Genomic DNA, 72089 nt, shown 5'->3' with positions numbered 1-72089 from the left:
ACCAGACAACCTTCCAAACAACTGTCAGTGGGACCATGCTTCCTGAACAATAGGCAAATTGTAGGATAAAACAATGATCTTCAGATCTTCTACAACATTGTCTGATGTCAGTGACTGCACGCTTAACCGTCAATGATGAGAGTATGAATAGAGAGTTGAGGGAATATTGAATAGGATAAATATTTTAATCATGGACAATAGCATTAAGTTTTACTTTAAAAAGATGCCCATACAATAAAATTGGCGCCAGAGTGTGTAGCGACACTTCCATGGTGCCCCCAGCACTTCCTTAGGTTGTGTTGGTTATTAACGCAAATGACACATCTCACTGCATGTTTCAATGTACACACAATAAATAAATTAATCTGAATTGATTTCTGGATTATAGATAGTTTATGTAGCGTCTGTGCCCCCAATTTACCCCCCTGTTCGCCTAGGGTGACCCACCATCACCCTGCCAATAGTGCAATACTTCGGTGTAAATATGGTGTAATGCCCTCCCCCCCAGTACACACTCGCAACACAAATATCAGACAATACACCAAAGGCGAGTAAATATTTGCAACTTTATAGATATTTGCGTAGTGATGGGTCAGTGGAAACAGATAACCTAAAGGCACCACAGCAATAATTTTATCAGTTTGTGTACATTATATCTTAATACGTTGGAGCTCATGCCTCCGGTTCCATCCACAATGACCTTCTGAGCCTTTGGCCACCGTCCAAACCGCCGACGTCCAGTATCTGCCGCCCGGGAACAGCTGTCCATCCTCCTCGCTCACCTCCTGAAAAAGACCGCAAACTACTGCTCAGCTCACGCATACAAGATAGCATAACAATTCTCCATTGGTTGGTTCCCCCCTTATCTGCAGTTATAACCCAAACATTCCAGCTATAGAAACCCATTTCCACATTAAGTAACATTACAGAGAAGCCATTTCATTATAACAATACAGAGAAGCCATTTTGTTAGCTTGAGCAGTAAACACCACAGTTAATGGTACTGAGAGCCCTACATTTAAAAAAAAACAATCCTGGACAATGTTTTAACGGATGAACAATTAATATCATAAGACAATTAGACCATAAGACAGAGCAGCAGAAGCAGGCCATTTGGTCAATTGAGTCAGCTCCACCACTTAGTCATAGCTGATTTATTTTCCTTCTCAACCCCATTCCCGTGTCTTCTCCCAATAACCTTTGACACCCTTATTAGTCAAGAACTTATCTACTTTTGCTTTAAATATACCCAATTATTTGTCCTCCACAGCCGCCTGTTGCAATCAATTGATTGAACTGTTTTATCCAGCTTTGAGAAATTTCATTCTCCTAGCAGGCAGTGTGAAATTGTTTACATGGAAACTTAAATAGTCACCATGTCTGTGAATCATACAGTAAACTATCTGTAATTGAAGCAATTACACATCAGTACTTCAAGAAAAAATAGAGACTTGTAAAAGTAGCTCTTAAGAAATTGTGCAGGAGATACTATATCACTCACATAAAGAACAACTTTATTTGAAAAAAATGACTCATTTAGTTCCATTTTGTTTTTCCTTTCAATTAGATTACTCCTGAGTTGTCATAATTCCCATTTTGTATTCTTTAATCCTATTACCCTTCAAAAATAATTAATTTTCCATCTGACATTTCCAAAGAACCCATTTCCAGGTGTTTTTGGGGAAGGGAGATCAAAAGTCCTTTTTGCTTGCCTAAATGATGTTTGACATAATTTCTAAATTTTAGTTCTAATTTTAACATTTCTGACAGTTATTTGACTTTCTCACTGGTGAGGAAAGTCAGGGTGATGTAGACACCCTAATACCAATCTCAGGAAGACTAGAAAGCCCCTAGGAGTCCAGAAGGTGTCTGTGGAATTCCCATGTACTTATGACATAGCCATGCGTCTGTGTGTCCCGCTTGGTGGCGCAATAATATCAGCGCCGGACTCCGGAGTGAAGGTTCCCGAGTTCGAATCCAAGTCGGGTTGAGCATCAAGCTTGTAACTTGGCCTCGTAAAAACAAGGATAGCTTGCTATGGAAACACCGTCAAAAGACAGTGCCCCGATAACTCCATTGCTGAGTTAAGGGTTCTTCTCCTTTTTGTGACATGAAGATTACTACAGAGTTTGCATATGTTACTACACATATTCTGATTGCCTATTAGAAACATTATAATAATCAGATCACAACATCAAGCTTTTTCACCCAATGTGGCTCCTTCATGGAGATTCGGAAATACAGTTCATTCTCCTCCACTCTCAATTTCCCCTCAGCCTCTCAGATATCTGCAATGCCCACATTGCCCTTCAAGAAGGGCAGAGTTATATCAGTGAGTTTTATGCAATGTGTGTGGGTAATACTGAAGAAGGCAGCATGTTGCAGATATGTGGTATGGGTGGAAAGCTCTCGGCAGTAAGCGCTCAGAGCTTTCTCACGTATAAATGCTGGTGGTGAAGATTGTTGATTAGTGAGTGATGGGAGTTTAATGAATTCAGCATTGCATGAAGCACGTATTCCTTAAGGAAGATATGATATCTTGATCACTTATGAGCATTCAGACAATGGGGGTCACACTTCTGAAGATGATCTCAAGGAACATCTAATCCTCTGCTTCCTGAATATCTGCAGGTATAAGATATCTCACCTCTCTTTCACCTCATCCACAAATGCCTCCAGGACTTTATCCACTCGCTCAAGTACCACAGCATCCTTCACAATTTTCTTTCCATTCGCTCATTTTCCCACCTCCTTCAGCCACAAAGCTTTCAGTAAAATTGAAAACAGATCCTGGAAATCTGAAATAAAAACAGAAAATGTTGGAAATCCTCATCTGGTCAGGCAGCATTTGTGGAACGAGAAACAGTATTAGCACTTTGTTTGAAGTAGGAAAGTGAGAAAAGAAGTTTGCTTTAAGTTAGAGAGAGCGTGGAGAAGGGATAGATAGATCCTTTTCATTCTCAGTGCAACTTAAACCTCACTTGCTTTCACAAGCATCTTCAACCAGAAACATTAATTCAATTTCTCTATTCACAAATGTAACCTGATCTGCTAAGCTCTCCCTTTTCTGAACTTGTCTCCCATGGATTACATTTGAGCTGTCCAACCTCACACACTATCTGTAACTAGAGAGAGCCACCTAGAGAACTGGTGCCCTGCTGATGTCTTCAGACCATCCGTAGTACAGCTAGTGGTGGTTGCACACATTAGTATTGAAAACCAACGGGTAGTGTGAAGTTAGTTGTCAAGATATCTACCACACACACTAATACCTACACCTACATTAGGTGAATTCTGAATTTATCTGTCAGTTTCTCTCCACAGATACTTTAGAATTCAATCAATTTATGTTTAGTGTTTTATAACAAATATATCCAAAATATTACGGCATATGAACTTAAATTTTCTGTTTTAAAAGCAGTGCTTTGTGTCTCTTGAATACATCAGTCTTTCAGACATTATACCAAGCAGAATAATGTAGAGTTTCATAATGATCTTTTGAGAAAGCCTGTTTTAACAAATTAGTGAAAAAGGGTTGAAATAAAGAGAGATTAAATTAGCAGAATAGACAGTCCTGAAATACAGAAACTAGATGGATTCCTTCAACAGACCATATTAAGGACCAAGGTATTTTGACATTAAAATTACAGCTCTTAAAAACATCTGCTTTGGGTGTTTCAGTTAGGTTGCTTGTTTTGCCCAGGATATCAAACCTTTATGATCCTTCCCTGAGCCACTACCTCTCAGTCCAACAACCCCACCTTGGCTGGTGGGACAGGAGCAACACGGTGTCTCAGAGGGCCAGAAGGGTTAACATTGGGAAGACTGGTGTAGGATTGACTGTTAGAAGGTTGAAGGAATGTTGAAGTGAGAGTCTCAGGGACAATTTAGAGCAAAAGGATTAGAGAAACGAAGTAAAAATCTTTATGTAATGTCTCTGTCTAAATGTGCAATTTGCAATTTATAGTAATTTGTAACAAATAGTACATACAACAGGACAGTCAATATGGCATAGAAATACAATTGTATTTCTGAGGTTAGGTAAACTAGGTATGATTGAGGATTGAGGTGAAGGTCTGGGGAGAGACAGAAAATGCAAGGCTTGAGGTCAGGAGAGTTTGGGAAGCTACAGCACTGTTTGCACATTCCAATATATGTTAGTTTTTCAGTGCATCCAGCATACAGTACATATCATCATATCCTGAAGTAACAACTGTTCCCAAGTATCCATAACTCAAACTAAAGGGCCATGTACTGTACTTAAGTTAATCTTGGGTCGATCATTTTCAATACCTGAAGATATTCTTTTGATGCTTTTACAAGGCAAGAAAATGTAGCCTGCCAATTGGCAGACCAGGCATCACTATTTGTGTAAGAGGTGCCATATAAGAGCCAGGAGCTACCAGTGGATTACTGAGGGGTTGAATTACCTCTGTGCAAAAGGCTAATGGCTGTTTCAAACTGCCTCTATTTAGGAAAGTATATGGACACCAGCAGTTGCCATAGTTTTGGCCATTGGTGGATATGCCCTATCATCTTTAATTCCTCAACCTCCAATCAATGACCTTTCTGTCTGAAGCTACTTCCCACAAGGTCTAATTTACAATTACTTTCACGAATAATTGTCCTTTCATGAATATTCTTAGTTCACCTGATCTTTCTGTGCAGCTTGATGAACTCTTCCTGTCAACTTCTTCTCCCCAGATGATGTCTCCGACCTTTCCCCCGTAACTTATTTGATGTGTATTGGAAGCCATCCTTGCTTTTCCTTCCACACAAGCAGTCCCCATTGGAATGAAGTGACCGGGAATGCAGAAATGCATCTAAAATCTCCCATAGTGAGTTGGTTTAATTCCTTACTACAGAGCAAGTGCTTTTGCGCCAAGCACGTCGTTTCAGTCACTGTATCCGGATTAGCAGAAGGTCTGAAGCCATCTTTATGTCCGAAAGTCAGCAATGGTGTGCAACGTGATACGAGCACCAACTACAGAGGGCACCGTCTACTCACAAGTGTCCGTCCCATTTACTTAGATCCCGGTCTCATTGATTTCCACACTAAATTGGACATGGCATTGCTTCAATGTCATCTAACTATTTTCTTTCCCTGAGAGTTGGAACCCGATGGTGAAGTTAAAATGGCTTTTCAGTTCATCCAGTATGTGGATGATGATGATTATTTGCCTGACCGATTAGGCCCACATAATTCAGATTGAAAGCACATATATCAAACCAGGATCAATCTTTTTTGATACCTGCAGTTATTCTTCTGAGGCTTTGCAGACCATAAAGTGCTCCTTGCCAAGGATTTGCGGTCTGGGTAACTGGCAGCAGGGTCTATCCTCCAATATTGGAAGGCTTTGCATCATGCAATCAGTATATTTAATGCTAGGGTATGTTAATAGGTAAAATAACTGGATTTATCCACAGTAAAATACCTTATCGTTGTGTACAGTAATAATATAAGTACATAAGCTAATGTAAACTGAAGAGGCTTGTCACTGTAATCCTGTTGTGTCGGGAATTGTGCTCTGAATAAAACTGAAGAGAAGCTTCAATGTTATCTATGGTGTACACAAGAATATGAAAAGAGAAAACAATGGGAATACTTAGCAGGCCAGGCAGCAGCTGGGTGACAGAAGCAGGCCTAGGGCTTCATCAGCATCCACAGAGGCACATTCATTGCCGGTGTGTGAATAACCGTTCCGGTTGTGGGTCAGCTGCTTCGAAGTGCTACTGAGCCACTACCCAGTGCCTCAGGTGTGACTGAATCAGCCTTACGAAAGGAATAACCTTTCATGTCCATGCAGTCGAAGGCAGAGAATGCAAGCTGGTAATTCTAGGACTGGGGTCTAAGCAGGTGGGTTAGAGGATGGAGTGGCAGAGTGGTAGGGTGGAGAACCATGGTCAGAAGCAGGGTGAGATCAGTGGCCCAAAGCCATTGAGTGGTGAGTTTGGTGTCTTTTTCAATGATGAGGAGGCAAGTGGTAGGGCTGGGCCATCAGTCACTGGTCGGAGCTTACAACAGCCTGGAAGGTGACTGTTGGTATGTTGTGTAGGGTAATCAGCAGTCACTAGTGTGGAGAGGGAGGTCATGTCCTAGTGTGAAACTGAGTCAGACAATCATTCCATATCTACAGGAAAATCTATATTCACTGGATACTGATAGAGTCAGTCCTTAGCGGTTGCACTCCCACCTTTGAAATCATGATTTTCTGAGGCATTCCCTTGGGATCAGGAATGACTTCCTTCCACTCAGCTATGTAGAAGTGCTCACAATTCCAAAGCGAGAGCTAAAGAGTCTGTCACAGATGGGGCCATTAGAAAATTTGCAATGTGGGTCACTCCTTCTGCCACTTTCAGAGATCTCTGTGCTTCCTGATGCACGAACTTCAAACTCTCAATCCATCTCAAAAGTCTCTGAGATCTTCAGGAGTTTGTAAGGAAGATGCATCGTTAAGCGGAATCCTGAACCATTTCACACAGGGGTCAATAGTTCAGTAAAGTGAGTTGCTGGGTTAGATTACTTCATACTACATCCTCTACATCTCCAAATGAAGTTGGCTCCATTGTCGTGTAATGGAGTGGGCGTAAACATGTTGGACGGATCTTGCAGCAGGTTAAATGTCTGAAGGCTCATCACGCATTTCAAACTCTATGCTTGTTTTCTGATGATCTCACTTTATATTCCAGCTTCTTGAGGTGATCCTTATGGATTGCTCAAGACTCGTGCCAGAGGTCTGATTTTATAATAGAAATGAGGCATTAGTCGAAAGCTGAATGAAGGGGAAATCTACTTAATCATAGAGAGAACAAGCAAATGTCTCAGTCAGGATTGAAATTGGGCAACTACGTCTGTAAGACAAAAGTATTGCCCATTGCATGAATGTGCCACTCCAGCGTTGAGATAATAATTGTTTGTTTCATTCCTTTTAACATGGAAAAATGTTCCCCACATTAAGCTTCTACATGTCCATTCACTTAACCTATCAATATCTCTTTGTTGGTTCTGTTTCCACCATTAAAAGTTGCCATCCCATTCATGTTTGCATCATTAGTAAAGTAGCTGTAAAAAAACTTGGCCCTTTTATACAATTCAGTCATGTTTATAGTAAATTATTGGGGCCACAACACTGCTTCCTGACACAACTAATGGATTTATCCCAACTGTTTTCTCTCATTTAGCTACTCACATACTCATGTCAATAAATTACCCCCAACCCTGTGTTTTATTAGTTTTCAAGTGGCATCATATTTAAAGAGGTCCATAGGAATTTTCTCATGATCTGGCCAATATTAATCCCACAAGCAACTACTAAAAATGCTTGTCACATCATGCCTCCTACATCCTAACAGTGACCTTACTTTCTGAAGTACTTCATTGGCTGTAAAGTACTTTTGTTGTGTAAATCAGGAAAATACTCTATTTGATGTTTTCTGTAGAGTGTCCCATTTGGTTAATCAAGACTCATACCAAAATATTTCACTTAGTTTACATGTGTTTAGGAATTTAGCAATTAAGTTATAATTTGCTCATTTGCTGAATATTTTATGGAGTTGTTATTAGCCTATTGTGTGTCAAATTAAATCATTATAATTCCGTCACATAGCGTATTTATAATTTATAGAGGGCCTTAGGACACTCACTGAAATTAGTATCAGTCTACTTAAAGAATGCATTTAAAAGTTACAGCTACAGGCAACAAATTATGGTTGATTTTCTAACCAAGAGGTCACCTAGAACTAAGTTATTAGCTTAACTATTTTGAGTCGCATGAAATATTCCAAACTGTAAACTAGAGGATAGGCTTTTGTCTTAAATACTTCATATGCAGAACTTCCCACATGTTGCTAATATTGGCAAACTTTTAGATTAATTAATTTAAAGTAGTGCATGATCACTGAAAAATATTCCCTGTGGATACAAAATGTGATTGATGTATGACCCAATAACCTGGGTAGATCCAACATTCAAACTCCCACTTCATAACTCTATCGCCTTCACCATTGTGCTGGAGAAGAATAGGAGCAGACAATTTGGGAAAACATTTAATTGGGGTAAGGGGAGATATGATGCTATTAGGCAGCAACTTGGGAGCAGATCTTCTCAAGGAAATGCACGACAGGAATGTGGCAAATGTTCAGGAACCACTTGCATGGAGTTCTGCACAAGTATGTTCCATTGAGGCAGGGAAAGGATGGTAGGGTTAAAGAACAATGGTGTACAAAAGATGTAGAAAATCTACTTAAGAAGAAAAGAAAAGCTTACGGAAGTTTCAAGAAACTAGGTACTATTACAACTCTAGAAAATTACAAGGTTGCTAGGATGGAGTTTAAGATTGGAATTAGGAGAGCTAGAAGGGGCCAAGGGAAGTCTTTGGTGAGCAGGATTAAGGAAAACCCCAAGGCATTCCACAAGCATGTGAAGAGCAAGAGAATGAGCCTTGTGAGAAGAAGACCAATCAGATGCAATAGTGGAAACACGTGCATGGAGCCGGAGGAGGAAGCAGAGATACTTAATGAATACTTTGCTTCAGTATTCACCAGGGAAAAATACCTTGGCAATTGTGGGGAAGACTTACAGCGGACCGAAACACTTGAGCATATAGATATTAAGAAAGAGGATGTACTGAATGTTTTGAAAAGCATTAAATCAGGTAAGTCACCGGGACCGAATGAGATCTACGCTAGTTAACTGTGGAAAGTGAGGGAGGAGATTTCTGAGCCTCTTGCGATGCTCTTTGCATCATCAATAAGGACGGGAGAAGTACCAAGATTGGAGGGTTGCAAATGGTGTTCTGTTGTTCAAGAAAGGGAGTAGAGATAACCCAGGAAATTATAGACTAGTGAGTCTGACTTCAGTGGTGGGCAAGTTGTTGGAGAAGATCCTGAGAGGCAGGATTTATGAACATTTGGAGAGGCATAATATGATTAGGAATAGTCAGCATGGCTTTGACAAGGGCAGGTCATGCCTTATGAGCCTGATTGAATACCTTGAGGAAGTAACAAAACATATTGATGAAGGTAAAGCAGTAGATGTAGTGTACATGGATTTCAGTAAGGCACTTGATAAGGTTCCCCATGTAAGGCTCCTTCAGAAAGTAAGCAGGCATGGGACATAAGGAGACCTTGCTTTGTGGCTCCAGAAATGGCTTGCCCACAAATGGCAAAGGGTGGTTATAGATGGTTTGTATTCTGCATGGAGGTTGGTGACCAGTGGCGTGCCTTAGGGATCTGTTCTGGGACCTCTACTCTTAGTGATTTTTATAAATGACATGGCTGAGGAAGCAGAAAGATATGTTAGTAACTCTGCTGATGACACAAGGGTTGGGGGTGTTGTGAATAGTATGGAGGGTTGTCAGAGGTTAATGTGGGACATTGATATGATGCAGAACTGGGCTGTAAAGTGGCAGATGGACATCAACCCAGGTAAATGGCTCATTTTGGTAGGTCAAATTTGAAGACAGAATATGATACTAATGGTAAGACTCTTGGCATTGTGGAAGATCTGAGAGATCTGGGGGGTCCATGTCCATAGGACACTCAAAGCTGCTGCGCAGGTTAACAGTTTTGTTAAAAAGGCGTATGATGAGTTGGCATTCATCAGCCGTGGGATTGAGTTCAAGAGACGTGAGGTAATGTTACAGCTGTGTAAGACCTTGGTCACCTCACTGAAGGAAGGATGTGGAAACCATAGAAAGGGTGCAGAGGAGACTTACAACGATATTGCCTGGTTTGGGGAGCATGCCTTATGAGAATAGGTTCAGTGAACTTGGCCTTTTTTCCTTGGAGCAACGGAGGATGAGAGGTGACCTGATAGAGGTGTATAAGATGATAAAGGGCATTGATCATGTGGATAGCCAGAGGCTTTTTCCCAGGGCTGAAATGGCTAACACGAGGAGGCATAGTTTTAAGGTGCTTGAAAATAGGTACCGGGGGATGTCGGGGTACGTTTTTCACCCAAAGAGTGCTGGGTGCATGGAATGCACTGCCAGAGGCGGTGGAGGAAGCGGATACAATAGGATCTTTCATGGAGCCAGTTGAGATGGGGGAGATCTTAAGTGGATTTTTTGCATCTGCATTTTCTTGGCAGATGGACACAGAGTCTACAGAATGAGGCAAAGCAACCGTGATGTCATTGAGAGGTTACAGAGGAGGAAGTGATTGCTGACTTGAGGCAAAATAGGGTGGATATTTCTCCAGGGCCTGACAAGGTGTTCCCTGTGAGAGGCAAGTGCAGAAATTGCAGGGACCTTAGCAGAGGGATGGTAATTGGGATAAGCTCCCACGACCTATTAAATGGTTCCAGTAGGGTACGCCTCAAATAGCCGCTGATAACCAAGTCCAGCCCCTCGCCTTCACGTGTGGCTTAGCTACTAAGTCCGGTGGAACCGTTTCTACCGACAGGAGAAGGGACAAAGTCAAGTTACTGGTGCCTTAAAGCCAGTCACTTTGGGCAGATGGGGCTCATCAGCTGTGTTTGGCAGATCATCTAGGGGAAGGAATACTCTGATCTCAAACCTCTGCTGCCTTGTGGCTATACACGCTCATGGGGAAGGCTTCGGAAGTAAACTCCAAGGGAAAATTCCAGAGCTGGAGTTCCTAAGGCAGTCCTACATTGAGTTCGTCGCTGACTGGAAACTCCTGCGATGCTGCTGGAACCAAGCTGTGTCAGTCCTCTACTGTTCCTTTGGGTTTATCAGATGCATGGAGAGGGGGAGCTTGCTATATGGGCAACAGCTTGTTCGCCATATTGTACTGCCCAGGCTTGCGTATCTAGACAGCTAGGACACAACATCCATGATCAACCCTGACTGACAGAGGCTCACTCACTCATTCCCAGCAGAGATATTTAAATCATCGTTGGTGACAGGTGAGGTACCAGAAGATTGGAGGATAGCGAATGTGTTCCGCTGTTTAAGCAAGGCTGTAAACATAAAGCAGAAAATTATAGACCGGTGAGCTAGACATCAGTAGTGGGAAAGTTACTAGCAGGTATTCTAACGAACCAGATATGCAAGTATTGGGATAAACAGGGACTGATTAGGGATGGTCAGCATGAGTTTGTGTAAGGCAAGTCATGTCTAACCAAAATTATAGAGTTTTTCAAGGGAGTTAACAGGAAAGCTGATGAAGGTAATGTAGTGGTTGTTGTCTACATGGACTTTAGTAAGGCATTTGACAAGATCTCGCATGGGAAGATGGCCAAGAAGTTTCAGTCGCTTGATGCTCAAGATGAGGTAATAAATTGGATTAGATGGTTGAGTGAACTAGGCCTTTTCTCCTTGGAGCGATGGAGGGTGAGAGGTGACTTGATAGAGGTGTACAAGATAATGAGTAGCATTGATCATATGGATAGTCAGAAGCTTTTCCCCAGGGTTGAAATGGCTAGCACGAGAGAGAATAGTTTTAAGGTGCTTGGAAGTAGACACAGAAGAGATGTCAGTGGTAATTCTTTTTAAATAAACACAGAGAGTGGTGAGTGCGTGGAATGGGCTGCCGGCGGTGGTGGTGGAGGCGGAAACGTTAGGTCTTTTAAGAGACTCCTGGATGGGTACATGGAGCAGGCAGGGATATGTTCAGCACAGTTTTGTGGGCCGAAGGGCCTGTATTGTGCTATAGTTTTCTGTGTTTCTAAATATTGGTTTTGTGGGAGAAGCTAGAGAGTGGGAGTAAATGGTTGCCTCTCTGACTGGAGACCTGTAACTAGTGGAGTATTGCAGGGATCGGTGCTGGGTACGTTTTAGTTTGTCATCTGGATGATAATGTGGTAAACTAGATCAGCAAATTTGCAGATAAAACCAACACTGAGGGTAGTGGACACTGTGGAAGACTAACAGAGCTTGTTGCAGGATCAGGACCAGCTGGGAAAATGGCAGGTGGAATTTAATACAGACAAGTGCAAGATGTTGCACTTCCATAGGATAAACTAGGGGAGGTGTTACACAGGTCACAGAGCAGTGCTATAGAACAAACGCATCTGAAAATACAGGTTCATAATTCATTAAAATTGACATCAAAAGAAGATAGAATCATAAAGAAAGCTTTTGGCACATTGGCCTTCATAAATCAAAGTACTAAGTCCAAGAGATGGGATGTTATTTTGAAGTTGTATGAGATGTTGGTGAGGCCTAACTTGAAGTATTGTGTACAGTTTTGTCACCTATCTGCAAGAAAGATGTAAATAAGCTTAAGAGAGTATGGAAAATGTGAAGACTGTGGGGGACCTGAGCTATAAGAAAAGATTAAATAGGTTAGGGCTTTATTCCTTGGAAAGTAGAAGATACAGGAGTACAAAATTATGAGGGGTATAGGGAGGGTGAATGAAAGCGGGCTTTTTCCACTGAGGTTGGATGAAACTGCAAATAGAGTTCATGGATTAAGGGTGAAAGGTGAAATGTTTAAGAGGAATATGAGGGGAAACTTCTTCACTCAGAATGTTGTGAGAGTTTGGAAAGAACTGGCAGCACAAGTGGTGAATGTAAACTTGATTTCAATGTTTAAGAGAACTTTGGACAGGTACATCGATGGCTGGGGTACAGATTGATGGGAGTAGGCTGTTTAAATGGTTTGGCATGGACTAGATGGGCTGAAGGCCCTGTTTCAGTACTGCACTGTCTTGTGATTTTATAATTTCAGCATTCCGACAATGCTATGTTGTTTATTTCTTCAACAAATCTTCATAAGGTTTAATTTCATGAGTGACTATCACCATCAGTCTGCTGAATGTTGTTGAAAATCTTACCTGCTGCTTTTAGAAGCAGGTTCATTTTCTCCGCAACCAGTAGAGGAAATCTTTCAGAAGGTTTGAGATGATTCCGCCAGCCACAAGGAGTGAGTGGGCTCCATGGTTTTCCCGCCTTGTTCTAGATATCTTGTTTGGATGAAGTAGAGAAGGACTCTATCCAGCAAGCAATAGGAAGCTGTCCAGCCAAAGTCTTGTATCAGTGAGACAAGATCTAACTTGCAGCTGATGCCAGGAATGAAACATTTTGGAACACAGTAATCTCATCTCCCCCAAATGCACGGCCAGCATCGCACACTTCTCATCACTCAGCCATCAACAGCTTCTATATGTCAGGACCAGTGTCTGGAGAACATAAGATATTGGAACAAAAATTGGCCATCTGGCCCATCGAACCTGCTCTGCCATTCAGTAAGATCATAGCTGATCTAATCAGCCAATCATGTGGCAGCAACTCAATACATAAAAGCATGCAGACATGGTCAAGAGGTTCAGATGTTGTTCAGACCAAACTGGATAAAATTGTTTTGATGAGTTTTGGTGCCAAATGCAGATGGTTAGTTTATCTCAGCAATTGCTGTTCTTTTGGGATTTTCATGCACAGAGAATGGTGCGAAAAACAAAAAAAAAACCCAGTGAGCGGCTATTCTGTGGCTGAAAATGCTTTGTTAATGGGAGAGATCAGGGAAGAACCATGCTGACAGGAAGATAACAATAACTCAGATAGACATGAATTATAACACAAGAGTAACTCTGAACACACCACACATTGAAACTTGAAGCAGTTGGGCTACAGCAGCAAAAGACCACAAACAGAGCAGAGAATTCCGCTAATTCATTACTCTCTGGCAAATACAGTTCCTTCTCATTTCTGTCCTAAATCTACTCCCCCAAATCTTGAGGCTATGTTCCTTAGTCTAGATACATCTGGCTTTCCTGCCTTTATTTTATTGATTCCTTTTATAACTTCTCATGTTTCAATAAGATCCCATCTCATTCTTTTGACTTCCAGCGAGTAGCCCCAGGTGACTGAATCTCCCGCCATAGGCTTAGCCTCCTCATCTCCGGAATCAATCCCGTGAACCTCCTCTGTACTGCCTTCAAAGCCAGTATATCTTTTCTCAAGTAAACATACTAGAAGTGGATGCAGTACTGCAGATGTGACTCACCAGTACCCTGAACAGCTACAGCATCCCCTGCCTGCACTTCAATCCCTCTAGGATTAAAGGATAATATTCCATTCACCTCCTCGATAACCTGTTACACCTGCAAACCAGCCTCTGCTATTCATGCACCAGCGCCTCAGTCCCTCTGCACAGCAGCATGTCACAGTCTTTCAACACTTAAATAATAATCTGATCTTCTATTTTCCTTTCAAAGTGGATGACCTCACTCATCAATATTCTCCTCTGCCTACCTATGCCTACTCATTTAATCTAAATATCTTCCTTTGCAAACTCTCCATAGTCCTCTGCACAATTTATTTTTCCATTTAGTTTAGTATCATCTGCAAATCTATACATTAATGATTTGGAAGAAGCCCCCTCTTTCAAATCGTTAATGTGTATCGTGAACAGTTGCAGGCCCAGCAGTGACCCCTGAGGCACTCCAATCATCACTGATTAGCAACCATAGAAACATCTACTTATCCCAACTGTCTGCCTTCTACTGGCTAACTAATCCTCTATTATAATAACTACTTTATTGATCCCCACAGGAAATTACAATTAAATGAAATCATATGGATAAGTCTTTTATGTGGCACCTTATAAAATGCCTTCTGTAAATCCATGTATACAACATCCAACCTTTATGTTTGTTAGATTCTCTAAGAACTCCAACAAGGTTGTCAAACAGAAATTGTTCTTTTTGAATCCATGCTGCGTCTGCCTGATGGAACCAAATGTCTTGTTATTTCTTCCTTGATGATTGCTTTAGGAGTTTTCCAGACTACAGGGGTGAAGCTAACTGACCTATAGTTACCTGCCTTCATCCTCTTTTAAACCATTGCGTGACATTCATTGTCTTCTTATCCTCCAGAACCTGCCAAAATTCCACCAGGGAATTTTGGTGATTTATCAAATGCCTCTATTATACTCAAATGCCATTTCTTTCAGTACACTGGGATAAATTGCATCAGGGGACTTGTCTAACTTTAGGCCCACTCTTTTGCTCAGTACTATCTCTTTAGATAGACTGAGTCCATGAATCTACATGAATCTACAGTACTCTTAAGGATATATATATATATATATAGCTAAGCTAGGGTGCCAAAGATTTTTGTACAGTATTGTACTTCAAGGTTGACTGGAGAATGAGCTTGCAAATCTGTTGGGAGCAAAGGATGTTGGGAATGGTGACGGTGAAGCACTGTGGAGGGGTTTGGGACAGGTGACAGAGAAGTGGTTGGGTGGGAGGGTGGAGCCTGTGCCAGCCCTGAGACAACAGGCAAAGTCATTTGATTCAAAACAATTGGCCTACTGATCATTTGTCACAAGGGGACGTGGAGACTGGACCCAAATGCAGGACGCAGGCACTGAAGTACTAGGGGCAGGACAGGAACAACTAAAGGATAGAACATGATGGGGAGACTGCAGCATGCAAGTGATCCTGGGATTCAAAGAGTTCATGGCAAAGGCAGGACCCCAGAGTTCATTGCGAAGGATGGGTCTATGGGACAAGGAATGCTGGGAGGATAGCCCCCTGGCAGGCCACATTACCTCTGGGCAGGGCCCAGCCTCCCAGGGAGGAACACCGGTGCCTGGGCAGGTCGCAGGGCACCTGGGCAGAATGCAGGGCACAACCCATCGGAGGCAAGGGGTAGAAAAGGGTCAGAGTCCCCCACCGGGTGACGGCAGTCCAGCCTGCTTACCCGACGGAGGCAAGGGATCAGAAGGGAGCTCAGTCCAGGGTGACTACAAGAACAGACTTACAGAACTAGATGATTAACAGTGGATACTCCAAGCCAGGGTCAAAACAGGATAGCCAGGCAAATGGCACAAACAAGGCAAACCGGATAGAACAGCAGGTACAAGACAAACAGAGGAACAGGACAAACCAGGTTCAGAGCAGGACGACCCCGCAACTAGACTCAGTCCCAGAGCCCCTTTTATCTACCTGCAAGCCAATAGGTCTCAGGGGCACCTCCTTAAGCCAAGATGATCCTATTTGGGCTAAAGGGTGAAAGGAGGGACGGCTACAAGACCTAGAGTCTGCAGACTAGATCAAGACCCGGAAAGCGGTCTCCAGACTAGACCATAACATCTTTATAGAATGTCTCTCTGGTGCTTCCCACTTCTTCCCCTTTCCCTTCCCCTTTTCCCAACCATGATTTCCCTCTTCCAGCCCCCTTCCCACTCTCGTGCCACAGCAGAGGCCAATACCAGAATCAGGTTTATCATCATTCAGATAAATCATAAAATTAGGTTTCTTTGCAGTAGCAGTGCAGTGCAATACATAAAATTACTACAGTACTGAGCAAGAGTGTTCAGCATCCTAGCTATATGTATGTGCTGAAGACTTTAGCACAGAACTCTATGTTACCCTATTAGGGAACTATTCAGTAGTATTGTAACGACAGGGTGGAAGCCTGTCCCAGAGTCTAATGGTACACGCTTTCAGACTTCTTTATCTTCTGCTCGATGGAAAAATGGAGAAGGGAGAATGTCCAGAGTGGATGGGGTCTTTGATTATGCTGAGACACTGAGAAGTATAGAGAGAGTAATCATATATGGATAAATGTGACATTTATCTAAACATTTATATGTCCCCATCGTGCTTTTGTGTACTTAACCATTATTCCACGTTTCAATCTCACATCTCATCCATTCTTCACACTGCCAGCGAATCAATCATTACAGCCACATCTTTCAGCAAGACAGTCACTGACACATTCCTCTTCCCTTTGTAGCGAAAGAAATTGTAAGTCAGAGCCAGCTGCAGGAAACAGAGTGACACGCACAGCCCCATTGATTCACCAGTCTAAAGGAGTGACTGCGGTTGATTAATGATGCAGCTGTTATCATGTCTGTGTCCGTGATGGTACAAGATAATGGAAGAGGGGGAAAAAAGTCCTAATTTATTTCACATCTTATTTCCTTGTTATCTTACAATCTCAAGTTTGTAAACCACTTCCTTAGATCCTCTCCTCATCATTTCCCTCCCTTGAAAATGTTCCTTCCAATAGCAAAGAACTGCAAGCTGGACAGACAATCGTCAAGCATTTGGAAAGTCGTGCAGTGATGCGTGCAATCGTCAGCTTAGATAATGCTACTTTCATTACGGATATCAGTGAAAAGGGTGTCCTGGATGTTGAACCCACTCCTGATGAGTTACCTGATACAAGTCACATACAACCTCTAGGAAAACAATTTTTGAGCTCCAGAGGACTCAGTCAAGGAGCCTACTGCAGCAATAGACTGTTGACATGCACATTAAATTGCCTGGCACACGAGTAAGCCTGCCCTACAACGTGGGTATTGGAGAACTCAGCTCCAAACATAGCTTTATAAAAGCAGCTGCAAATCCCAAGTTGCCAATATTTGACTTGGCACAGTGGGAACACAGCTGATAAGCACAAGGTGAAAATTGGATGTGAACTCCTGGTTGTTCAGCTCTTTATAAGGAGTTAATAGTTGTGGCTACCTAATATTTGAAGTTTTATTTGTAATTACCCCTTCTGTCGATCTCAGTATCTTTCCGGGTTCAGTGCTGAAGCCTTTAAGATGATGAGCAGCTTTATTACCTCGCTGATGTAACGGTAAGTACCAAGCTGGTCATTTTTCAAACGTTTCCTTTGGCGAACCACAACACTTCCTTTCAGAATCAGAATCAGGTTTAATACCACCGGCATATGTCATGAAATTTGTTAACTTTGTGGCAGCGGCACGATGCAGTACATGATAATATAGAGAGAAGAAGATGTGAATTACAGTATATATATATAAATAAAATAGCTGCATTTAAAAAAAAAGCAGTGAGGTAATGTTCATAGGTTCAATGTCCATTCAGAAATTGGATGGCAGAGGAGAAGATGCTGTTCCTGAATCATTGAGTGTGTGTCTTCAGGCTTTTGTATCTCCTTCCTGATGGTGGCAATGAGAAGAGATCATGTCCTGGATGGTGGAGGTCCTTAATGATGGGTGTTGCCTTTTTGAGGCACAGCTTCTTGAAGATGGATTGATAACTACAGAGACTAGAGCCCATGATGGAGCTGACTAATTTTACAGCTCTCTGCAGCTTACTTCGATCCTGTGCAGTAGACCCCCACTACCAGACAGTAATTCACCCAGTCAGAATGCTTTCTATGGTCCATCTGTAGAAATCTGCTAGTGTTTTAGGTATAAAGAGAGTAGAGCAGTGGGCTGAGCACACACCCCTGAGGTGCGCTGGTGTTGATAGTCAGTGAGGAGGAGATATTATCACCAATCCACACAAATTGAGGCCTTTCGGTTAGGAAATCGAGGATCCATTTGAAAAAGGAGGTACAGAGTCCCAGGTTCTGTAGCTTATCGATCAGGGCTGTAGGACTGATAGTATTAAATGTTGAACTGTAATCAATAAACAACACCCTGATGTAGGTACTTGTATTGTCCGGGTGATCCAAGACAGTGTGGAGATCCAGGAAGATTATGTCCATCTAGACCTGTTGTGGTGACAGACAAATTGCAGTGGGTCCAGGTCCTTGCAAAGGCAGGAATTGATTCCAGCCATGACCAAACTTTCAAAGCACTTCATCACCGTAGATGTGAGATCTACCGGGTGATAGTCATTAAGGCAGCTCACACTGCTCTTCATGGGCGCTGGTGTAAATGTTGCCTTTTTGAAGCAGATGTAATCTTCCAGCTGTAGCAATGAGAGATTGAAAGTGTCTTTGAACATCCCCGCCAGTCGGTTGGCACATGCTTTCAAAGTCTAACCAGGTACTCCATCGGAACCTGCTGCCTCCGAGGGTTCGTCCTCCTGAAACACAGCACAACATCGGCCTCCGAGACAGAGATCGCAGGGTCACCGGCTGCTGCCGGGATCTTCAGGGTTATAGCTACATCCTCCCTTTCAAAGTAAGCATAAGAGGCGTTGAGCTCGGCTGGTCTGATGACAGTCCTCCCACAGTTCACTTCAAGTCAAGTCAAGTCAAGTCAACTTTTATTGTCATTTCGACCATAACTGCTGGTACAGAGCACAGTAAAAATGAGACAACGTTTTTCAGGACCATGGTGTTACATGACACAGTACAAAAAACTAGACTGAACTACATAATAAAAAAAAAACAACACAGAGAAAGCTACACTAGACTACAGACCTACACTGGACTGCATAAAGTGCACAAAAACAGTGCAGGCATTACAATAAATAATAAACAGGACAGTAGGGCAAGGTGTCAGTCCAGGTTCTGAGGAGTCTGATAGCTTGGGGGAAGAAACTGTTACATAGTCTGGTCGTGAGAACCTGAATGCTTCGGAGCCTTTTTCCAGACGGCAGGAGGGAGAAGAGATTGTATGGGGGTGCATGGGGTCCTTCATAATGCTGTTTCCTTTGCGGATGCAGTGTGTAGTGTAAATGTCTGTGATGGCAGGAAGAGAGACCCCGATGATCTTCTCAGCTGACTTCACATTCCATTGCAGGGTCTTGCGATCCGAGATGGTGCAATTTCCGAACCAGGCAGTGATGCAGCTGCTCAGGATGCTCTCAATACAACCCCTGTAGAATGTGATGAGGATGTGGGGGTGGGGGGGGGGGGCGGGGGATGGGAGATGGACTTCCCTCAGCCTTCACAAAAAGTAGAGCTTTCTTTGCTATGGAGCTGGTGTTGAGGGACCAGGTGAGATTCTCCATCAGGTGAACACAAAGAAATTTGGTGCTCTTTACGATCTCTACTGAGGAGCTGTCGATGTTCTGTTGGGGAGGGAGTTCTGTGATTGACAATATAGGATGTAAATGTTCCTGCAGATCAGAATGGTGCACAACATGGAGAGCAACCTTTAAGTGACGGTGTTCCCGTGCACCACCAGGCCTTGTCTTTCTTGGTGACAGAGGAAGGGAATTTCACACATGTAATCAAAGTAACCTGGTAAAGTAACCACAGTTATTTTGTAAATGGTGCACTCTGCAGCCATCTTTGACAGCCAGCTATGAGTATAAGTTACTAACAAAGAATGGTACATCCTTGAAAATTTGAGAAAAACAAAACCTGCAGATGCTGGGGATTTGAAACATCAGAAAGGTTAGAAATAGTCAGTAGGACAGGCTGCATTGTTGGAAGAGGAACATAACTAACTTTTCAGGTCATTCTAAACCTTGAACATAGTTCTCCAGGTAGAATCTATCTAGGATCCCTTTTATAATCCAGCCCTGTTGAGAAAAAGGATATTGGAAGAGGAAAAAATAGGTATTTTCCTATCTATGCAGTTTGACATCTACATCAAGGGAGCCAAGTCATCCAGACACACGATGACAAAAAAACACATAAAAATCTACACATCTATCTCATTCATATAAAAACTCTTTATTATAAATATCTCCAACAATAAAACCCATAATTTTAGAATTTACTGTAGATGAAAACAACTCCAATTTAGATGTGTTATGACTGGGTAAAATATGGAAAAGCAAAAATTCAACTGAGCAGATGTTTATAGTTGTTCTACAGAGTGACGACTATTCATTCAGACTTAGTTGTTCTGTGTTCCGTCATTACATAGTTCATACAGTCTACTTTCTTACCTAAGACAATGCACCAAAGTATCAGGGAACTAGGAGTACTCTTGGAATCATTCTCCATCTTTGTTTGGTGAGTTAAGGACAGTTGTTAAATCATTAACTATTTGAACCATAACGCTGATCACTGACACTAACATCAGAAAATACAGTGCCAAGTATCACGTGAATGCTGATGACCTGCAGCTCTTTGTTACTTTCACTCCTTTCACCCCCCTGCTGCCAGGACTTGTCTCACAGTTCATTCAATGCTGGTATCAATGAGCAGAAATGTCCTTGAATTTTTAAAAAATGAGAAACAAAAGCCTTTTCTTTATTCTGTAGGTTCTGTTCTGTAGATAATACCATTATGTTTTGCAGATAAAATCATTCTCTCTGCTATCCATTGTTGAAATGGAATCACTATTAATAATCTCATTCTCTATTCAGGTTCTAGAAAATTACAGTACAGTATAGGCCCTTCGTCTCACAATCCTGTGCCTGCCCTTTAACCTACTCTAAGAACCTACTTTAAGAGTCTTGTAAATATCCCTAATGTCTCTGCCTCTACATTCATGGTAGCACATTCCATGCATACACCACTCTCTGTTAAAAAAAAACTTCCCTCTGACATCCCTCACCTTAAAATTGGACTTCCTCGTATCAGTCATTTCCACCCTGGGATGATTTTTCTTGCTATCCGCTTGATCTGTACCTCTTATCATCTTTTATAACTCCATGAAGTTACTTCTCATCTTCTTCTCAAAGAGAGAAGCCTTAGCACCACATAAAGCATGTTTTCTAATCCAGGCAGCATCATGGTAAATCTCCTCTCTGAACTTTCACATCCTTCCTATAATGAGGCAATAAGGACTGAACACAATATTCCAAATGTAGTCTAACCAGAGTTTAATAAATCTGCAAAATTACCTGGCTACTCCTGAACTCAATCCCCCAAATAATTAAAGCCAACACAGCACATGCCTTCTTAACCGCCCTCTGGACTTGCACAACAACTTTGAGGTATCTATTGATACAAGTTGACTTTCTCTATTGCAACAACACTTCCTTATAATTCACTTGACCCTTTCCTACTTCAAACAGTCTGCAACTGACATTTTCATCTGTACTTTTATTACCTCTGGATTCAAAAATTCCAGTTTTTATTGAGTTTCCTTCTTAAACATGAGCTCATTTGAAACTACGCAAAAGCATTCATGTGATGGACCTTTGAAGACTTAACTTCAATGGTTAATTCCAGTGAGCCATGAGATATGAAGATATCGTGGGTAGAGCAGGTAACTTCTAATTCTCAGGTAATTGTCATAAAGGAGTATACATTTTCTCGGCAAGAAATTGAAACAAAGCAAATCAGCACCAAAAACTGAAAAGTTTGGGAGTGGATTAGGATGGGTAACAAATCCCTGCACTATCACCACCCACGTATTGAAAATGAAGCAATAAATCGTCTGTGTGTTGTTCATTAGGGATTAGAAGTTGTTCGGCTCCAATTTCAGATTCATATCTAACTGTATACCCTGTGGGAGCAGGCAGAAAGCTTCATGCATTTCAACAATATAATAATTCAGCAGACTTTACTTAATGAATTCTTGTCATATTTCTTTTCCCATTGGAGACTGTGTATAATGAGTTATTACATAGAGATACACAATGCTCTACCAGGTAGAGTTTATTGAACCAGTTCCCTGCTTCTCATGCTCATTAAAATAAGAATAAGATATTGCTGGATATTTTGCAGCTATACTGAAAGTATCACTTTGCAGTCAGTTTAAATAAGAGTTTATTTGAATACTATACATTGTTGAAGACCTAACTACTGCTAATTACTGTACTTAATGAAACAGCACATGGGGCAAAGTGGGCAAAATTGTTCAATGGAAAGGGAAATTGGAGCAATGCAGAGTATTTGCCTATCATCTACAAGCTCTTTCAAGTTACAGGCATGAATGAACGTGATGAGAATATGAAACCCGAGGACAGAAGGCCAGGGATAGGATGCTTAGGTCAGGTCCAATGGCTGATTAGAATACCACCTCTAAACACTACATTTACCTTGCAAGGGTCATAGCAACACTCATTAGCACAGACTCTCTATGAACAGCCTAGGATATGTTCCAGATCCAATAGTAAAACAGAGAAAAAAAATCTTTGAACTGAAGAGAAGTTCCTAGTTAATTGGTGGGTTTAGGGTGATTTTCACTCTATCATACTTGTTTGAAGAAAACAGTTTGGAAGAATCATTTTAACCACAGCTTTCAAAGGTATGTTGGTGTCTGATGGTACAGCGGAGTAACACATTAACTGCCTGTGGTTACACGCTAGTTGCCATATTCAATTATATATTTATTAGTAGTGGCTTGTTAAGTCAACCAATTACTTTACTTTATTGTCACCAAACAATTGATTCTAGAGCGTACAATCATCACAACGATATTTGATTCTGTGCTTCGCGCTCCCTGGAGTACAAATCAAAGTAAATATAATAAAAATTTAAATTATAAGTCATAATTAGAAAATAGAAAAGGGAAAGTAAGGTAGTGCAAAAAAAACATTATATTTCAGATTAAAGTCACTCAAAATATCCACCTAAAAGCATCAACTCTGTGAAGAGCTTTTTAAAAAAACTTTCAATATAGAAGAGTAAAGAATCAGCACAGCCTGTTTTCCCATAATGCAGCAGATCTCACCCTGTTGATAGGTGGAAGGTGACTATCGTGCTGAAACAGAAATTCCTCTGCATTAGGCAGGTTTGTCAGTAATGTCTGAGATGAACGCCTGGATGCTGCACAGCCTTGCCAACATGATGCCTTAGCTCTTTGCATCAGTTGCATCATGAGCATTTGTGGGGTAGGGGTGGGGGGCGGAGGCTGGAGATAGAATGATATGGAGAAGAACAGTGAGGAAGAGGATAAGGAACCAGAGGCAGGAGGCAATCTTGACAACACTATTCTTACCCTGCATCTCATCTGACTGTGATACACACAAGTCTTATTCTCCATCCACCAAGTGTACCATTCTTTGTTTATGTTTCTGACAATCATTGCATCCACTTGGCCAAAAAGAGATTCAGATCTAACACAAAATGCCTATAAACTGAAAAATTCAGAATTGTCTACAAGTCATTTTTCGACCTTGAAGTCTGTGATCATAGAGTTACTGGCAGTGCTAGTGCTCCCCAGTGCATGTAGCACGGTTGGTGGAAACTTGTTGGCTCTCAGCGGAGTAAATTGCAGGTGCCCTTGATGGGTGATCTTGAGCAGCTTTGGGCTGGAAGGCTGGCTTGGACTGCACCTTCTCAGCATGAGCGGCAGCAGCCATAATGAATGCGTTGATTTATAGTCAATAGCAGTGGCAGTGCTGGGATTATCATTCCTGCACTCCTGAGGTTACTTTTTAACAAATCCACACCTGTATTATCAAGTAATACAAGCAAATCCTTGTAATCTTTTGTAGCCATGATTACTGGACTGATGTGATGTGACATCCATCAAGCCCTTCTGAACACCTGTAGCCAGGGCAGCAAAATGAGATTCCACTGTACAACACAGACATTGAGTGACTTTCACTCTTGCTTCCATAGAAATGTTAGGCATCAACTATCAGACGCTACCTTGTGGTTGGAACTGCATGTGCACTAATGGAGTCATCCAACACTGGAAAGAATAGCTCCAAGTTCTGAATAAACTTGTGTGCAGGTCGCAAACTGCACACAAGCATTCAAGCTGGACTGCTAACATAGTCACCATTTTCATTGTACATAACCAGCAATCAATTTTCACTGAGAAGGATGTTGCTGGGACAGGAACCTGAGTTATAGGGAGGAGTATGAATAGGGAAGGACTTTATTTCTTGGAGCATAGGGGAGATCTTACAGAGGTATACAAAATATGAGGGGTATTGACAGCAGCCTTTTACTCCTGAGATGGGGTGAGACTAGAACTAGGTTTAGGGTGAACAATGAAATATTTAATGAGAACCTAAGGATGAACTTCTTCGCTCAGAGGGTGGGTTGAGCTGCTAGTGGAAGTGGTGGATGTGGGTTCAATTGCAACATTCAGAAGTTGGATAAGTACATGGGTGAGAGGTGGGCTGTGGTGCAGTGTGGGTAGAGGGGAGTGGGCTGAAAAACAGGTTGGCCCAGACTAGGTAGGCTGAAGGGCCTGTTTCTGAGCTGTATGATTCTATGACTCTGTGATGTAGGTATCCAAACTAAATTCACTGTTGAAGTCCAGTGCAATGAAACTCCACCAAGCAGAAAGGTGCTCATCCATCGTGACTCTCCAGACCTCTACACTTAACTCTATGTTAGGCAGAGTGTTCACAGAGGAACGATGTGAAGTTTCACCAAATACTTTCAACGTTACACAAGCAGGAGTTTTTTAAAGTTCATTCGTTCCCAGCGAAAATACTCAGTTGAGTCAGGAGCTGCCCAAACAACTGTGTGCAATTCCCACTAAATTTGATGTCATTCTATAAATCCTAATTTACTCATATGATTACCTAAAAATAGGATAGAATCAACATCACCCAAAATGGGTCACAATGTCACATCATTATAACTCAAATACCAGCAAACTGACACACCCAACTCCGCCATCCTATATCCAGTCTTTGCAGAGCAATATTTGCCTCCTGGTAATATTCAAGTATTCACGTCAGACAACTATGTGGGAATGAACAGAGACATGGTAAATAGACAGAGCTCTGGCTGTCTGGAATACTTGGACTCACAATTCAATCAATAATGTAAATCAAACAGTGAGTCCAAAAGTCAAAGGAGTCATTCACTTTAACAAGACTCTGAATCATTGTCCATACTGAGTATCATATCTATCTATTCATGGCAGCATGTTTAATTCTGTTCTGTAAATAAATCAATAAACTTTTATAAACTAGATGCATCTCCATCACTTACAAGTTAGAGATAGTTGTCTTTTTGCTCCAATGTGTTCATGAGAATTGGTTCATCATTTAAAATTTCTCTGCTGGCATGAAAGAGGAAGGAGACATTGGATAGTGTTGTAAGACAGATTCAAGAGATTAACCCTCGTGTGTCTGGCCTGGAACAAACTCTGTGCTTCTTGCTAACTAACATGGATGGCTTCAGTGATCAATATTTTGTAAATTTGATGAGCACTTTGACAGGCAGTCCTAATTTTGCAAGTGGGCAATGACACCTGAGGCAAGTCTACACATTAAAGCCAGTCTCCCTTCCTTAATCGAACCCACAATGGAAGACGATGCAGTGGTGAATTCGATGTGGCCAATCAAGCATGACGCAATATTGGGAATTTCAGTTTCTATATTCTGGATGTGGAAAAGAAGTAATTATCCAGCTACTCACCGCATAAAGCGGGGTCAAGCATGGTTGAATAGTGACAAGTTTGGAAGATTTCAAGTTTATCATAAATAGATCTTCATTTGGCATCTACACAAGACTCACACACTGAACACCTACGAAAGATCTCAATCAATAGGACATTATCACTTTACAACAATAATGAGCTACGTTGCTTCCACACAATCTTATCCTCACATTTCACAGCTTGTATGCATATATAATGATTTTTACAGCCAAACACGCAAAGGAACACTCCTGTTCCTTTCTCTTCCAGGACAGGACAATGTATAGCCAACAGCACGATCAAAAGACAGCTCCACAACACCAGCAGTGGGGCTGAAACCAGTAAGGATGATGGCAACCTCAAATTTCTAACCCTCTTCATATTTCCCTTCCCGATCATTTTCACTTCTGTATTATTACTGTACAACCATCAATAAGCTACTACCCTCCCACCCCCCAACCCTATCCACATTCTGGTAATTCTGACCACTCCCTGCATACAAAGAGAAGGAGAAATGGGAGAGTCCAGTACAAAAAATCATACAATGCCAGTCTGAGGAAACAGATCAGCTTGTACATGACTGCTTTGAGTCTGCAGAATGGTCCACGTTCAAAGACTCAGCTGCCAACCTAGATAAGTATCTCGTTTCATCACAAACTTTATCAGTGAGAATCTTGGGGTTTGTGCGCTGAAGAGAAAAAAAATCAGGTGCTCCAAAGTCAGAAACTATGGATAATATCAATAGGCACATTCTTAGTGAAAAAGGTTTAGGTGGGACAGAATTTGTTAAGGAATGTCCAGGAAGAATTTCTGACACAGTATATGGATGGGCCAACAACAGGACAGGATATCCTGACAGGATATTCCCCAGGTCCTTGAGGGAAGTTTGTGTAGAAATAGCAGGAGCTCTGATGGAGATCTTTAAGATGTCATTAGAAACGGGGATTATGCCGGAGGATTGGCGTATTGTTCATGTGGTTCCATTGTTTAAAAAGGGTTCTAGAAGTAAGCCTAGCAATTATAGACCTGTCAGTTTGACATCAGTGGTGGGTAAATTAATGGAAAGTATTCTTAGAGATAGTATTAATAATTATCTGGATAGACAGGATCTGATTAGGAGTAGCCAGCATGGATTTGTGCATGGAAGGTCATGTTTGACAAACCTTATTGAATTTTTTGAAGAAGTTACAAGGAATGTTGATGAGGGTAAGGCAGTGGATGTAGTCTATATGGACTTCAGCAAAGCCTTTGACAAAGTTCCACATGGAAGGTTCGTTAAGAAGGTTCAGTCGTTAGGTATTAATGCTGGAGTAATAAAATGGATTCAACAGTGGCTAGATGGGAGATGTCAGAGAGTAGTGGTGGATAATTATGTATCGGGATGGAGGCCGGTGACTAGCGGGGTGCCTCAGGGATCTGTTTTGGGCCCAATGTTGTTTGTAATATACATAAATGATCTGGATGATGGGGTGGTAAATTGGATTAGTAAGTATGCCGATGATACTAAGGTAGGAGGTGTTGTGGATAATGAGGTGGATTTTCAAAGCTTGCAGGGAGATTTATGCCGGTTAGAAGAATGGGCTGAACGTTGGCAGATGGGGTTTAATGCTGAGGAGTGTGAGGTTCTACATTTTGGCAGGAATAATCCAAATAGAACATACAGGGTAAATGGTAGGGCATTGAGGAATGCAGAGGAACAGAGAGATCTAGGAATAACAGTGCATAGTTCCCTGAAGGTGGAGTCTCATGTAGATAGGGTGGTGAAGAAGGCTTTTGGAACGCTGGCCTTTATAAATCAAAGCATTGAGTACAGAAGTTGGGATGTAATGTTAAAATTGTACAAGGCATTGGTAAGGCCAAATTTGGAATATTGTGTGCAGTTCTGGTCACCGAATTATAGGAAAGATATCAATAAATTAGTGAGAGTGCAGAGACGATTTACTAGGATGTTACCTGGGTTTCAGCACTTAAGTTACAGAGAAAGGTTGAACAAGTTAGGTCTCTATTCATTGGAGCATAGAAGGTTGAGGGGGGATTTGATCGAGGTATTTAAAATTTTGAGAGGGATAGATAGAGTTGACGTGAATAGGCTGTTTCCATTGAGAGTAGGGGAGATTCAAACGAGAGGACATGATTTGAGAGTTAGGGGGCAGAAGTTTAAGGGAAACACGAGGGGGTATTTCTTTACTCAGAGAGTGATAGCTGTGTGGAATGAGCTTCCTGTAGAAGTAGTAGAGGCCAGTTCAGTTGTGTCATTTAAGGTAAAATTGGATAGGTATATGGACAGGAAAGGAGTGGAGAGTTATGGGCTGAGTGCGGGTAGGTGGGACTAGGTGAGAATAAGAGTTCGGCACGGACTAGGAGGGCCGAGATGGCCTGTTTCCGTGCTGTGATTGTTATATGGTTATATAGGAGAGCCCATACTAGGCCATGGACCTGATCAGGAGACAGATCTTTTGGTGGGTGTACATTTTGAGACAGAGATCACAAATCCCTAACCTGTAGTATAGCCTTGGGCAAGTAAGCAGACAGTATGGAAAAGTATTTAATTTGGGGGGGGGGGGGAATAATTATGATGCAAATAGGCAGGAACTTAGGAGCATAAACTGGTGAACAGATGTCCTGGGGATTCTCCAGATGTACCATGGAGAGCACTCTAACTGGTTGTCTGGTATGGAGGGGCCACTGCACAGGACTGGAGAAAGCTGTAAACGTTACCATCTCCATCCTGAGCACTAGCCTCCTCAGCATCCAGGTGATGCCTCAAGGAGGTGGCATCCATCATTAAGGACCACTGTCACCCGGGATATGTTCTCTTCTCATTGCTACCATCAAGAAAGCACAGGAGCCTGAAGCCACACACACAACATTTCAGGAATAGCTTCTTCCCCATGTAAACCTAGAACACTTGCTTAGTATATTCCCTCTCTTTTTGCACTATTTATTTAAACTTTTTATAAAAAACTTCTTGTTGTAACTTATAGTTTTTATTACTATGTATTGCAATGTACCACTGCCACAAAACAACAAATTTCACGACGTATGCAGGTGGTATTAAATCTGATTCTGTTTCCGATATATGGAGGTTACTTAGGGAGAATTTGCATAGGGTTTCAAATAGGTTTGTCCCATTGAGGCATTGAAACGATGATAGGGTGAAGCTGACAAGTGAAGTGGAACATCTAGTCAAGAAGAGGAGGGAGGTATACCTAAGGTTTAGGAAGCAAAGTTCAGACAGGGTTCTTGAGAGTTAGAAGATAACCAGGGAAGAGTTTAACAGGATATCTAAGAGAGCTTGAAAGGAAAGGGGTAACTAGAAGACTACATGAGAAGGTCTTGGTGAGTAGGATTAAGGAAAACTCTAAGGCATTCTACTTGTATGTGAAGAACAAAAGGATGGCTCAATTGAGCATTGGACCGATAGAGGGATAAAAGGATCTGAAGCTGGAAGAGGTAGGAGAGGTTCTAAATGAATGCATTGCTTCAGTATTCAACAGTGGGAGACAACTTAATGAATGTGAGGTCACCATTAGACAGGCTAATATTCAATAGGTATATTTAACGTCAGCGAAATGCTTACAGTATACATCCTGAAATTCTTGTTCTTTGCAAACATCCGTGAAAACAGAGGAGTGCCCCAAAGAATGAATAACATTAAATGTTAGAACTCCAAAGCTCCCCGTCAACTCCCCACTCTCAAACACCAGCAGCAGCAAAATAGCGACCCCCCCCCACTGGCAAAACTGCATCAGCACCCCCTAACAAGCACTCGAGCATGCAACAAAGCGTCAATAAGATACGGACGTGCTGTATCCCAAAGACTAATCGTTCAGCTGGTATTCGACATACCACAGGCACTCTCTCTCGCTAATAAGGGAAAAAGAGGTGTCCCCATTTCACTGCGAAAGTAACTTGCTGATTTATGGTGTTAAAAGTCGGTTGCATTGCTTTTTCCAAGCTCTGTCTGCAAAGAACTCAGGCACCTGGGCACTCAGCCAGCAGCCAGCTCGTTGCTTACAATCTTCTGTCTCCCCCGACGCATCAGGCGACAGCACCAGCCTTGAACCCACCAGCCTCCAGAGCCACGAAAATCCGGCACCCTGAAGGTGCACTAGTCATCCAGGCCACATCTTTGGCATGTCGAAAAGTGGCCGGTCGTAAGGCTTCGAAAGCAGGTCCCATTTCCACAAAGAACCAATGTCAGAATGTAACTCCAGGCCAGGGTCTTCAAAAAAGCCTTGAAAAGGAAAGAAAGAGATATCACAATAGAAATAGAGATGTTTCCGAAGATGCAAGCAAAGGAGTCGCCATTCGGTGCCTTCGTCCTCCAGAACATTTTGAGATTAAGAAAGAGGATGCGTTAGAACTTTAGAAAAACACTAGGACAGATAGGTTCCTGGGGCCTGACAGGATATACCACAGGTTACTATGGGAATCACGGAGAGAGATTACTGTGTTGCTGGTGATGAGCTTTGTGTCCTAAGGCATGAGATCACTGGAAACTTGGATTTGGAATGGTCTTGCCCACAGAAGGCAGAGGATGATAGTAGATGAAGGTTATTCTGCATGGAGGTCATTAACTGTCAGGTCCCCTGCTGTTTGTGAACTTTAAAAATTACTTCGATGAGGAAGCTGAAGTGTGTATTAGTGAATTTGCAGATGACACGAAGGTTGGTAGTACTGTGAATAGAGTAATAGGTTATCATAGGTTACAAGTGGATATTGAAAGGATGCGGAGCTGAGTTGAGAAGTAACAGAAGGCGTTCAATCCAGAAAAGTGAAGTGCTTCACTATGGAAGGTGGAACTGGAAGGAGGAATACACGCTGAATGTAGGATTCTCAATAGTGTGGAGGAACAGAGGGATCATGCATCCTTAGATCCTGAGCAGGTCAGCTGGCAGAGGTATCTGCAGATATTTATTAACCTCCGCCTGCTTATTCTATGGTTCCCACTGGTTTTAAGAAAGCCACTATCTTCCTGGTACCGAGGAAAAACAGGGTATTACTGCACAGTCAGGAAATACATTGAGCTACTGGTCATGGCACACATTAATTCCAGCCTTGCAGACAACTTCAACCCATTGCAATTGAGTTACTGCCAGAATAGGTCTTTGCAGATATCACCTCTGTGGTGTTACACTCATCTCTGAAGTATCTGGACAGTAAAGGCATCTACATCAGACTATTGTTAACTGGCTCTGGCTTCACATTCAATACTACAACTCCAAGCAGACCCATCACCTAACTCTGGACCATGAGAGTCAACAATTCCTTCTGCAACTGGATACATCAATGGTGTTGAGTTTGAGGGAGTTGAGGCTTCAGTTTCCTAGAGGTGAACACTACCAATAACCCGTCCTGGTCTAAGCACTGCCAAGAAAACTCACTAATGCCTCTACTTCCTCTGGAGACTAAAGAGGATTGGCGTGTCCCCACCGACCCTTTATTGTTGGACTATAGAAAGCATCCTAACTAGGTGCATAACGGCTTCATAAGGCAACTGCCAATGAGGATGATCACATATTTCTGTATCTTATTTTCTATCTGCCATGTCTTTACCCATTCACTTAACCTGTCTATATTCCCCTAAAACCACTTGTATCCTTCTCATAACTATACTTATTTGCAACCCAGCCCTCCCCATTTAGAATATTGATAAAGATTATGAACATATGACACCCAGCACCAGTCAGTGTATGCCCTCCACTTACAGCCTTGTAACCTGAAAATTAAACCTTTATTACCACACTCTACTTTTTGTACCAGAAAAAGTATGCAATACTTGACTCTATATTATTCTCAATTTTGTATTTTCAAATTTTCTTTAATTATCTTCTGTTTGTCATCTAATCTAAAGGCTTCTGTGTTTATGCCTTCTGCAAGTTACAGTCTTAAATCTTCTGAAAGAATTATCAAACATTTACCTTTCAAAAATTTACGTTAACTCTGTCCAGTCCTATTATTACTTTGTAAACACCCTGTTACAACTTACTTAGGAATAGATTTCAGTAATTTCTTTACTACTGGCTTCACACTGACTGGTCTGTAGTTCACCATTTCATTCTCTTACTTCTCCTAAACAGTGTGGGTACATTTGCCACCTTTGGATCTGTGTGAACAATTCTAAATCATAATGGAATTTTGGAAGATGACAACTTCTGAATCCACTTTATTCATCTTTGTGCTGCAGGTTATCAGGGTCTGGAAATTTATTGTTTTTCAGACTCACTAGTTCCTTCTCTTTCTACTTTCTACATTTTCTGCAAAGTTCTTTGTGTTTACTTTCATGAGAACATTATTTGTATAATATCTTTGCCATTTTTAAGTTCCAAAATATACAGTAAGTTACTTGCCTTTGACTATAAAGGAACAGAAAATATTTTTTTCTTTTTTTATACCGTTGCTGACATGTTTATTGATTGCTTTTTTGATTCTCATTAATATTAATATCTTATGCTAGTAGCCCTATTCTCATCAAAGCCTTGACCCTCCTTTGCATAAGTCAGAAATGTGTTTGGTCACTTTTGGCAACATAATTATCTCCTTGTTTGGTTATAAGGAACACAAATAGGTGTCACCCATCCTTTGAATTTGAAGGTTCATGACTGATCTACCATGGCAATATTTTGCAGCACCCTCCCTATAGTTCATATTCCTTTAATAACTAAAAGTTCATCAAACTTTCTTTGGTACAGATTAAGTGAGTGAACTTCCACAGCCCTCTAAGGCAGAGAATTCCAATGCTTTTGCCACCTTCTGAGTGAACCAACTTCTCCTCATCTCACTTGTAAATTGCCTATCCCCTGCTCTCAATAGTGCCCCTGGGTTCTAGCTCCTCTGTCAGGGGGAAATATACTCCCTACATCCAACCTGAAAAGCCTGCTAGGAATTGTGCAAATATCCCTCCCAGTCTTTTAACCTGCAGACAATAATGTCCCAGTCTGCTCAATTTATCCTCATCTGGGTTTGCAGGATGTCACAGCAGTCCAGCCATCTGTGCTCTTGCAGCTTACAAGCACTGCTGAGGCAGAGCCCTAACCAAGTATCAATAGCTCTGTATCATTTGTGATCTGACCACTGTAGTGCTACAGACAGCCAATTATTTTTAATGAGCAATATAGTGGTGTAGGCTTCTGGCGCTCTGCATCTGAAATCTCAGCCTACTATAGCCAGATCTTGGAAGCAGAGAACAAAGTGTCCATTCCATTTCATTGCACATTTACTGCCTGTACCCAAGGACAAAGCACACAACAAATGCCAGAGGAAATATAAATAAAAACTAGTACCTGGCAAAGTGGGCTTGAAGCTATCAGGCTGTTGTAAGAGCCCAACACACTTACCAATACCCTATAGGAAATACATCTCTTGTTCTCATCTGTGGTTTAAATGTCACCTTCTGGTCACACACCAATATAATTGACTTCTGTCCAAAATAATGTCATGCTCACCTCATTTTTTAATCATCAACATGCCTCCCCTGCAGGGCATGAAGGAATAGGCGGTGAAGGCAGCATTTCCTGCAGCACCCCCATTTTGTAAAAAAATAAAAATAAGCACCTAACACCTTTTCAAACACCAAAATGGCATTTTCCTACAGTTACACCATGTTTACAACAGACAATTCTTTTCTAAGCATATATTTCTGAATTTTCTAGATCTTTCTCTACAAAATATAGGCTTTGGAGTAGCTCAGATGGTGCAGATGGGTTACCAAGAATCAAAAAGATGGTGCCATATCAATTTGAACAGAGACCAATTATGAAAATTTAAATTTATGATTGTGACTTCATCAGCATACTTGTAAACATGCATAAATTAAGCAAATTCATGCAACACACACAAAATGCTAGAGGAACTCAGCAGGCCAGGTAGCATCTAGGAAAAGAGTACAGTCAACATTTTGGGCCAAAAGCCTTCGGCAGGACTACTGCACGCTTTTCCTAGGAGATGCCTGGCCTGCTGAGTTCCTCCAGCATTTTGTGTGTGTTGCATGAATTTGCAGCATCTGCAGATTTTCTCTTGTTAGCAAATTCATCATTGCTGCTATCTAGTATGGACCCAGGGATGGAAAGATCTGTTTTAATTAAATGTACCTTTGCTGTTGTGGGTCTCAACAAAGCAACAATGTCACAGAAAATTACGGCCTAGAATATTTAACAGAATGGAGCTAAAAACATAACGCCCTGAATTTACTGTGCTGAAAAACAGGTCCTGTGCTGTACAATGATAGCCACTATCTGCAATACGGAAGAATATGTAAAATGATTAATTCCCTGGTCACTTAAGTCATACAATCAACTTAATATATATGATTCTAGGGTATCAAAGAATGTTTGCAATCTTAGCAAACAAAACTTCAGTGCATTGATTATTCATTCTTCAATGCCTGGTTTTATTGGGAGGGTTAAGTGGCTGGCTGAGGAGTATCGCCGAAATTCATTGGCCTGGATGTGCTGAACTGTAGCTGCTGATGCTATAGACAACAACCAAGTTACAGCACTGCACAGGTCAGCACGTTTTTGACATCCACACCTGCACGTTGTACACGATATCTGACATCTCAGCTGTACATTAACCACAGCTGGCGTAAGTAGTGCAGGCTCGTTCACTTAAATTAAATTGCCAGAAAGAGTGTAAACAAAGGGTTTGTTATTTTTCATTTTGCTTAATATCTTTTAATTGAATTACCTTTCATGAATTGAATGTCAATAGTAAAGCTAGCATTTATGATCACATTCAGAATTGCTGATGTCCATCTGGTGAAGAGAGAGTTCCAGGATTTATAATGGATGGCTTGGGTCCCAATCATGAAAGCTGCATTGTCTTGAATGGTCGTGTGTTCTTGAGGCTGCACTGATCAAGAAAAGTAGAGAGTATTCCATCACACTCTTGACATGTGGTTTGCAGATGGCAGAAAAGCCTAGGCGTTTTAGGATCTGAGTTACTCATCACAGGACATCTAGTCTCAGATCTGCTCTTGTAGTTACAATATTTGCATGGTTGGTTCATATGAATTTCTGGTTAATTAACCCCCAAGATGTAGAAGGTGAGGGACTTTGCAATGGCAATTCCATTTAAACATGTGTTAGAAATGTTAAATGTTAAGCATAGGTAATTGGATTTCTGTTTGAAATGGTTGTTGACTGGAGCTTTTGTGCACAAATGTAATTTGTAATTCATCAGCTCAAGTCTGAATGTTGTATTGCTACCTATGGCTGTAGACTTCTCTATTAACTGAAGATTGCTAAATTGTATTGAACATTGTGAAATCATCAGTAAATATCCCCACTTTAATGATGGAAAGGTGGTCAATGATGAAGCAGCTGAAGGTGGCTGGGTCTAGGACACTGCCCGAAGGTACCCTTGCAGTAATGCTCGCATGCTGTAACAACCATCTCCATCTTCCTTTGTGTGAGGCTTAAGTTTAACATTGGAATGCTTTCCTCCCGATGCTCATTTATTTCAATTTTACCACAGTTCCTCCATGTCAAACAAAGTCAAATGATGAGGTGTTAAGGGCATTCATTCTTACCTTACCCTGGAATTTAGCCCTTTTGTCCAAATTTAGATAGAGGCTCTGATGAGATCCACAGCCAAGTGGGCCTGAAAAATTGCAAAACATCAAATATTCATTTCTGTCCTCAAAACTTGCCTAACCTGCTCAATTCTTCCAGTGTCTTGTTTTTTACTCCAGCATCTTGTATCCAGTTTGGGTTACTTGATATTTGCATTAACACGGTTCCATCATTTTACTAATGATGGAGAGTTAAGTGGTTTGGGTGGTATCTGCTGCCCCACCTTTTAAATCTACTCTGTGTGTGTTGCTTAGGTTTCCAGCATCTGCAGACTCTCTCTCGTTTTTGGGTATTACCTGGGTTGGGGTTATCCTGATTTTAGTACAGCAGAAAATATGAGGGCAGTTTGAACATTGCTGGGAAAATGGCAGTTTCGTAACGATGCTGGAAAAGCTTTATTTGTTGGGACTCAGCTAGTTCTGAATTGCACGTGGTCAATGCTGTGGTTAGGATGTTGTCCGTACTGAGGGCACCAGGCTATTCCCTAACATTACATAGACTGGATCAAATTGACTGAACAAGGGGATCTCAGGATTGGGTAGCTCACCTACACAGGGTGATATCATTGCAAAAGTTCCAGCCTTGTCTTCAGCATTCAGATGATAGTCCCCGCCATCACTGAGGAAGGGAATGTTTTGGATCCTGTTCCTCACACCCGTCTATTTAATTCATTAATTTAATTAGTTAATTTGAATAAAACTGTCTACTCAGCATTCAGGAATGGGTAGCACTGAACTTCATTAGAAGATTGAATCTGTTAGTTGTGGATTTACTGAGCTTCTTCTCTACCCAGTGCTGCTTTTTGCTGTTCAGTATGCTGTGCTGTAGCTTCTCCAGCTTAGCATTGCATGTTTAGGTATGCATGGTGCCACTCTCAGCATAATCTTCTGTACTCTTCAGTGTTGATCCACTGCCAGTAAGAGCAAAGGCAGAGTAAGGGACATGCTGGGCTCCATCTACACTGTGAATGGGACAACTACAAGAGCATATAATCTTGTAAAGCTTTAACGTAGCAAACCCCATCAAGGTGCTCAATGATGACCTTGGAATTCTACAGCGTAACAAATGGCACCAGGACATTGCACTGCAGACCTAGGACTGACTTGGTCACAGATCCACCATTGTATGTAAAGTGAATGCAATTATTGATCTAGCTTTGCATACCACAGATCTATTTCAAAAACATGGTAGAATGGATCTGGGTGTTTGTAGTGCTGTACCTTTCTGTTTCTGTTACTGATGATTCATTGATGTAAAGGAAGCCCAATTTTGTGTAGACGGGCAGATTAGAGTGGAATCTCTCCTACTGAGCACAATTGTAGAGTCGCGGGGACAGAGCACATGTACAGTGAGCTATCAAATTGCTTCAGTTATGACTTCAGGACCTGTCACCTGAATCCAAGTCACTATTTATGGACTGCTCCCCATCACAGGACAGTTTTGATGACAAGGCCTCACACTCAATTTAAACAGAAAAGCTAGTGCACCTGCTTGGAAGTGTGAAGGATGTATGTGAGACTTGGGATGGATCAAACATAATCCAACCCATTCAGCATTGTTCAAAAGAACAATGTCTGGCCTTGGGTTAGGATGATAAGATATTTGAATAATTATTTTTTATTAGTTATTGAATTACAATAGATACATAATAAAGTAAAAGGCACTATTTTACATTACTTAACTATTATTTACTGACAGCTATCTAAAAACTTTTTTTTATTAACTGTGATCATGAACAATAGCCAGATCAGAAATGCTGATCAAGTCAACTAGTTCCCAAAGAGAACTCTGACAGGCCAATCAGATGGTTCACTGCCCCTCAGCGATAGAACATAAAAAAATCATAAAAAAGAAACATTAAAAAATAGTAGAAATCTTGGAGTCATGATGATTATGATGAAGTCTGCTGGAGAGAGGCATTTATACACATGCTGTCCTCCATAATTCAGAGATTTTGAAGGATAAGGTTAGAAGGTGACAAAATGTGGCAGGAGCACTTGGAACTAAAAATTAAACCCTACCGGGAGAAAACAGCACCTGATCTTTCCACACTGTTCTCCAGCAGTTTAAGGAGTAAGTCCAGCCAGAATATAACTCACAAGTGCTCTTGAAAGTCAGGTATTAACCCTACCTGCCAACAACCAAGCATTGCCATCCTGGTCCCCTTCATGATAGCTTATGAAGAAGCACGTGACTTCCCTCCCAGAGGTGATAGGTGTTTGTGCACTCGACTTTTGAAGGCTTGGACCCCCATCATCGCAGATGTTTCCAACCACAGCATCTGGTAGGCTGTTCCAAATTCTGATAGCACTGTGAAAGAAGCTTCTGTCCAGTGTGTAGGTTCTTACACCAGGCATAGAAACAGCATGAGCAGGCATAGTTAAGCTTGATTGTGTGGTATGCCGTCTCTCATAAGATGAAGGCAGCACGGCGCGAAGTTCTGCAGGGTTGTGGCTGGTGTGTATTTTGTATAGCACAGTAGCTGCAGCAACCTATTGTCTGTGGTGTAAGCTACTGATAGCTAGCTTCTCAGAAGCTGTCGCTTCACCTACACCTGTAATCCTGTGAGTTTCATAATCCTGAGTTTTATGAAAAAATTACTGCACTCACTGCAGTAAAATGGAAAATAACAATTTGTCACTAGTTGTGAAATACATATTAATAAGTTTGCCACCCCAAGTATTTGAATGCTTTAAATTACTAATTCCTGCATAAAAATCCTATTCCACAGGTATATTAAATTAGCTCCATCCGTACTGAGATGTGTGGTGGTTACTGCCAAAGAGCAACACAAGAACTTCATGCCATGGTGGTTCACAATGACCTAAGAACTCTACTCAAAAGGCAACGTTGCTTTATTGCCAGACAGTGCATCAATGATGGTGGCAGAATGGATTTGTAGTAAAAGAACCAATCCCACTTTGTGTAGAAGGAGTGCTGAATCAAAGGCCCATTCTGCCTGTGTGCAGAGGTGGTGCTGATGTTCATGTGCCCTTCTGAAAGCCTAATCAGCGGTGAGGAGCTTGGTGTGCTGTGTCAAAGGCCTCATTAGGACAGAGCAGGAGGTGCTGTGTGTGTATTGCTAGGCTCCCTCAGGTGTAGTGCCTTATGTGGAACGGATGAAGAATAGGCCTTCTAAACGGAGTCAGGAAGTCTACTATAAAATGATTTGGAAGATGTGGAGGATCAGGTGGAGTCGTGATATTGGGCAAAAATGGCAATTGGAAGATGACCAATTGGGTTCCTGTCCTTCTTTATGCCATGGACCCCAGTTTGGGAACCCCTGGGTTAGAGGAACAATTAAAAGGTATGTGCAGAAGGCCTAGAAACACAGAGACCTTGAGAGCGTGCAACTGGTAGGACGTTAAGGAAGGGGAAGGCTACAAAGAGACTTAGGTAAAAACAATGAGAGATTTTAAATTTGTAAATGGAAATACTTAACATTTATCCATACAATATGGAGACAAAAGACACTGTGGGTGCTGGAATGAGGACAAAAAATAAACGGCTAGAGGAACTCGGAGGGTCAAGCTGCATCTATGGAAGCAGAAGGATAGTTGACAGTTTCAATTAGATACTTCATCAGTCTCGATGGAGACACAACAGAGTCTGTAGATCCTGGAAATCTGGAGAAATACACACAAAAACAAAAGGAATTCAGCAAGTCAGGCAATATCTTTGCAGAGAAATAAACAATCATCAACCTCGATATAGGGTATCAACTTGAAATGTCTTTTGCCTCCACAGATGCTGCTTGACTTGCTGAGTTTCTCCAGCAGCTGATTTTTACACAGATATCATAAGTTTTGAAGTAGAAGCTGGGACATAATGAGACAATTTTGTTTTGAAGCTGGTTGCTCACACATTTCCTTCTGCACCAGAAGGTAACAAAGTTAAAACACATTCTTGTGACTTGAGTACATATCTTAGCTAAAAGACTGAGAAAATGCTGCACTGTTGATTTTTCTGATGTTAAGTCATGCATTTATCTTCTCAGATAGAAGTCAAATCCTGTTTTTGAAAGCAAGTGACGAAGTGTTCTGATTTCCTGGTTTATATATTCATCTCACAATCATCATTACAAAAAGCTGTTCTAGTCCTTCATTTGTATTTGTATGCTTTAGGTTTCTGCATTTTTATGTATAACAAATGCTTCAAAAATACTTGAACAGTTACAAAGAGATGAGATGATAAAAGGTAACACACAGAGACTCTCTTTGCAGGAGAGTAAATAATTTTGGAGGCAAAGGAAATAAAGATAAGTAAATAACAGGGCTTCTGCAAAATATTTAACTATAGTAATGTTTCAACAAATGCTGAAGTATATACTTCCTCCTTAAATTAATAATTCAAACCTACTCTTTAAGACAATTGTTCTCACTCCCAAAACCATTCTAAATGCCTCAATGAAAGATAATGGTTTTAAATAGTTCTGGTTTCATTATGGCATTCAAAAAAAATCCTTATGTCCTTTGCAATTTCCCTTTTAATCCAGGGATTATTAAAAATGTGCAATGCTTTTTCAGACTGAGTGAAATATATGGAAGACAGAATACAGCAATGATTTCTCAAGTATCCTGTAATTCACCTGAAGATAATCGATTTTCATACTCATCATCCATGGTGTGTTTCTTACTGTTTTTTAGAACACAGACAGCTAAAAAGGATAGTGCATGAGGAGATGTGGCAAACGTAGTGCCCAAATATGTCAATCCTAAATTTGTTCTCACATCTCTAGAGCAGGTCGTGAACCTTTTGTGACAGGTGAATATGCCACCAAATGTAGTCACAGTATGGCAGCAAAGTACCTCAGACTGACCATCTAGTCAACTTTCTACAACAGAGGTGTTCATTGGACAGCTTTAAGCTCAGCCTGGGAACCTTATCCCAGGGGTAACAAAAATGTCCATTCTTCTGAGCGCCTTCGTAGCCAACGTCTTCAACCTTGTATGAGGAAACTAGGTGCTTTTCCAGAACTACCTATTACTGTCTTCAATAGTTCAAATTGAGATGGCTACATCAAATCTTTTTGTTTCAAAGTTGGCTTCCAGTGGAAGTACATAATATCTTATCCTCCATACAAAGACATGAAATGCATGGCCAGCTTTAGTGAATTTGGTTGCAGCTAGGCATATAATGATTGGTGCTAATTAGTTTGTGATGGGCTCGTGCAGAGAGCAACCAAATTTCTAGGACAGGAACTACATTAATTTATGGCTTCACATGACTCACTCAGTAATTTGAAAATCTGCAGTTTTTAAAAATTATTTTCTGGATATAAATATTATTGACAATGCTGACATCAGCTGCCTGTTCATAAATTTAATCTAAAATAAGGAAGCAGTCACCACTGAACTGGATAGTTCAATATTCTGCTGAAGGCTGGACCAGATAAGGATAGTTGATCTCCCTGCTTATGGGCTATCTCTGAATTGGGTGGCTGTTTCATATCAATACAATATTTTTATATAACACTATCCATGACACCTATTATTTATTCTGGGCAGACTTAATTACTAGAATTTGAATTCTCCACTTGAATTCATGCCCCTGAACCAAAGATCCATGTCTCTAAATGGTGGTGCTGCAAATTCCCCTGCATTCTCCTGCACTCAGCTGTGCCCATGGGGGAGCAATTACACGATTCAGGTCCTCACCAGGTTACAAATGCCTGACTTAAGCACATCCCATACATATAAATGAGCATTTTGGAGACTGGTGGGATGAATTTGTCAGTTGCTACAGTGCTGCAGGCATCTTCTGCTACTTGGGAGCATGGTTCACAGGAGCATTTCTAATTTGCCAACTGTCTGGGTTACAAGCCTTCACAAGAATGGAACTCTGTTGTTACCTGGAAAGGACCTGTACTTTTTTAACTATTACTAATCAAAGACAATCAGTCATCTGACAGCATTTTGGTTTCATTCCTGTCTTGTAGTAGCTGAAAGAAAAAAATAATTTTTACTAGAAAGAATCAAACTAACTTACAGCAAGGAACAATATTTTGGGAGCAAAATATAAATATTCCATTAATCAATCGATGCAAAGTCACATATTCAGGTAGTGTCATACTCCATCCATGAATCTGAATCAAAGTTTCACATCAGCAAATAGGACTGGATTGGCTGGTCCATGTTTAGGTATTTGCAGGAGAAACTGGTGGCACTTGTCTTTGCAGCAAAAACTAAACTCAATGGGTCAGGATGGCACTTCACCAATCACAGCCATCTTTTGGACTGGTGACCATGATATTGCATGCATATACCAACCTGCAAATCAAAAGAGGTTGCGGGATAATGGATAAGAGAAAATGAATGGCAGAATTGCATTTTACCACTTTTGTAGCTTCCATTTTGTCCTGTAAGAGATTAGGGCCTGGTTAATGCTGATAAATCAATTCCTGGCTGAAAAGCTGGGAATATATGTAAACTGTATGAAGTATTTGAAAAGTATAGGAATAGGAATTTGGTACAGCATATGAATATTCTTTCTAAACTTTGCCTTTATTACCACTAAATTTCAATATACCGGGTGTCAATAAATGAGTGATGTGTTGTGTGTGGGAGCAGGTTCTATATCTTGATTCTTAATGTTTAATTCTTCCCCACCCCCCACACCATTACTTAGCATGTAACATAAAGGCAACCTCCCATGCCTCCTCATCAACCTCTAATCCTCACATCCAACTTGACGATCAGGGGACTAGTCAATGCCATGACTGTCCATTTTCTGCTACATCCCCCATAACCACCTTCTGTTATAAAATGTGTCCCTATACGATGACAGTTCTTAGCTCCTACTGTTACCCACTTTCAATGTTAATAATATATTTCAGCACCAAGGACAGCAACATCTTGACTGTCATTGAAAATCATCGTACTGTAGTGCACTTGGGATTCTATATGGCCAAATAACAGCAGATTAACTGTGTCTTATGATGTCTGTCCACAGAACATTTAAAATAGCATCATATGTGACTGAAAAATTCATGGTTCTGTTTTAACAAATAGAACAATACCAGGTGCGTGAGCCCATTATATCTGCACTGCAAACACGAGGAAATCTGCAGATGCTGGAAATTCAAACAACACACACAAAATGCTGGTGGAACACAACAGGCCAGGCAGCATCTATAAGGAGAAGTACTGTCGATGTTTTGGGCCGAGACCCTTCGTCAGGACTCATTATCTCCTTATAGGTGCTGCCTGGCCTGCTGTGTTCCACCAGCATTTTGTGTGTGATATCTGCACTGACCATGATGGCAATCTAAACTATTCACATTTGTCTGTATGTGGCCAGTATCCCTCATTCCCTGCCTATTTTTATCTAAATACTTATTAAACACTGCTTTGATGTCTGCTTCTATCATATCCCCTAGCAGCACGTTCCAGGTAACTATCACTAAATCTTTCCACACATAATGTCTTTAAACTTTCCCTCTTCACTTTAAATTGATGCTCTCTAGTACTTCCAACCCTGGGAAAAAGCCTTTGATAATCTTCCCTACCTACATCTCTCATAAGTTTATATTTCAACTGAGTTGCTTCTTAGCCTCTGATGTTCCAAAGAAAACAATCCAAGTTCCTCTAAGAAGACACAAGGACAAGCCAGAAGAAAGCTCTTAATCCACAATGCTCTTAAAAGTTTGAACACAAAAATCTGAGATACTAAATTATTTCTCAGTCTTCTCTGTCTTTGCAAAAACATGGCATAATAAAAAAACTCACCAAAGATTCATTAGTAATGCAGGAGCATTTGGTTTGGTTTACTGAATAGAATTACTGTTGTGTCTGAATTTATTTATTTTGCCAAGTCACGTGCAACTGAACGGATATTCAGATGGAATTTTAATTTCCTTTATAAAGGAAATGAAAAGGAATTGGATAACAGATAATTGCAAAATCTGTGTTTAACATGTTTTATTTTATAATGAATTGCAACAACACTAATTCCAAATGACTACTGTAAACAAAATCTCTGGCCAATGTCTTTGTAATTTATCTTCAGCCATCTTTCTAGTTACTTGATACAATGAAAATGGAGTCAATGACTGAGCATGGTAATTAATCTTTATCAACATGATTATAACAGAAACGGATGTGCATAAAGAATTCTTCCACAGATGGAGAGCTTGGAGAACCTGGATCCAAAGTTGCCTGTTACTAAGGTCATCATGCATTCCATAGTTACCAAATGGCATTTCTCAATTGTATCTGTCAGTACTATTTGCTGGAAGTCCATTTAATTTGCATTTGAATGAATCAACTTACTCATTCCATTATCTTTCCCTTGAGCCAGTTCATAGATTAACCACCTGCTCACTGAAATAATATTTTTGCAGGGTTATTTTTAATTTACTGCCTTTATATCTCAAATTGAACCCTTTGATTCTAAAGTTCTCAGCAAAATAAATCTTGAAAACACTAGATAGCTGAGGAACCACATTTCAATATATTAGTTTTAGAGCCTTTTATTTTCTGTAGATTATGCCAACTAACAGGTAACAATGGCAATGGACTTTGGTTTAAATGCAAGACATCTTGTTAATTCGAAGATGATCAATCTTTTATGCTACTAATCTAAAATTCTGCTGATATTTAGATTAGGAAAATTCTTCAATTATGCAAAACATGCAATCAATTCTGCCTTATATTTTGCCTAAAAACAGAAAATGCTGGAAATAGTGCATCAGATGACCTCTGTGGAAAGAGAATCAATTAGCATTTCAGGTAGGAGACCCTTGATAACACTAGTAGTAGTTTGGTTTATGTTTTGCATAATTTAATGCTGATTTAAAATCCACATTTATTAACACTCTACCAATCTCAGTGCCATAATCTTCAATTAACCTAACATTTTTTATATTTGCTCCACTGTTCATGTGAAGAAAAATGTTTCATAACGGTAACCTTGAAGACTAGCTCCATCATTATGTTCTGTCCCTTGTTCTGTACCTAACAGAAGAAACAGTTTCTCTTAGTTCTACCAAGAACTTTAATTGCTCTCAAGTTTCTTGACTTCAGTGAACACAAACCAGTCCTTTTAAGTTATCCTTATAATTTAGAATCAGAATCTAAATCAGGTTTAATATCCCTGGCATATGTCATGAATTGTTTTGTGGCAATAGTAGAGTGCAACACATTAAAAAACTATAAATTACAATTATATATAAATAATAAGTAAATAAATAAATATATATATAAATATAAACTCCTTATATAAATTAAATAATTAGTGCAAAAAGAGAGCAAACAAATAGTGGGATAGTGTTCATGAGTGGTTTCATGGGTGGTTACACACTTTCAATTCAGGTGCCTAGGTCAGTTGTGCCTCTGGCAAGCTTCAGCAGAAGTATTCTATCTCATCCACTATTTCTGATGCCATCGCTGACAGTTCCATAATGACTCCTGATCTAACCAGAAGTATTTTGTCTAGTAGAGATATAGCAGATTCAGAAATACAAAACGATTCTAATATGTTAATTTTTGTCATTCATTGTAGCTATCACGCAGGCTTTGGGCTTGTAAATCACCAGTGAAAATTTGCACCATGCAAGTGTCGGAAGATGACAATCTCACGTCATTGACATTTGAAAGTATTGCCATCAGCAGGTTCCTCACCATCAACAGTCCTGGCTGTACCATTAATCAAAAACAAAATCAGACATATAGTGAAGGGTCTTGACCCAAAAACACAACTGTCCATTTTCCTCCATAGATGCTGCCCAACCTGCTGAGTTTCTATGTGCTTTGTTCTAACCACATAAGCACTGCAAATACTATGGCAAGTCAATGGCTACATACACTGTGGTATGAGACTCACTGCCCAGTGGAATCAGCATACCATCTACAAGATACTGCAATTACTCATTGAGACTACGTTCACAGCAATTCCTTGACCCACAATTCTAACAGGGCAGCAGAACATAGCAACACCACCATGCCCATGGAAGGAAATTTCGCTCACTCTCCACAATGTTCCCTTCTTTCTTTAGGGTGCCGGAGCTTTTCGCTATCCATTGTTTGGTCAATTTAAGTGCCAGCCCAGATAGACTGAAACTACAGGATCCAGGATGAAAGCTGATATCGCTTGTTCTCCACAATGGTCACTCCTCTTTCCATGGTGCTGAGGTTATGAAGACTGCCCCAGCTGCTGTGCTCTGTGCCTGCTAATACAATGAACTGAGGCTTCGGGCCTACTCCAGGCTGCTCCAGGGTTCAGATTTGAGGACTCAGTTTTGGTTCAGAATATTGTTGTTCGCTTCAAGTCATTGCAAGGTTTGTTTTTGTTTCTTTTTCTTGCGTATCGGATTTTAGCCTTTTATTTTTTTTCTCTTTAATTGGGTTCTTTCAGGGTTTTTGCTTAATGGCTACCTGTAAGCAATCAAATCTCACGTTTTATGATCTATACATTCTTTGATAATAAACATACTTGCAACCTGAAATGCCATCAACAAACATTTAGTCCATGAATTTGCAGGAAATTTCTCCTGATGTAGTGCATTTAAATTCATGTATTCTAATGTCAACAAACCATGCAGCCTTTCCTGTAGTTCACCAACAAGTGACCCAACATAAAAGGTATACCTCTTTGATATAGAAATCAATTAACATTATGACAGAATAGCTTGACCACATTTGCTCCAAAGATATTATGTAAGATGCTCAGACAATTATTCAGGAGTATGGTAAATTCAAGGTCACCCACTTTGGAAGATTGGATGGTTATTTAAATGGTGAAAGGTTGTAGCATGCTGTTATGCAGAAGGGCTTGGGAGTGTTGGTGCATGAATCACAAAAGGTTGGCCTGCAGCTGCAACCAGCTATCAAGAAAGCAAATGGAATGTTTCCCTACATGGAATTTAAGAACAGGGAGTTTATACTACAACTGTACATGGTTCTGGTGAGGCTACACCTGGAGTACTGCATGCAGTTCTGATCTCTTTACTTGAACAAAGATGTATGGGCTTTGGAAGCTGTGCAGAGGAGGTTGATTCTGGAGATGAGGGCGTTAGCCTTTTAGGTGACCTGGGAAAGGACTTGCTGGAATTCAGAAGAATGAGAGGAGATCTTATAGAGACATATAAAATTATGAAAGGAATAGATAAATTTGGAATGTTGCTTCCACTTATAAATGAGACTAGAACTAGAGGTCATAGCCTCAAGACGGGGAAAGATTTAAGACAGAGATGATGGGACACATGGAACAAACTACTTAATTATGTAGTTAGAGACTTTCAATTCCGAACTCAATGTTTATTTATTTATTTCTGTGAATGGGAATTTGGCAAGCTTTGTTGACCTGCATGGCCTGTTCTTGTCAAAAGCAATCTGATGTTCTAATATTCTAATGAGGAACCTTTTTCCCAGAGAGTAGTGAATCTGTAACATTCTCTGCCCAGAGAAGCAGTGGAGGCTACCTCATTGAATATATTTTGAACATAGTTAGATATATTTTGCCATAGCAAGAGAATTAAGGATTATTGGGAAAAGGCAGGTTGGTGGAGCTAGGTGCACAGCCAGATCAGCTATGATCTTATTGAATGATGGAGCAGGCTCAATGAGATAGATGGCCTACTCCTGCTCCTATTTCTTACGTTATTCTTTTTCCTAAGATTTTTATAGAAAACCTCTGCTCATGTATTGAAATTTTTTGTTTGACTTGTATAGATTTTCCACTTATTTCTGGCTGACTGACATGAATACATATTATATTCACGCAGAAGAAATTCTCTTTTTGCCAACTTTATGTCAGATCAGTAGCAAAATGCAACGGGTAGAGCAAGATCTCAAGATGCACCTTTCATGACAGCAGCAGCTCCATGACCTTGTTCTGGTCACAGGGCCCCAGGTATTTCATGTCTATATTTCATGCAGATTGCAAAATTTTAAATGACATCAACAAGCCACTCTTCTGTCAGAAGACATGAATATTAGCACATTGTCCCCTGCATATGGATTGTTTAAAGTAGTTATGCATCCTGGCAGTTGGCACAAACTTGTGCGTTCTCCAAACAGTGTCTTTTGCAGTGCCAGGTTGTTTCATTTCACATAGCACAGCTACTTACCTTATCAATGATATAGTAGCTAACACTACACCTCAGTGGCCACTTTTTTTAGGTACACCTGCACACCTGCTCATTAATACAAATTTCTAATCAGACAACTCAAAGCATTAAAGCATGCAGACATGTTTAAGAGGTTCGGTTGTTGCTCAACCAAACATCAGAATGGGGAAGAAATGTGATCCAAGTGACTTTGACTGTGGAATGATTATTGGTGCCAGACAGGGTGGTTTGAATATCTCAAAAACTGCTGATCTTTTGGAATATTCACACAGTCTCTAAAGTTTCCAGAGAATGGTGAAAAACATAAGCATCCAGTGAGCTGCAGTTCTGTGGTCAATATTTCCTTGTTGATGAGAGAGGTCAGAGGAGAATGGCCAGACTGGTTCAAGTTGACAGGAAGGTGATAGTGACTGAAATAACCATCTGTTGTAACAGTATTGTGCAGAAGAGCATGTCTGAATGAACAACACGTCGGAACTTGAAATGGGTGGGCTACAGCAGCAAAAGACCATGAATGTACACATAGTGCCCACTTTATTAGGTACAGAAGGTGCCTAATAACACGGCACCCTATATATTTGCTGCAGCTGCTGTCCCATTGAAACTAAGGGACAACATTGTGGTGTCATCTACGAAACCAGAGACCCTCAGAAAGTGTACATATCTTCACAGAAAGCATGATTAGCTTCAAAAACTATAGGTATGTTCGGTTTTAAGGAGAAGGTATTTGTAGGATTGATATGATGCAGAGTCTTTTGATGATGTCTCTGGGTCTAGTGCATTTCCTGAGTACAGAGACAAGAACAGGACAGACACATCAGAGAACGTAATCCTCCATCTGTTCAGCAAGTGGCAGACATGATAGGATTCTTTGCAGGAATGTGACCCTTCCCATCCCTTTATGAGTGGTACCCAATGATACAATATAAACATCCCATATCTAATTGACCTGACTCTATTATAAATGAGTAACCTGCTGCTCCAGAGTCAACACATTCCTGTGGGACAGGTCACATAGAAAGCACAAAGGACCAGGGTGGAAATGTTTCCTCCAGAGAACCACGATGAACCATTTGGATTTTCAAAATGATTTGACAGTTTTCTGGTCACTTAAACTGACCTGAGTGACATTTCTGTAAGATAAAAATTGGAATTCAGATAACTTACTGAAAGTACTTTCAGTCTTATTTCTCAGGATTATCAATCTAAATCTCTGGATTACTAGCAAAGTACCCACTTCACTACCTCAGTGCATTGCACTCAAATATTCCAACTCATCTCCATGGACAAAAAAAAAAGTGAAATATAGCCAGCAGATTCCCCCAAGCCATTAAATCAGATCCTGGAAATGTAACAACTGTCAGTGCAGATCCAGAATCTAAGTCGAGGAAATTATCTGACATTCAGAGTTGAATGTCAAACAATTTCCCAGAAAGGCATGATGCTATTCAAAAATTATTTCAGATTATACCATTATTGTAGAACCACTAATTATATTAACTCAATGGTATTTGTTATTTCAAGATGACTTTTTGGTATTGAGTTTAATGCCAATCCTCAACATTCCCACTAGTCTCCTAGAAGCTGATGAATGTGCTTACATGTCAGGTTTAGATCAAGCAGAAGACTTATTATAATGGAACAGCTTTGTGGAATATGCCTGCCAAATGTTGAAGAAGGTAAAGAGTATTTTTAAAAAATTAAAAATGAAATAAATGCTTACAAAAAATAAAACTTTTCTAACTTGAGTTTCCTATAATTTAGAGATATATGGGCCAAACAGACAAATGGGACTAGGTCATAGTGACGGCTTGGTCAGTGGATGAGTTGGGCTGCAGGACCAGTCTCAATGCTGTATAACCTTATAATACACAGATCTGAGAATGACATCATGGGACCAAATAGAGGGAAACAGAGAGAAGGGAAACAGCAGTCATACTGACAGTGGTTCTCCTTAGTACAGACTTAACAGTAAGGAATAATTGTTAAACTTCTAATTTCAACTGAAGCAAATTGTGGAGACTTGACCAGCGAGGTGAGTATTTTGACAGGTCAGTTGGAGAAGAATTAAAGCACAGTTGTGGGAATCTTAAAGGATGTTATTGCCATCATGCAGCTAGTAACTAGGCTATCGCCAACCAACAGGCTTCAATCACAACCTTTATGGATGAAGTTTAAAATAAGCATGATCTTACACTTTGTTTTTTTCTGCCATCACACCCTTACCAACAAGATAAATGATTCCCATTAATGCCACAGCTCCATGAATACTGGGACAATGCATTTCTTCGATCCAAGAAGCACAAATGATAGTTTTGCCATTCACCGATTTATTTTCAAAGCCGAGAGAAATATTCCCCACCAGCCACATAAAAGTCACAGTAGCTGTCAAAAGACCTTGCTGTATTTCAGGATTTCAATTTTCATGGTGTCCAACTAGCATGCAATGTTTATAAATGGTTTGTTAAAACTGTCAGCAGATATCTTTCAAGGTGATCTCCCCTTGGAAAGCTTAGAAAAGATTATTTGCAAAGGGGTCATAGAAGAGCAGCAGTCATCTGGGCAGAACCAGTTTCTGGTATCAGGAAACAATAAAGGTGCACATGAAAGAGCCCTACTGGAGGAACAAGAGAAGGAGAGGAAGGCAGAGTGTGTAGTAGAGGAAGAGTAAGATGAGGAGGATGAAATCATCTTTTCATCACATTGAACTACAGATAGGTCTCTAATGTAACCCATACTTACATGCAGAGATACCAGGGAAAAAATTAGGCTTGGATTGTTAAGTTGGATGCAATACGCATTCCTTACAAATGCCAAGCAATTATCAGCTTAACAAGGGAAATCTAACTATCTTCCTTTGCATTCAACAGTACTGTATTAACATAACTGACTTGTATATCATCAGTAACTTGGAATTTACCATTGACCAAAGACTTGTGCATAAGACGTTGAAGAAACTCAATGGGCCAGGCAGCATCTATGGAGGAAAATATCCAGTGCAGATCAGATGAATAGTTTTGATCCAAAGTGCTGATTATTCTTTTCCTTCCTTAGAAGCTGAACTGTTTTCGATGTGTTGCTCCATTCGGACAACTCTTGTATGGCTAGAGACTTACTGTAATCAACAAAATACTCTGTGTATCTACAATTTCAGATAAGAAATTAGGTTTTCTGTGCCAAGAGAATCACTTACTTAATCCTCAAGCCTTGTCATCATTGTAGCTAATTGTATCCTGCATCTATCTTCTGAAGTCAGTCTGAATAAGACAGGAAGGGTAAAATGTGAAGGCTCACAGATTTGTACAACTCAACCTAATATGACCACACGTACTCCAACAGCAATCCATTGCATTTGTACTCCACCACAATTTCACCTTTAAATCACTCTGAATCTGACAATATCCACTGTAGGACACTGTCCATTTGAAGGTACCTGTTTCCATCTGAGTAAGAAATCAGCCCTGACTAGATTTCAAAATCACCCATTTCGACATCAAAAGTCATTCCAGTACAGTAAAATAAAATGTAGCACCTTATCAAATGGACACTAATGTCGGATTAGGTGACTGGGTGCCTTCTTCATTAATATTCGGTTTTGCATTAGGTCTCCTTTGGCTATTTTTAGACATAGGGGAAGAGGGCATGGCACTGGAGAAGATAAATAAGGTGTGTACTATTACATCATCTGCAGCATATAAATTCATAAAAAATAACAGCACAGAAACAGGACCTTTGACCAATCTAACCTGTGCCTAAACATTTAAGCTTAACACATGACCTTGTGGTTCTGTCCAACCTCAGCTGATAAAGTCTGCTTGCATTTATCCTATCTATACCCCTCATAATTCTGAATATCTCTATCAGATCTCCCTTCAGTCTTCTACATTCCAAGGAATAGTCTTAATTGTTCAATTTTTCCATATTAATTCAAGGTCCTCCGGTCCTGGCAACATCCTTGTAAATTTTCTCTGTACTTGTTCAACGTTAGTTCCATCTTTCCTGCAGGTAGTTGACACAATACTCCAAATTAGGCATAATCTAATACAACTTCAGCATAACATCCCATCCCTCCAGTACTCAATACTTTGATGTACAAGGGGTAATTGATAAGTCTGTGGCCTAAGGTACAAGTAGTCAATTGTAGAAAACCTAGCACATTTATTTTTCAACATAGTCCCCTCCTACATTTATACACTTAGTCCAGTGGTTGTGAAGTACAAGGATCTTGGACCTCCAGAAAGTGTCCTCAGCATGGGTGATTGATAACTTCGTGGCCTAAGGTAGAAGGAGATTAGTTATACAGCTCTCATTATGTACATGTGTAGTTCAAATCTTTGAGTGATAATGCAGAAAGTTTGAAGTTAATAACTCATCTCCTTCCACCTTAGGCCACAAACTTATCAATCACCCCTGATGAGTTATTAACTGATGAGTTATTAACTTCAAACTTTCTGCATAATGACTCGAAGAGTTGAACTGCATAAAGGAGTAACCCATTCCTGGGGTGATGCCCCAAATGCACAGCTAGTGGTGGCACTGTGATGATAGAATATGATGGTTTACTCATACCTAACCCACTTTCTCCCATCTCTATTTCCTTTCATTTTGTAAGCCCTTTAGTTCTTTGAGCAACAGCCAATCAGAGATCTGAAGTGTGAGAAGATGTAGGTTCATTAATTGGATGCATAAGGCAGATTGGTGTATTGAGCAGCAGCCAATCAGTGATTGGGATTGATCGGCAAGCACAAATTAAAATTAGGCAGGGGTAGGTGGAGTGGGAATTGTTGGATTGGTCAGAGCATGGATTTTGGGGTTTTAGCTCTTCAAGGCTTCAGCGAGGAAAGGTTTGAGTGAGAGAAAGTGAAAAGCTGCAGGCAGAAATGTTTTTTCTATAGTTAGTTTATTTTTTTTATATTTGATCATTTAAGACAGTAGGGGTGCCAGGCAGGATAGCTGAATGCTCCTCTTGCGGGATGTGTAAAGGTGAGTAGACCTCCAGTGTCCCCGATGACTACAATTGCGAGAAGTGCATCCAGTTGCAGCTTCTAACATTCCATGTTAAGAAGTTGGAGCAGGAAGTAGATGAACTCCAGATCATTTGGGAGGCTGAAGATCTGAGGGCACGGGAAACTGAGTGACAATCAGGAAAGGGAAAGGGTGTTAAACAGCCAGTGCCGAGTACCCCTGTGCCATCCCCCTCAACTATAGGTATACCACTTTGGATATGGTGAGGAGCGGATTGATCTAGCAGGGGAAGGTCACAGTGGTCAGATCTCTGGTACTAAGTCCGTTTCTGTGACTCAGAAGGGAAGGGGGGAGATGGGGCAAGCTGTGGTGATAGAGGATTCGTTAGTTAGGGGAACAGAAAGGAGGTTCTGTGGATGATGTTCCAAAGCAAAAGGATTGCAAGGCACAAAATTGGTTCTCTGGAAGATCAGAATGGGAATCCATGCATGGAGACAAGAGAGATGGCGAAGGTTTCAAATGGAATTTTTGCATCTGTATTTTCTCAGGAGATGAACATCTATAGAAGTGAGGCAAAGCAGCTGTAAGGTCACAGACCCTATATAAATTACAGAAGAGAACATGTTTGCTGGCTTGGGGCAAACAAGGGTGGATAAATCCTCAGGGCCTGACAAGGTGTACTCTCAGATCCTGTAGGAGGCAAGTGCAGAAAGTGCAGAAGTTCTAGCAGGGATACTTAAATCATCCTTAGCTACAACTGTAGATAATGCAGATTCAACATGGGTTTACTCTCCAGTTGTCTGTTGTTGCAGATAATCTGTAGCAACTTGTTTACCTTCAAGAGGGACAGAAAAGGTTGGCAAGTTTCTTTGAGTTTGGCCAGGCAATTCCTGCCATGGTGGAATAGCTGACAATGCCTGGAAGACATAAGGCATAGTAGTGGCATGTTTTAGTGGCCTGGTGAGCAGTATGAACTTGAGACAATAGCGCTGATTGATATAAATGTTCTTAGTAAAATGATAAGAAGATAAGTGAATATATGAAGAATATATTTAATTAGGTGATGATTGTTTAATTGATCAGAATTAATATGCTCCTTTTATGAAGATGGATGCTTTACTTCTATGTGGCTAATTCAGTCATAAGCACCTTGGTGACTTCAACATCATAATAAATTAATTGATTTACATTCACAAGAAGGATTTATAGTTCCTATCTTATCAGAAATGAGATAAAGTAAATTCACACACAGATTCACAAACAAGATGACATTGTCCAAACGCATCCAGTGAATAAGTGTGCCAATAACACAAAGGAGGACATGAATTCAATTGACTGCTTATCAGAGCCCTTTCTTCTCCAGCAGCCTTGAGCACTTTTCAGTAACCATTACAAAGAGGCTCTTTGAAGATGGGAATTTGAATAACTTCCTTCTTCCTCAATACAACTTAGTGTGCAAATAAATGTTTGCAACTGCATGCAAAGGGAGTTATTGTTGTTTTCAGTATATTGTAGCATGAACCTCGAAGGATCCTCAATACCAGCTCTTCACTACTTTGAAGCAAACTTAAAATTGGCAACTTGGCAATCTAACACAATACTCTTTACTCAGTGTTGGCTTATTTATTCTATAACCACTGCAGTAAAGACTAAGATTCACGTCATGAAATGACCGATGTCCTCTTTCCTTTATTTGTTTTTTCTTTCTGTAATATGAATTTAAATAACTGTGACAGGTTCTGATATGGCCAATCAATATGGAATGCAAGAACTGAAGGAGGCCCTGTCTGAAAGCTCTTTGAAAATGGATTCACAGCACACATGACTTGCAGTCAGGGCAGGATCAGCTGCTGTTATTAGGTAGGCAAGGTATCCCTGTCCTGTTAAAATCAGCTCCTCATGCAGGTAGATACTTAAATTCTCACCCACATTTCTGTAGCCCTTGTGGCATTGCCTCCAACAATTCAGTGGTTGGTAAGTTGATGGAGAAGATCCTGAGAGGCAGGATTTATGAACATCTGGAGAGGCATAATATGATTAGGAATCTTCAGCACGGCTTTGTCAAAGGCAGGTTGTGCCTTACGATTGAACATTGAATATTGATTGAATATTTTAAGGATGTGACAAAACACATTGATGAAGGTAGAGCAGTAGATGTAGTGTATATGGATTTCAGCAAGGCATTTGATAAGGTACCCCATGCAAGGCTTATTGAGAAAGTAAGGAGGTATGGGATCCAAGGGGACCTTGCTTTGTGGATCCAGAATTGGCTTGCCCACAGAAGGAAAGGAGTGGTTGTAGGCAGATCATATTCTGCATGAAGGCCGGTGAGTAGTGGTGTGCCTCTGGGATCTTTTCTGGGACCCCTTCTCTTCATGATTTTTATAAGTGACCTGGATGAGGAAGTGAAGGGATGGGTTAGTAAATTTGCCGATGACACAAAGGTTGGAGGTGTTGTGGATAGTGTGGAGGGCTGTCAGAGTTTACAGTGGGACATCAATAGGATGCAAAACTGGGCTGAGAAGTGGCAGAAGGAGTTCAACCCAGATAAGTGTGAGGTCGTTCATTTTGGTAGGTCAAATATGATAGCCGAATATAGTAATAATGGTAAGACTCTTGGCAGTGTGGAGGATCAGAAGGATCTTGGGGTCTGAGTCCATAGGACACTCAAAGCTGCTGCGCAGGTTGACTCTGTGGTTAAGAAGGCATTCAGTGCTTTGGCCTTCATCAACTGTGGGATTGAGTTCAAGAGCCAAAAGGTAATGTTACAGTTGTATAGGACTCTGTTCAGACCCCACTTGGAGTACTGTGCTCAGTTCTGGTCGCCTCACTTCAGGAAGGAAGTTCAAACCATAGAAAGTGTTCAGAGGAGATTTACAAGGATGCTGCCTGGATTGGGGAGCATGCCTTATGAGAACTGGTTGAGCGAACTTGATGTTTTCTCCTTGGAGCAACGTAGGATGAGAGGTGACCTGATAGAGGTGTATAAGATGATGAGAGGCATTGACCATGGCTTTTTACCAGGGCGGAAATGGCTAACATGAAAGGTGCTCAGAAATAGGTACAGGGGTCAGTTTTTTACGCAGAGATTGGTGAGTGCGTGGAATGGGCTGCTGGCGATGGTCGTGGAGGCGGATACCAGCCTCTTTTAAGAGACTTCTGGACAGGTACATGGAGCTTAGTAAATAAAGGGCTATGGGTAACCCTAAGTAACTTCTAAAGTAAGTACATGTTCAGCACAGAATTGTGGGCCGAAGGGCCTGTACTGTGCTTTAGGTTTTCTATGTTTCTAAATTACAACCCCTGTATTCTTCCAACTGGAGCTTCTTTCACATGGCTGATTTTAATTTTTGGTGGCTGTACCTTCAGCTGTCTGTGCCAGAAGTTCTGCTATTCCCTTTATAAAGCTCTCCAGCTGTCCGTCTCCAACTCTGCCCTTAAAATCCCTCATTACCTTTAGAATATGTCCTTTGTGACTAAGTGCAAAATAGTTTTCTAATGCTGCTGTGAAGGTCCTTTGGATGCTTTATGTTGTTAAAGTTGCCATTTAAATGTCACTGTTATTGTTGATTACTTTCCTTACATGCCTTCCACCAAAATATATTAAAAACTCCTCATGTTAATCCATTAACAATCCACTTACCCCTCAGTATGCCTTATGGCTCATATCTCTCACAAACTCCTGCCCTTTTGTTTTTGATACCCCTACCATGAGAAAAAGATTTTGACTATCTGTATGAATTTGAGGTGTCACTCACATCCTATCTGTACTTCCAAAAACTTTACATTCCCGTATCTGATTCTTTCACTCCAGAGAAAACAAATCGAGTCTATTCACTCTTTCATCATAATTGAAGTCTTCCAAAATAGACAAAATCTTGATTCTCTTCATTGCGCTGTCTCCAGTGCAATAACATCCTTCTTATATAGTGGTGCCCAATCTGCACATAATAGTGCCATAACAAGCCAATTGTAGAGTTGACAACCCAGTTCTCATATTTTGTGCCACTACCTATGAATGCAAGCATGCCATATGCCTTGTTCACCACCCTATCTACCTGAGTTGCCACTTTCAGGGAGTTATGGACATGAATTCCAAGGTCCATTTGTTCATTAACATTCTTTAGTGCTCCTCAATGTACTGTTCACGTCTTGCTCCTCACTGACTTCTCAGAATACATCACTTTGTTTTTATAGGGATTATGTTCTATCTGTTACTGCTCCACCCAACTTTCTTTCTGATGTTTATCTGCTCTAGCCTTGAACGACCTTCCTTGCCATCCACATAACTTGCTATTTTTATGTCATCATATTAGTTATATCTGTAGGAGCCATGTATCTACCTTTTGTCGGAGGGCGCCACAATTAACAGCGCACCGGTGATGTCTCCTTGCTTGGTGGCAAAATGTTTGCAAGTTAATTGCCAAGATTGGAGAACAACTCACCCCAAACACTAACCACTCAACTACACGTTTTCTGAATTAATTCCAATAATTTACCTACAACCAGTTAAAAGAAAACTATTAGCTATCATCCAATTTTCTGACACATTATCTGTGGTTAATAAAGAAGAGTCCCCATCAGTGCCTCAGCTATCTCCTCCCTTGTTTCCCATAGCATCCAAAGTCAGATCTCATCTAACCCTGGGGATTTGTCTACCTGTATGTGTTCTAAGACATAAAGGAACTCTTCCCTGACATGCATCAGACTACCAAAATTCCCCTCCCTGAATTCATACTCTTCCACATCTATCTTGGTGAATATGAAGAAGGAGTATTAATTTGAGGTGTCACTCACATCCTTTGATTTTACATAGTCATGGAAAAGTACAACACTAAAACAGGTCCTTAGACCCATCTAATCCACAGTGAACCATTTAAACCGCCTACTCCCATTGACCTGCACCGGCACCATAGCCCTTCATACTGCTACCATCAATGTACTATCCAAACTTAACTTAAGTGTTGAAATTGAGGTTGCACGCACCACTTGTGCTGGCAGTTCATTCCACACTCACACAACTCAATGAATGAAGAGGTTTCCTCTCAGATTCCTCTTAAACTTTTCACCTTTCACTCTTAATCCATGACCTTTGGTTGCAGTCCCACCTTACTTCAGTTGATAAAGCCTGCTTGCATTTACCCTATCTATACTCCTCATAATTTTATATACTTCTATTAAATCTTCTTTCAGTCTTCTACATTCCAAGGAATAAAATCCTAACCTATTCAATCTTTCCTTTTAAGTCAGGTCCTTCAGGCCCATCAACATGCCGTGCTCTTTCAACCTTGTTTACATTTTTCCTGTAGGTAGGTGACCAAAACCGCACACAGTACTCCAAATTAAACCTCACTAACTTCTGACACAACTTCAACATCTCCTGTACTCAATCCTTTCATTTATGAAGGTGAATTGCCAAAAGCTTCCTTTACAACCCCTTCTACCTTTGTGTCCCTTCCAATAAATTATGGACCTACATTCCCAGATCCCTGTGTCCTACCACACTCTTCAGTGCCCTTCCGTTCACTGTGTAATACTTCCCCTGGTTGTTCCTACCAAAGTGCAACACCTTACACTTGTCTGCATTAAACTCCATCTACTATTTTTCAGCCTATTTTTCCCAGATGGTCCAGATCCTGTTGCAAGCCATGATTGCCTTCCTTGCTGACCAGTACAACCCCAATCTTGATGTCATCCGCAAATTTGCTGATCCAGTTATCCATATTATCTTCCAGATTGTTGATATAGATGACAAACAGCAACAGACCCAGCACCAGTCCCTGTGGCACTCCATTAGTCACAGGCCTCCAGTCAGAGAGGCAACCTTCTGCTACCCCTTTGTAGCTTACCTCTTTGATGGAGTGTAATACCTTATCAGATGGACACTAATGTCAGTCTAACATCTTTCTGTGGCTCCTGATATGCTTATGGGATGTCTTGGGATTGAATAATTCAAAGAGTATCTTATTGTACCTCTGAGAATGATATGACTGCATCATATAAGATAAATAACTACCACATGTTTTTTCTACTCCTGTTGTTCAACCAGTTGCTAACAATGTCAATTATTTGCCTTCAAATCAGCTTTAACTGCACTTAACAAAATCTTGTTATGGATTTGATCAAACACTTTCTTATCCATGTAAGTAACATTCAAAGAGGCGTGGCACGTGGCCAAGTGGTTAAGGCGTTGGACTAGTGATCTGAAGGTCGTGAGTTTGAGCCCCATCCGAAGCAGCGTGTTATGTCCATGAGCAAGACACTTAACCGCACATTGCTCCAGTCCACCCAGCTAAAAATGGGTACCAGCAAAATGCTGGGGGTTAACCTCGCGGTAGACTGGTGTCCTATCGGGGGAGGATTCACGCCACGGAAACCGTCATAAGCACCAGCCTGATGAGCCTATAAGGTTTGGGACAGACTTTTTTTTTAACTAACATTCAAAGACATTTTACTCTTCACTGTTTTAATCGTCCTTTCAAAAATCACAGTCAAGGGTTCTGAACATGTCTAAAAGTTATAAACCATATCCTGTTCTTTGACCTTTGTCCCATTCTGAACATTTCTTTGCAATTCCTTTGTGAGAAACTGGGGGGTACAGAGTTTTATGTAATCAATCTAAAAAAAGACAAAAGGATATTAAATAAATTTAAAGGAAATTAAGAAAATAATTAAACCAGCCAATACTTGGATGTTTATCCTTTAAGTGATAACTGTCATTGTTAATTGAGAAATATGCAGCTGATGCTTCCATACAGTTTTCACCATCAACCCAGCTCTTTGAAGCTTGTTATCTCATGACATAGAATAAATCATGTCATTTGTGAATTTATGCCTTCACTAGCATTTTAACGAGAAGCCATGCAGAATCAATAAGACAAAAACCCTGGAGGTAGTAAAGGACAGAAAATGCCATGGGGTACACAGGGCAACTTCAAATCAGAAAATAATTTCTAATCATCAGCTTATAAAATGGCATAGCATTCCACTTTGCAAACAGTAATCTGTTGTTGTCTGATTCTCATTAAGGAAAAGACCACAGGCTACAAAGATAGTAAAAGTAATTAAAGATTCACTGATTTTATTAAAACTCCTTAGTAAACCTTATCCTTTTACATATAACTCCACATAATGTTTTTGTGACCATAGCATGAGCAGCAAGACTTCAGCAGACCTCACTAGATAACCTCCTCTGACTTGGGCTTTTCTTCCTCATATCCACCAAATGTCACTCCTGCTAAACACATTCTGTTTACTTTCCAGCTGGTGCTTCCTGCTACCCTAAATCCCACTCCTATATACTAACCACAGTCCCAGATGTCTGGGATTAGAGATTTCCAATTAAAATCCTCTGGCCACATTGCATGTTAATCTTAGGGCTCTTCTGTTGGCTTACCACTCAACCCTACAAAAACACGTTGTGTAGATATGTGATCCATCCCCCCAGCACCTCAGGGAGGCATTTCCTCTTTTCTCTTCCTTAAACCAAAAATAAAAATCACCATAAGATGTTAGCTAATACCAGATAATTCTGCAGAATCATTTTTCCCCTTCTTTTTATAGTCATCCATCCATTCTTCCTCTACCTCTCATTTTCACCCCACTGAGCCTCTTTGCTTTCCTACCAAGTGTGCACCTTCATCTGTTTTTGTCAATGCATTTTAATTTTTCTAGAACTCAGTTTCTGTCTTTCCTCCAATTCGCCTCACCTATCTGAAACATTAAAAGCCCCGCAGTGGGATTGGGAACAAGTTGCTTTCATACACGTTTTAAAGCTAACCCATCCAGAAGAGAACATACCACAAGTAGAACCATGTCAACAGAATGTAATCCACTTTATGGGAGTTGCAGAGCTGAAGTTTCAGTGGTGTTGCAAGATAGTTTCCAAATGTAGGTTAGACACTGTGGAAAGGCAATGTCCTCCTTAAATATGTCAAGTACCTGTACACCAGATTACAGAGATTTACTGCACATAACGCACAATTTTCACAAAAAAAGAGCATTCAGATGTATCAAATTTCAAACCACAGCACGGAAAGTCGTCATCCAACTACTTTTAAATACAATGACTTCCGCCTTCCCCACATTTTGCGACATTCTCTCAAATCACCTCTAATCCTTTGATTACCTTAAATCACTGATACTGAATACCTCAATTAAATGTACATTAATCTCCCTCTGTTCTAATGGATACAGCTCCAATACGACTAATCTTTTTAATTATTCTTCTGGCAACAGCTTTCTAAATCTCCTCTGAACCTCTCCTCTGTCACAATTTCCTAGTGATGTGGTGACTGGAGCTAATTACAGTTCTCCAGCTATGGCTTATCTAATCTTCTGTACAAGATAGAAATAAAAATTCCTGGAAATAATTAGGGGAGTAGGCAGCAACTGTGGGAAGTAAAATTTTGATGATGACTCTTCTCTGTCTTCCATCATCTTCGATACTGCTGCCCTATGGGGTCATGCCTCATTCCGATTGCCGAATGTTGCTTCTGTTGCGATTGGTTAGTTTAGGAACTGCAGCTGCTTTTCCCTTTGGATACTGCCTGGTGTCCAGTTTCAAATATCCTGGGTAAATAAAGTTGTATATGCTTTCTTCTTCCCTTGTTTAGGGCAAGGAGGCACATGATGGTTGAGAAGGTATTCTCTACGTGCCCTTCTGTTTGAATATTCAGCTTTGTAGTGTCTGTAACTTGGGGGACATGAAGGTTTGGTTGAATTTTTACTGTTTGTAAATAAATGATTACTATACCTATTCGCAGACAGTGCTTTCTGTATCACTTGCCAGACCCACAAACCTGACTCAACATCACACTTGCTGAGTAATTTCATTACCTTCTGTTCTGATTTTAGATTTCTAGCATCCATCATTCTTGCCTTCCTAGTATTGTTCTACATGCCTGTAGCAGAGGCTCCTGTTTTAGCCTCAGCCAGAATCAAGCAGACTTTCATAGATGAACATAAGAAATAGGAACAGGTGTAGGCCATCTGGCACATTGAGCCTGCTCCATCATTCAAAAAGATCATGGCTGATCTGGCCACAGTCACACCTCCACCTACTTGCCTTTTCCATATAACGCCTGATATTATTGCTATGCACAAATCAATCTAATGGTGTCTTAAATATATTTAATGTGGTAGCCTGTATTGCTTCCTTGTACAGACAATTCCCCAGATTCACTACTCTCTTGGAAAAGCAGCTCCTCCTCATCTCCATCCTAAATCTAGTTCCATGAATCTTGAGACTATGTCCCCTAGTTGTAGTGTCACTTATCAGTGAAAATATCTTTCCTGCCACTATCTTATCTATCCATTTCTTAAATTTATTCATATATTTCTATAAGATCCTCTCATGTTCTCCTGAATCCCATAGAGTATAATCCCAGGTGACTCAATCTCTCCTCATAGGTCTCTATCTTCAGAATCAACCTGCTGAACTTCCTCTTCATTGCTTCTAGAGCCAGGACATCTCAAATAAGGAGACCAGAATTGCACACAGTACTCCAGTTGCAGAATACTTCACTGTTCTTAAATCCTATCACTCTAGCAATGAAGGTCAACATTCCATTTGCCTCCTTGAAAACCTTTTGCAACTGCAAACTAACCTTTCACAATTTATGGACAAGTACTCCCAAGTCCTTCTACATAGGAACATGCTGCAACCCTTCACCATTAAGTTAATAATCTGATCTTCTATTCTACCTTCCAAAGTGGATGACCTCATATTTACCAGAGCTTTACTCCATCTGTCAGTCCCTGTATGCTGTTTCATCACCACCTTTGATTCAGCCCAAGACAGTGGTGTCATCAGTGAACTTGAATAGGGTAGTGCAGCTGTGGTTAGCTACATAGTCATAAATGTAAAGTGAGTAAAGCAAGGGGGAAAAGCACACAGCCTTGTGGTGCACCTGTGCTGATGGGGATTGTGAGGGAGATGTGGTTGCCAAGCCAAACTGACTGGGGTCTGCAAGAGAGAAAATCGAGGATGCAATTGGACAAGGAGATATTGAGGTCAAGGTTTTGAAGCTTATCAATTAGCTTTAAGGGGGTGACAGTATTGAATGCCAATCTATAGTTGATAAAGAGCATCTTGATGTATGCATCTTTACTGTCCAGATGCTACAGTGTTAAATGAAAAGCCATAGACCTGTTGTGCAGGTGGGCAAATTGGAGCAGATCAAAGTCACTTCTCATGCAAAAGTTGATATGTTTCACCACCAACCTCTCAGAGCACTTTATCACAGCAGATGTCAGTGCTACTGGACTGTAGTCATTGAGGCAGGTTGCCATGTTCTTCTTCGGCACCGGTATGATTGAAGCTGTTTGATGCAGGTGAGTGCAGACTGTTGAAGCAATTGGATGAAGATATCGGTGACTATTCCAGCCAGATGATCAGCACAGGTCTTTAGTACTCAGCCAGGTGCCCCATCTGGGCTGAATGCTTTCCGTGGGTTCACTCTCCTGAAGGATGCCCTCACGTCGGTCTCAGAGACTGAAGACAGGGTCATCAGTGGCTGTGAAGGTTCTTCCACGTTTTAATGGTCAAAGCGAGCATAGAAGGCATTGAGCTCATCTAGAAGCAAAGCCCTGTTGTCACCTATATCACTTGATTTCACTTTGTGAGAGTTAACAACATTTAAGTCCTGCCACAGCTGTCAAACATCCTTCATTCATTCAAGTTTAGTTCAGAAGTGCCACTTTGCCCGTGAGATAGCTTTCCAGAGATTGTACCTGGACCCCTTGTATTGTACTTGATCGCCAGCTCTGAACGCCACTGACCGGGCCCTTAGCAGACTGCAGATCTCACGTTTCTGGTTGTGGAAGACTGTAAATGAGGACACACTCATCAACGACTGTTTTTATAAAGTCCATGACAACCATGGTGTATTCATTCAGATCCACTGATGAGTCCTTGAACGTGGCCAAGTCCACCAACTCAAAGCAATCCCATAGCCACTTCTCTGCCTCCAACAACCATCTTTTTGTTGTCCTTATCTCTGGAGCTTTGCGCTTTAGCCTCTGCCTATATGCAGCTAGAAAACGGTCAGCCAAGTGATCAGATTTTCTGAAATGCAGACTGGACATGGAACGGTAAGCATACCTTCAAGTCGTTTTGAAGTTCCTGACTAATATTTGAAATGCATTGGGGTGCACTGGCTCTTATCCGGGGATGGATTACAGTCAGCTGATTGTGGTGTGTAAAGTGTGGTTAGGATCAGGAAGAGAACTCTTCTGGTAAATAGAATGCCTGGCACTTAATCATTATGTTCCAGTTTGTGGAAATACCAGCATGAAAAAAAACCACATCAGAGCACTACAAAGAGATTATATTGAAGCACACACCCCTACCTTTTGCCCTTTCTGAATCAGCAGTTTGGTCCATCCGGTGTATCCAGAAGCCATCTAGTCTGATTGCTGAATCTGGCATGCTGGGATTAAGCCATGTCTCGGTAAAACACAGAACATGACGATTTCTCATTTTCCTCAGATACAGCGATCTTTCCCTCAGGTCCTCAATCCTGTTCTCCAGCGACTACACGTTTGCTAACAGTGTGCTGGGTAGAGGGGATTTCATTCCTCTCTGCTTCAGCCTGGCTTGGAGTATCCCGCCTCACTTCCGATCGTGGCGGTGAACCTTTGTCCGCTTAAAGGTGTCGTACCTGCTTGCTTGAGAGTAAAGTTTGCTGAGTCCTTCAGAAGATCATGAAATCTGTAGTTCATTCAGTCAGTTCAAAAGTACATTGCTTAAAGGGAAATTAAGCAATGAGAGTGCAGTGAGAGGAAATCAAAATCGGTATTTTTAGAAGCAGCCGGCAGGACGTTGCTGTGGTTCACGGGCACCATATTCTGAAGTATAATACCCCATAACTCTGGTTTAAATATGAGATATTGTTAGAATAAAGGCACACAGCTTGATTAAAATATTCCACTTTCCCATTCAACATCTATTTATCATCTAACTCCTTTTAAATCTGGGACTAGGCAATTTAAAGCATGTTAGACCCAGTTTTAGGATTTTTGCTTTTCATCCCCACCTGAAACAAACCTGTGATATATGCTAGGGTTATAATTCTAAATGCATGTAGTGTTGGAAACAGAATGAACTACAAAGAGAAACAGAGAACTGATAGAACACAGGCAGGACTTGCAACCAACTTGTTTGCTCCTCTCATTCTAATCACTGTGTATGTCCTCAGTTATCTTATATACTTCACACATGTGCATGACTTAGTTTTTAGATCCTCCCCCCCAAAAAAAAACTCTGAGAGTGATAATCTGCCAATAACCAAAGAAACAATGTGCTGGCAGTGGGGTGAGTCCAAATGAGTTTTATGAGAATGATCCCAGCAAAGTAAGGGTTAATGTATGGGGTGGGGGGTAGCATTTGATGACTCTGAGCCTGTACTTGCTGGATTTCAGAAGAATGAGGGGGGAGGGGTCATTGAAACCTATCAAATATCGAAAGGCCCAGATAAAGTGAATATAAAGAGGATGTTTACTATCGTGGAAGATACCAGGATCAGAGGGCACAGCCTTAGAAGAGAAGGATATTCTTTTAGAAAAGAGAGGAGAAGGAACCGCTTTAGCCAAAGAATGGTGAACTTGTGAAATTCACCGAAACAGATGGGTGTACAGACCACATCTGTGGGTGTATTTAAAGTGGAGGTTGATAGGTTCTTCATTAGTAAGGGTGTCAAACGTTATGGGGTAAAGACAGGAGAGGAAGAAAAAATCAGCCAATGTTGAAAGGCAAAGGAATCTCGTTGGGCTGGATGGTCTAATTCTGCTCCTTGTCTTCTAGTCTCATGGTCTTATCTCTATTCTGTCTCCGACATCACTCAACACTTCTCTGTTATCAATAATCATCTAACTTAAAGAAAGAAATATTTAACATACTGCCTTTGATGTAATGAACTCTGGATAATTTACATTTTTCACACTACCAGTTCTTGCACAGTTGTATTCATTTCAGTTTTTTGAGAAGCTTGTATCAAAAGGCTACAATTCAACAAACCAGACAGCAGGCAAGTCTGTTGGGCATTCCAATCAAAGTAATATCTCTAGTGACGAAGAAAAGTTTGAATAAAGGGAAGATAGAAGGAAGCCCATTTTCCATGTCAGATAGTGGCTGAGAGAGAGTTCAACTTAAAAATGGAGCAAGATGTTGAACAAGGCAGGCCAAAGAGATTGTTTGATTTCTAACCTTTAATCTTTAATAGTTTCTGAACCGATGCTGTAAAACAGACACTGGGAATAGAATAAGATCATTGCAAATGAAAATTATCAAAAAATCTGCTTAGACAACTATACCTCCTGCTCCAAACGGTGCTCAGTCTGTCTGCTTCTGTTGATAAACTAAAGCTTTGTGTTTTGTTCTTCTTTTCAAGAGCCAATGACTTCATTATATATATTTCCAAGCATTTTCATCCTGCAGAGAAGAAACACAAGAAGAATTATGAATTACTTTCAAATGTTGTACCTCTCTGACTTTTATATTATTCTTTTGCAGATTAACTTGTGTTTTGTCTTTTAACTGTTGCATGCTTATTTATCACTGTACTTAAAGGACAGTTTATGGATTTTGCAAACATTCATTATTATATTTGTTGCTTCTCTCCAATTCCCTTACGGAGTAGGAGGAGGCCAATTGACCCAATGTCATTGGTGGCTCTTAACTTAATTGCATCAATCTTATTCCAGCAGTTGCTTCACTAAACCCATTCTTCCTCTCAGCTCAGATGTATGCACACAGCAAGAGAGATGCCAATCAGTTTCCCTAATTTCTCTTCCATGCAACTAATGATTTCTAAGTTAACAACAGTATTTCTCCCTGCTCTGTTCTTTACCATGGAGAAGGCCAAGAGTACTGGTACCATAGGAAGTACCTTTGAGTTATTTCTAAAACACACAGCACACTTCATTAAATTCTGATATACTATATTTGTCAGCACACCCTCACAACGGTTCAGGAAAAAAACCTCTATCACCTTTCTAGGGTGACAAGTGATGAATAACGCCATCTCTCTCTTCATCTTAAGAATATCTGTGTACAATTTCGCATAGGGAATGGGTTTTGAAGAACTGTATCATTCTATTCATTAACTATAAATGAATGAAAAGTATTTTCCAGACTGATGCTACTTTTTCCTTCACCTTTTTCTTCTTTCTAGTTCTCTCTGGTTGGCAGCACCAGAGTTATTACACCACCAGCAGGGAACAGTCACACAGAGAACTCTTTCAGCCATCTGAAATTTCTTCAGATTTTTCACTTGCTAGGAATTAAGTGGATAAATTGAACCAACGCTCAAAGAAGAATCCACTTAAGGTTATATTTGCAATCAAACATTATTATTAAAACTCAGAATTTAAGATACTGATTTCCCCTGTGAATCAAGAGATATGTGGAAATGAGTTGAAATGCACGTGTCATTTTCACTACTTATTTCCAAACTTGTAATATCGATTGTACTTCACCAGGAGGATGTCTAATGGTTGAAATCCTCAATGAATCTAAGCTGTTACCGTATTTATCTCCTTGATGTATGAACTGATATTTAATACTATGAACTATATGCTTCCACCTTCCCAAGCTTTTGATTTACACAACAGTTTATTGTTCCGCTAACAGTGCACAGTATGACCATGCAAAGTGCAACATTTTCACAGTAGACTTACATTTATTACTTCACATTGTGTCTTTAAGATAGTGCCACAACTGGTATGAAGATGTCAAGCTTTAATAACTTTCAAACTTCAGAACAGCAAAAGATGTAAGTAAGGACAAAAGGCAGTCACCGGGAATGGAGAAGATTTGCTGTGAGGTATAAAAATCACCTAAATCAATTTAATTAGCTCTAAGTTTTAAGCTTAACCATAGCTAAAGTAGGACCAAGCTCAAATAAGAATATTAATATGTAAATTAATAAATGAACACAATGTGGTGCTATGAAGCAACTGAATAAAACTTTCTCCACATTTGATTTAAACTGTCGTTTCTTCTCTCTATACAAAGAATTTAAAATAAGACCAATCTGCACAGTGCATTCAAATGGTACATTCTGTGCACTTACTCATATTAATATATGTGAGTGTACATATTCTAAGACTATTTTCATTTGCAAATATTTAGAGAGAGCAAAATTCCTCTCCTTTATTAAATACCCTTTCTACTGAATAGAATATTGCCTGTTTGTTGCACATTGATACATTCTTCCCGCAGTGCATGGTTGAATATTTGTTAGCCCTGACTACTGGACATATAGAGAAAGAAAGAGATTAAAAAAGAACCTTTTGTGACCTCAGGATATCCAAAGCATTTCCAGCCAATTAAATATTTTTTGACGTGTATTTAATGTTGTGGGAACTGAGTTACAAGTTAGCTCCCACAGCTAGCAATATGATAACAGCCTCATTAAATCTGATGCCACTGGTTGAGAGTTACATTGTCCAGGATATTGTAGTAATTGTCCAAATTTCCAGCATCTGCAATATTTTGATTGAGAAATACTAAATTATCTGTTTATAATGAGGATGATTGAGAGATGAATATTGGTCAGGGTGGCAGGGATAATCCCCATGTTCTTTTTCAAATCTGGCTTGCATGATCTGACAGGATAGAAGCTAAGCATCTCATCCAAAAGTCAGGAATTTTCTGCTCTCATTATTTCCTACTGTCTCGCTGTTTCTTTAACCTCAAGTCAGCCCCTGGACTCTCTTACTATTTCATTTATTCTCTTGTTCAGCTCCTGGGTCTCTTGCTTTCCCCAATTTTATATTCTCTTCCCTTCCACACAGTTCCTGCTCTCTAGCTGACTTGCTTCTCTGCTGGTCCTTCTCTCATTTCCACATCTTCCACCACCCCCCCCCCCCCACAAGATCATACATACACATTGGATCATTTGGATGCTGATAAGTTTTCATGCAGTTTACAGAGAGAGAACATTTCCCTTGATAGAAAACAGAACAAAGGAAAAGAGGCTAACATTAAAATTGTAGCTACAGCCTTATGGAATATCATGAAGAATGCAATACAGTCAAGAAGGTTTATCATTAGGTAACAATAATTGGATAATGGGCTATTATTAAGACAGAGAGAATTAGAGGTTTGCTTTTGCATTTTAATATGAGTAAGTGCACAGAGCTCAAAAGCCTTTATAACAAGCTCAACAAATGAAATAATTCATGACATTTCCCTTTAACACTGATATGGTTAATACAGTCACATAGTCAATATTATACATTGATGTTACAGATGAAAATATGAATCATAGCAATATATCTGTAAGAGCTAATAGATTGTTTTCCATCCTACAGGTGCTGCAGAGAAAACTATTTCCTAATAAATATCATGAGTCAGATGAAGTTCTTAACTTCTTACAATGTGCTCATAACATAATAATAGTTCATCAAGTTCTGCTTTCAATACAAAAGTGATCCAACCTGAGTGGTAAATTTAATGCAGTACTGCTGTTCAATTCAACAGATAACTTCATCAAAGAGGACTCGATCTACCACTCATTTGATCCCACTCTCACACAACCCACACAGTTACAAAGATCTCATCCACTTATTGCTGTTTGCTGTTGATCCTCCATGACAGCCAGAGTCCTCTAACACGACACTCAATGCCACACTTCACACTCACTTAGGGAAAAATGATGGACATAGCTGAAGGCAGTCACAATAAATAGTAAAAGTTGTGTGAACTTACCTGTACTGATACCATAAAGAGGGAGCTGTCCATTCTGGACGGGAGCAAAGTAATTTATTTTATTGTTTAGTTTTTATTTAGAGATACAGCATGGAACAGGCCCTTCTGGCCCAACAAACCATGCTGCCCAGCAACCGACCTATTTAACACTCGCCTAATTACAGGATAATTTGCAGTGACAGTACATCTTTGGACTGTGAGAAGAAACCAGAGCACCTGGATGACACCCAGGCATCTACATGGAGAATACAATCCCCTCACTGAGCGCATTCTAGTTGCCATTTTGGAACAACACACCATGGGAAAGACTAGCTAGGGTCCAGTCATTTATAATGAGACGGGATGAAGGACCCTTCAGTAAATTATGGTTCCGATCAATTAGTTTTACATTGGCACATGATTAATGAGCTTAAATATACAGTTACATTTTGAAGGAATGGGCAGTGACCAGCTGAAAGCAGGTTGGGAAATTAGATTGGGGTTTTGAAAGATTTGGCTGCAGAAATAACTGATGCATGAAGTTAATAACTCAACAGGGGTAATTGATAAGTTCGTGGCCTAAGGTAGAAAGAGATGAGTTATTAACTTCAAACTTTCTGCATAATCACTCAAAGAGTTGATCTGCATGTGCATGTAACGCGAGCTGTATAACTCATCTCCTTCTACCATAGGCCACAAACTTATCAATCACCCCTGCTGTGGACACTTTCTGGAGGTCCAAGATCCGTATGCTCCACAACCGCTGGACTAAGTGTGTAAATGTTGAAAAATAAATGTGCTAGGTTTTCTAAAATTGACTACTTCTACCTTAGGCCATGAACTTATCAATCACCCCTTGTATATACATATAGATAGATAGATAGATAGACAGATAAATGAATAGAGATACAGTGAGTAGATAGATACAGATATAGGGAGAAAGATAGAGCACTGAATTTCAGTTTATTATCTGAAATTACAAGTAGGAAGAATGATGAAACACATTATTAAGGAATTGATAATAGGGCATTTGGAAAAATAAGAATTATCAACTGGGTTTTAGGAAAGAGAAACTAAGTTTGACAAATCCTATAGAAGTTTACAGGATATAACTCAAGCGACAGTTAATAAAGGACCAACAGAAATAATATACCTAGATTTCTTGAGGCACACATGAATTGTTACACAGAATACGAGCACATGGGGTTTAAAGATAACACTGTTAAATGGAAAGAGGATTGGTTACCGGACAGAAAACACAACAGAAACAAACGGTTTATTGCCATGTTCTTTGACTGTTCCAGTGGAGGGCCACAAGGATCAGAGTAAGTGCTTTGGCTAACAGAAGAAAGAACATACAGAAAAGTGCCTGAATTTCCCAGTAATAAAATGCCAGGCATGAACCCCTAAGCAGAATGATGCAAAGAATCTGAAAAGGATGCATCTTCCAGGAGAGTCTGGACATGGAGGTGCTTCCATGACTCGTTTACTCTTATCCTTTTTACTAGAAGTTGTTGCAGGTGTTGGCAGTAAATAGGGACAGTCATTTCTGTAGATGATACTCACTGCAGCCACTATGCATTTTGGTGGATGAAGCACCAGTTAAATGGGATGCTCAGTCCTAGTTGAGTTTCTTGAGATTGCTGGAGCTGTACCCTCACAACTTCTGCCTTAAGTGTGGTGTGAAGCTTTTGTGGTTTTAGGAGCTAAGTCACCCACCATAATGCACCTAGTCTCTGACCTATTGTCCGCACTGTAATTATGTGGCTGGTCCAAATAAGTTTCTGATCAACGGTGATCAACCAATATGTTGATACCAGAGAACTCAGTGATGTCAAAATATTAGATACTAAAGGTTAATTTCCCACTGGTTGGAAACTACTTTAGGTTAAATGTTACTAGCCTGCTACTTATCAGCCCACAGCTGAAGGTTGCCTTTCTCTGTCAGCATACATGCTTGGACAACTTCCCTTGCCGAGGAGCTGTGAATAGATTTAACATAGTGCAATCATCAGATACAATTTTATTGCAACATTTAAGTTTCTGAGAGAGGTTTATATGGTAGGTGATGTGAAGCAGTTCCCTTTGTTGCAGAATTAAGGTAGAAGGCATATTCTCAGGAAACAATGTTGGTTACCTAAAGCTGAAATGAAGAGATTTTGCAATTGTTTCCATTCTCAAACCATGGAAGACTGTTGATTCTCACTACTGAGCACATTCAAAGCTAACCAATAGACTTTTCCCAGTGCCCTCCCCAACCTAGTTAGCTATCTAATCAACTTATATTCTTGCTTTCCCAGTTCAGATGAAATGTTTATTCCTTCTTCTTCTTCTACAAATGCTGCCTGACCTGCTAAATGTTTATAGCAATTTCTATCTTTCTTACTGATTTCCAGTACCTGCATTTTTTTCAGACATGGATAGCTAATAATAATGGCAAGCTTTAGACCCCATTTTACACCTTTTCCCACAATTTAAAATACCCTCTGAGTTTTATGGGAAGGAGGATTTCGCTTTGCGTGTCAAATTCTGATATTGCAGGCTGGTTCAAACTATTAAACATATTCAGTGATTATATGAACACTTAACAAGCAAACAAAATATATGAGATTATCTAAAAAGTTAAATTTTTGTCGCATTTTAAAAATCTTGCTCTATGGAACAATGGTTTAATATTGAGTGAAAGTACAGCAGATTGAAAAAAAAGTTACTCTATTAATTTTTTCAATATTTTCAGATATAAGGCACATATAGTTTTGATGGAACTTCTACAAGTAGCCTGATCTAGCTGTGTATATTAAATCTATCCTGTTGATTGCTTGCTTCAAATCTCAATAGCGTGAATTTAATACATTATTTGTTGTTTCTGAAAGTTGCTTCGGAGCAATTGCTTTTCTTTATTGTTTGACCTTTGTGTTAATTTAAGCTTGGTAAATAGATTTAATCTCTTTTCATTTTGCTGCATTTGGTGATTAATTTGGCAGAA

This window comes from Hypanus sabinus, chromosome 20 (assembly GCF_030144855.1).
Source record: "Hypanus sabinus isolate sHypSab1 chromosome 20, sHypSab1.hap1, whole genome shotgun sequence".
Taxonomy (NCBI): domain Eukaryota; kingdom Metazoa; phylum Chordata; class Chondrichthyes; order Myliobatiformes; family Dasyatidae; genus Hypanus; species Hypanus sabinus.
The sequence above is the reverse complement of the archived record's forward strand: the minus strand, read 5'-3'. Positions refer to the sequence as shown.